The sequence below is a fragment of the Magnolia sinica genome, chromosome 2 (genome assembly GCF_029962835.1).
Source record: "Magnolia sinica isolate HGM2019 chromosome 2, MsV1, whole genome shotgun sequence".
NCBI lineage: Eukaryota > Viridiplantae > Streptophyta > Magnoliopsida > Magnoliales > Magnoliaceae > Magnolia > Magnolia sinica.
The window spans coordinates 45,186,795-45,258,883 of record NC_080574.1 but is presented as its reverse complement, the minus strand read 5'-3'; the positions used below and the strand labels follow the sequence as shown (position 1 = coordinate 45,258,883).

Below are 72,089 nucleotides of genomic sequence, written 5' to 3'. Positions count from 1 at the left end.
CCCACTGATATTTGTGAAGTCCCTTCATCCTGTTGGAATTATTACCTTATGAACATCACGGAGCAAGCACGGCACTTCCATCCATCCCCACTGTTTCCTGTGATGTGGCCCACTTGGGCTTTGGATCTGCCTCATCTTTAGCTCTCGTCCTAACATGATCTGGGGAACGAATGGAGTGGATTTTACACGGAAATCGCTGTGGGGCCCAGAGCTCGTGTTGCAGGAAACTGGCGTCCGTGAATTCTAGTCATGCCATCTTTGACGGAGCTGATACAATGGTGCATATGAATGAGATTGGAACCGTTCGTTTAGTTGGTAGGACACTGAATTGGCCGTAGATCATAATTACACCACTTGGGCAATTCTAACTAAGGCGATGATCAGAAACGGTGGGGTAATCCAATCAATGACGGGTCCACGTGATAGACGGTTGGAGTTCTCATTCGGAAATGTCCTTTAGATATCCACTCTATCCATCAGTTTTGTAATCTCACAGTAGGATAGGATCCCAAAAATGAAGCAGATCCAAATCTCAGGTGGGCCACATGATAGGAAACAGTGAGAATGGAAACACCCACCGTTGAAACCTTCCGGAAGTATTCCATGATGCTCATATGCCATCCAAACCGTTCATAAGGTTATTCCACACCAAGATTTGTATGCCGAGATGGGCTGGGCTGGCCAATTGACAATCCCGTCCGTCCGTGAGTTTGATCCTCCACTGGCTCTTAAATAGTGGTGATTGACCATTAAAAAAAATTTGTGGGCCACGAAAGTTTTGAATCAAGCTGATATTTGTATTTTTCCTTCATTCAGGTCCGTAAGACCTTAAAATCATAAGCAATATCCCTGACAAATTGATGGATTGAATCGTTACTTCAACCTATATCATCACCGTCTATATTTAAAGCCATTGATCAAAGGGTTAATATTTGTCAGATTAGTACAATATTTTAATGGTAGCCCATGAGATATGAGTTAGACCTAATAAACAGTATAGATCAATGGACTGAATTGTCAAAAAGTACCAATGCAACTAACAGCACTCTTACTTACAGTGCTATTTAAAGCATTGCAGCATTTCTCCACAAAAATTTTGGTCATTTCCCTTTCATTAGATTTAAGCTATCAACAGGCCGGGGCCGGCCCGGGTGATGCCTGTCCAAACCCCGAACCCAGACTGCAAACTAAAACTAAGCCGAACCGAAATAGACAGGTCCATGCCCAAGCTGGCTGGCTCAACCATTAAATCAGGCAAAACCCCATCATAAGTTGGGCTACGCAGCTATAAAGGATCAAAAGATGTGAAGTATAGCATTTGTGTGTGAAATGCGTTAAAAAAAAAAAAATGGGCTAGGCCAATGGGCTTGTAGCCCAAGCTCAGGCCTATTTTTGACAGACTCGAGTTTTAAACCCGTACCCGCCGTAAGCATGATAAAGATAGGCCATGGATATCTGTTTACCTGATTAGCCTACATATCTGATCACCTGAGAAAATCATCATTCGATAGGAGATTTTTTAGCTGATTTAAAAGAATTTTCCACACTATTCGATTACTTTTAAGAGCATCTTCATAATTTTCCTACCAAATAATATTTTTAACTAAAATATTAAATAATGATAGTGATGGATCTTATGTATAATAGAATAAGCTAATCTAGAAAGTGTCCCGTCCATAGAAGCCTGGTGTGCTATGTGGTGTTTTCTTGTCACTAAGTTCTGTGGGGCCAATATGATGTATGTGTTATATTCAAATTTTTCATCTAATTTGTAAGATCATTTTAAGGCTTGAACTCAAAAATAAAGCAAATCTAAAACTTATGTAGATCACACTTTAAAAAGTAGTGTGGGCAATTATTCTCACTGTTGAAACCTCCCTAAGGCCCACCATAGTGTTTATTTGTCACCTAACTTGTTCATAAGGTCACAGACTCAAAGGAAGGGAACAAACAAATATTAGATTGATCCAAAAATTTTGTGACCCTCGAGAAGTTTTGAGTGGTAGATGTTCAATCCCCACTGCTTTCTATGGTGTGGTCCACTTGAGCTTTGATTCTGCCTCATTTTTTGGCTTAAGCCCTAAAATAAAACAATCTTGATTGCCAAATGGATGAACAATTTGAATATAACACATATATCAAGGTGGGACCCACATAATTTAGTGATGTGGACACACCATGGAAGCCCCCATAATTTAATCTAGATCAAATACCATGGGTCTTGAAATCCTGACCGCACTTGTATAAAAGGGGTGCGTTAGTACATGATGCATCGACACCTCGGAGGTAGTCTCAAGGGGAACAGCCTGCATGGCAAACGCCCATATCAATTTAGACAAGCCAAGTTCTCTTGTGTCCTGTTTTGGATGGGTCCTAAATCATTTTAATAGGATGATTCTAACCACTAAATAGGCAATTGGAGTTCAAATTCCACCAGTGTTAATAAAGAGTCGTCAATCTGGACCATTCATTATAGGTTCTGCCTACTTTTCTTGGTCCGCAGTCCATGGATCCCAACTTATCCAGTCAATCATCTACGAAACCAGTGGGTTGAATCATTTAAGGGGTGTTTGAATCTTAAGTTACTTAAGATAGATTATTTATGCCTCAAGTAGCTTATCTTAGTTTCTATAGATTATTTATGCCCCAGGTAGCTTATCTTAGTTTCGGCTTATTAAGTACAAAAATATGTTCGGTAAACACTGTACTTAAGCTTTTCTTCTCTTACATCTCTTTTTATGTCACTTTTCAGCAGCTTTTGAACAATAGAAAAGCTAGCATAATTAACTAAAGTGACTAAGTAATTTGAAGAAAAAAAAATTACTTACAACTAACCATAAAGCAAACTTATGTGAAATAAGTTTTTCTTTTTCTTTTTTCTTTTTTCATTTTTAACATATGTAGCTGGATTTCACCACCTATGTAACTGGAACTCGAACTCAAATAAGTTATCCAAACGGCCCTTAACAGCAAGAAATGCTAACCATTACTTGAAATTATGCATGATGCAGGACTGACTTAAATAGCCTGTCCCTGGAGAATCACTTGGATAGTGTGATAACAATCATCCCATTCGTGGCTTGGGAAACTGAATTGATGGCCAATTCTCAATCGGTTTGAATTATTTTATCAATGGGAGTTTTCCAAGGAAGCCCATTGAAAGGAGGCGGGACCAAATAGACGATCTTGATTGATGATCAGGCCAGCCATGAACAAGCATTGTGTCCCACAGAAGAGTAGAGCATTTCTTGTGATCCTTATTTGTCCCGGCTCTTGGAGAGCGGTTTAGGTGTGGCCCTGACCGCAGGTCTCATCTTGACGTATGTACTGTATATCCACATCATTCATCTGTTTTGGCAGCTCATTTTATGGCGTGAACATAAAAATGAAGCAGATCCAAGTCTCAGGTGGACCACACCAAAGGAAACAGTGATGATTGAGCATTAAAAACTTTTTATAGGCTACAAAAGTTTTGAATCATTCCGATATTTCTCTTTCCCTTAATCTAAATCTGTGTGGCCTTACCAACAGGTTGGATGGCAAAGAAACATTACAGTGGACGCTAGGAAGTTTTCTTACGGTTTGGTTCACTTGAGATCTTGATTAAAATGAGGTGGCAAAACAGATAAACAATACTGATATACAATACATACATCAAGGTGGGACCCACAGTCAACGTACCACCGTGTTGGATGAGGCTGGCCCTACCTAATCCGCTCCCCTTATGTTGGTGTAGCCGTAAAAGTTAAACGCAAATGGTTGACCATTCAATCCTAACCATCCATTTAGGCTGCTTCTTATTTCAAATGTGGTTTATTTGTTGAGCATTTCCAATCACCACTAAGGGCCACATGAACAACGTAAACTGGCCACCTATGGGCCTTTTGAAAACCAACGGCAGGCTGATCGAAAGAATCCACGGGGTTTAAGTTGGTGGACCTTTCTGTGGCCCTGTATTAAGAAGGATTAGGTGGATGAGATTCAAAAAATGTAATTATTACATATGACAGGGATTATTACTTGTTATTACCGGATAAGCCTCATTCCGTGCTATGTTTGTAATGATGTGGGATTCAATCTTTGGTTAGTTGGGATTCAGTCTTTGATTCGCTGTCCAGTGAATAAATATACCTATCATTTGAAATTATTAGAATAACACATGTGTTATATCCATACTGTTCATCTGTTTTATAACCTCATTTCATGGCATGGGCCTAAAAATGAGATAAATCTAAAACTTATGTGACCCTGAAGAAGTTTTCATCGGTAGATGTTCAATCCCGCTGCTTTTTGTGGTGAGGTCCACTTGAGCTTTAGATCTACCTGATTTCTTGGCCATGCTCTAAAATGATCTCAAAAAATGGGTGGACGGTGTGGATATAGCCCATACATCATGGTGGGGCATACACAACTTGCTAACGTTGAGTGGAATGATCCGTTCATCAGGTGAGTCACATAGTTGAATTGATGTACAGCCGGTGGTCTGATTCGATGTATATTTTGGCTCATCTGATAGGTGGATTGTTCCAATTTTCAGTTCAGAAGATATTCATGGCATGACCCACCTTATTCACGGCTCGGATTGTCCCCAGAAGTGACACATAAGATGAAAATAAAACAGTCGTATGTTACCTTAACATACTACTACGTTGTACGAGAGGTATTCGATAATTTCTTCACTTAAATTGTACGTGCGGTGAAAGGGTGCAGAGAATAATATAGGGATCGGTGATGAATAAAATAAAAAATAAAATCCCTCCAATTATTCAGATGTCACCTTCATATAGGGTAGGATGACAACCTCCACGTGTCAGATGCACTCCTGTCCATTTCCTATAACCGTCGGATGTGAAGTAGGCCCCACATGACCGTCTCGATTTGATCCAACCGTCTACTACAAATAAACATCAGGGGAGGTGGGGCCCACTTTCATCAACTAGGCTGTTTGGTAGGATTCACCCGTAGTGAAGCTTGGCTGGGACCGTTTCAATTCACGAGGAGTTTATACGAATCCTTGGCTGGTGCATGCATGTAGTGTCACTGCAACCACACTTTTCACTGATCCTTAGCTGATGCATGTAGTGTCACTGCAACCACACTTCATATGTGTTATATCCAAATCGTTTATCTGTTTTATAACCTCATTTTATGGCATGAGCTTAAAAATGAGGCAAATCCAAAACTTATGTGGCCCCAAAGAAGTTTTCAATGGTAAATGTTCAATCCCTACTGCTTTCTGTGGTGGGGTTCACTTGAGCTTTAGATCTACCTTATTTTTTGGCCATGGTCTAAAATGATCTCAAAAAATGGGTGAACGGTGTGGATATAGCCCACACATCATGGTGGGGCATACACAACTTGTTTACATTGAGTGGAATTGAGACCGGACTAAATGCAATTCCATCTAATCCAATTCCAAGCTTTTCTATTCTTCCCAAACATTAGTGGAATTGGCACGGGATCAAATACAATTGCATCCCACCTAATACCATGCGCCAAGCGCCCCATGGATGATGGGCTGTCTCCATATAGCCAAATGGACCATTTGTGGGAGTGAGAACGAACTAATCCACTCATCTGGTTCATGGTCAGGGTAGCTCAGCGGATGCAATGAACTGCTCAGATCGATAGAGCTGAGACAATGGATAGGGGTATGGACCCCTCACTCTTCTCTCATGGATAAACCCCCTCTCAAAGAAGGAATTTGAGAGAAATTAGCATTGTTAAGGAGTGTAGCACCAACGTTTCTACTGCATGCTACTGGAAAAGCTGTGAATTATGTATTTTATCCACACTGTCCATCCATTTTGGCAGCTCATTTTAGGGCATGAACCTAAAAATAAGTCATATACAAAGCTCAAGTGGACCACACCACAGGAAAGTATGGATTGAATACTTACCGCTGAGAACTTCTTGAGGGCCCACTGCAATGTTTATTTGCAATCCAACCTATTAAGTCGCTAAACCCTGGACGAAGGAAAACACAAGTATTAGCTTGATCCAATACTTTTGTGGCCCTTAAGAAGCTTTCAACAATAAGTGTTCAATCTCCATTATTTTCTATAGTGTGGTCCCCTTAAGCTTTGGATGTACCTCATTTTTTGCTTCAAATCCTAAAATGAGATGGAAAAATGGATGGACGATGTGGATAAAACACATACATCATGGTGGGGCCCACATAGCTTTTCCACCAGCTGGTGTGGTGAAAGTCTTATCCCTTCTCATCCCTCTCGCCTTGAATTCAAGTGAGAGACACGAGAGTGAAACATGTGGGCCCAGTTACTATTAATTGGTTGGCTACAAGTAGGTCTATGTAGTCACGTTTGTTTTTTTTTTTTTAATCCTACATTTACCCGGGTTTTTTTTTAATCCTACATTCACCCGGGTCTACGTAATCTTATAAATAGGTTGGATGGCTAATAAACATTAAGAAAATAATTATGGTGGGATTTAAGAATTTTTAATTCGAAGACGTTCAATCCGTATGTTATGGTTTATCAGAGTTTTGGATATGCTTTATTTTTGGACTTATGCTTTAAAATAATCTGAAAATGGACAGCCGAGGTGTAGACTACATATATCGACACCTAATTCGCTCTTCCACGTAAGATAGAAAACATGTCGATGCTATCCAAAGCCTAGGATTATGTATCTTTTGATTCCTGTCGCAAGTTTAGTCTCCCTAGAGTACAGCCCCAACCCATAAATTACAATGATGATGAGATGAAATCCCAACCACCCTATGGACTTTTGCCATGTGAGCAGCGGGTCAGACCACCATTCCATATTCAAGCGATCTGTCAGACGGCCCCACTGATAATTGTCAATTGCTCCAATCATGGTGACTGGGGAAACAAAGGCAAGACAAAGATATATAAATCATAGACTACAATCCTATGCTAGTTTTTCACCGTTTATGAAAAGGGAAAAACATGTAAATCATACTGATTTACAGACATCCAGACCCTCGAAATTGTGGATCTAATTGTGGATGGATCGTATCTCTAAAATTGTACTGATCAAGCAAACCTAACCATCCAATCAATAGGTATCAAATGGGTGGTCAGAACTAAGGCAGCGAGTAGTCCAAATTCAAATGTAAAATCAGATGGTTGATGTTATCCTCTTCATTCACATCTGGGTCAGCAATTGGACGGTCTGTATTTCCGTCTGACGACTCCATGTGTATTTTTGAAGAGTCACCACCATTTTTTATATGCTGCAAAACTAACATTAGAAGTCATTCCCTACAAACCATATCTCATTGAAAACCATATTGACCACTTATCACTAATGAACTGACACTAAGCTTATCCAAACATGAAAGTGAAGTTTGCTAAATCCACACGCATTCTTAGCCCACTCCTCCACTCTCCATTACACGTGTCAGGATAGCATGTGAAGTTAACATCCAATCCGTCCGTCAGATGGAACCAACGGTCTAGATTCCCTGGCCCAAAAATATAAGATCATTAGACTCATCTTGTAAGCCAAGGTACAAAAATAAAATTGTTGACGACTAAAGAGAGTTTCTTTGCCGTCTATTTAGTTCATATATCGCAGCTAAGTCAGTGAGTAGATCAGCATGAAATTTTGGCCGTAGAATCTACAAAGCCTGGCCCACCTGATGGATGGGTTGGATCTCTCGCATAAGCTTTCTTCTTGGCTGTTCTGCTTTCATGGTCTGGATTATACACGCGTGGGGATTAACGAGCCACAAGAAGTCAGAGAATACACGAGTGCGAAATCCAAACAAACACCAGCCACTTAAGATTCCTCGTCCAAGGACATGCCCCACCGCATTGACCTTATAAGCAAGGGAGCTGACGTGGCTTTCTCTCAGCCGATAATCTACTGCCACGTGCTGTGGCTGCGTAAGATCCGCCCTGGCCACCAATCTTCTCCTTATCCGTTTCTCCCCTCTCGATCGGTGCCTCGTCATCGGGTATACTCCACCGTCAGTGAGTCACCAAATGTCGACACGTGGCACGTCGAGGTGGAGATGAGTCAGCTTGACGAAAGCCGCTTACGCTTTTCTCTTCCTTGCTCCATCCACGTCGTACGACTGGATAAGGCATTAGCCCCCACACGTTGCTTCCGGGAAGGAAACGAGATTTCGCGAAGAGGAACATTCGGTGTTGTAAGTGGGCCATGACTCATTAAGCCAGAGTATTTATTCTAAGAGGCCCATAACAGCTGATGATCCATCGAGACATATTCGGCATGAGATTATTGGTCCTTTTCTAAACGATTAATGTTTTTTTATTTTCAATTTACACCCTTCCATTTTGCATATATTATTAAAAAAACACCATCCACTTATTGTACCTATGGATAAGATAAAAATCGTGCATTTGGCATATAGCTAACTAATTTTTAAATAGTTAAATCTGGTTAATGGTAATTTGTTAACTAAAATAATACGACCAGTAGAATCAGCTTAAATTGGAGAATAGTATACTCCCCAACTTAAGATACTCCTTAATAAGGTCTATGATAGGAGATTTTAGGTAAGGACATCAGTGATGGTGATGATAGGAGTTGGGCACCCTTACCTGCATACACTTGTGGGTCTATGATTTTTTTTAGAGATTTTCAAGGTTTTAAGAAGGCATTATATTGATGAGCTGGCTGGTTACCAAGAGGTCAAAAATTGACTAGCGGGTCACTACTTCCTCAAAACACCACCAAGGAGACTATATCATCTCAACATAGGGTATATGTGGAAAAAGTAGTAGCAAGAAAGAAAGATGCAACAATGCAAAATGCAATGTATGAAAGATGCAACAATGGAAAGAACTAACTATATACTTGTACTCTACTCAAGGTACCAGTTAGAGAGATTGAGATGTCTCGACCTAGGGTAAGCTTGAGTTGGTAGCTATGTATCATGGTATGTTACTCTGTTTGGAATCGTCGCCTTATTGATTTTTAGTGTTTAAGTTATTATAATGAGAGAGATTGATAATTCTTAACCCTCATGTCTAGATTCACCACACTTGGACCTCAGGTTGAGTCGAGTTGGAAGCCAAGTCAACTTGAGGTCAATTATCTCTTTACTCTCTTGTGTGGAAGTTTGGATTTGATTATTTAAGTGGATTTTATAAATATGAAACTTGTATTTCTAAAAAATCATGACCTTAGGTTAGATTGTAGATCAAAGTGTGATAAATTACATAATTAAGGCCTTAAAGTTAATCCTAACTGTAGATAATTTGAACAACTTTAATCTAACCATACAATTTTACAATTCATAGTAGGATTCGATTCTAAGGGTACATGTGCTTCCTAGCAACATTAGTTTGCGATTCGACTCGTAAGATGATGACTTTTTCTCTTGGGCTTTTCGCTTTCATGTGAGTTTAAGAGATTGTTTCTATTTTAATTCTTAACTAATAAATTGATATCCTTATTTTATGATTACTTGTATTGTTATTAGAATAGATTCTTAGATTGTATGCTCAACATTTATCTTACATAAACACATATATGTTGAACTTGAATATCTTCTCATAATTGTGAATTTTTGTGGAACTTGAATTGCTATAATTATTAGAGAAAAACTCCACTTGTATATGTACATCTAGACTTGAGATGTAACTTGATTGATTGTGATAATAATGGACCCTCGACCTAGTGGCTATTTTTGCCTAATGGATTAAATAAAATTTTATTGTGGACTTACCATCTTGTGGATCGTTATGCCTATATGGCTTTTTAGGATAATTCATTTTTATCGCATTCCTTTATGATCTATTTTCCCTCTGTGGCTTTAATTTAATATTTGCCCTATGTAGCTTCGATTTGATATTTGCATCATGTGGCTTCAATTGAATATTTATTATATATTGCTTGATAGATTATTTTCGCATAACCCTACAATGGTGAGTTCCACTTGTTGAACTATGATTGACCACTAGTTGAGTAGGTTACCATTGAAATCCTAATGTTGGAATCTCATGAGCTGGGGATGGTGGTATGAGACACTATGCTCGAGCTGTCAACCTATGCTAGGTGACGAGCCTCTCAAAGTAACCTTTGAGTTTTCTTAAATTGGTTGTTTGTAATTGGAATAATAACAGTTGGGCTAATCATGCATATATGACACGTGGGCATTATCAAATGCATGGTTGATTATTTAAAAGACCAATGTACTTTTTGAATGACCCTTTTTGCATTTTGAATGAATTAACTGTTTGAAATATACATTCTTTTACAAAAATGGACCGACTGTTTGAAAGGTCCATTTATTTGTCCAACTAGATGAGCATCCCTAATTAATGTACATTGACGCATTCATGCATTTAAATAAGATTGTGTAGTGGATTATTTTGTATGTTTTTTTGTTTAAATTATGCTTAACTAATGCGGTGGTGTGTAATCTTGAGGGGAATTCACACTGAATTGGTCACTCATCCTTTAAATATATAATTGTACATATGGTGCAGTTGGTTTAAATAATATTCATGTTCATACTGATGAGGATCGGGATACCAATACCAAGGATGTAGGTTGTATCTGTTAAAGAGAAGTTGCGTGATCTTGCAGCTCAGGACTAGTTCCATTTTATTTTGTTTCATGTGTTAAATTGTTTCCTTCCTATATTTATTAGCATTGAGACATTGGTTTGTATATGCTCTATGACTTGCTGATATAATCGGATCTTGCCCATAAAAAACCTAAGCCAATTAGCCATTGTTTTAGCATATACATTGAATTTCATCATTTTCCATTGTATCTAACTGGCGGGCGTATGCTCTGGGACATGTCGATATAATCGTTGCAGGTCAGCCATAAACCTTAGCCGGTTGGCCATCGTTTTATCACAAGCATCAGCATCAAGCATCTATATTTGCACCTTGCACTTGATCGTTTCAAACGTATTCTCTGTGGCTTGTCGATATACTCGGATTCTGCACATCAGAAATTTGGATCGATCAATCACTAGTATTATAACATCGCATTACATTTACAGCACGCGCGAACTATCCCCCTATTCTTCAAAAATTAGTAAGATCTTGTGATGTAAAGATCGTACATTTGTACAAGTGGATTGGGTGCCTAACACCTTCCATCTCTATAACCCCGGTCCCTTACTCGGAATCTCTGAAACGTAAACTCATGAGTCATCTTAAGGTTAAGGATCTTTAGTTCCTCAACCTTAAGCGTTTCTATGGGCTCTAACTGACTGTAGAATCATAATGATTGGTTAGTGTCAACTTGGTTAAATATTATATCCTTTACCCCCATCATGAAAGCCCTCAAGCGAGGCAACCAATGGAAAAAAGAAAGTAGATCTCCGGTACCCTTAGGGAATCGTGCTCCCTCAAGTGTTCACGGAATGACGACTCTGTTGGGGATTAACTAGCCACATTAGTCACGACCCAACTTGAAAAAACAAGATCTTATAGATTTCTGCTAATCTCCATGTGTAGGTAATATAACTCCTCTCGCTCAGACTGTTAAGCGACTCTCTCCTCCTAATCCTCCCAACGAGAAGATGAAAGCCGCTGAGACATCTTAGCACATAGGTAACGTAACGGGGATATCTCTGATATAAGATGACCATGAGTGGATATCAAGGAGTCAGGATCGATGAATGTCTGCTCCTTAAAAGGCTCGTAAAATCCAACAGCAGGCCTGACATCAGGAAAGTTCAGCTCAGCGATCTCATCCGTCAGAAGCTAGCCCGAAAGGCGACAATAAAGCGACTACTCTGTTATCCATCGAAGATATGGAACAATCACTAAAGGTAGCCCCCAAGACTCGAATCCTAGCGCAACAGCCGTCAAGCAGTCGTCTTAGAGTACTCAAACTTGAGTGCCAAGACCTCGAGTCACCTATGGAAGAGGACAGCATTCGAAGCCCAAGAAGCAAAAGTTGGAACGTCCTGCCAGAATACAAACTACTACAGAAATCTAATCGAGTGATAGGAAAAGTACAACTGCAAACCCACGATGATCAGAGGCTCTTTATGGGCACTGCATATGACAGGTGGACAATCAAGCCAGGAAGACTTCCAACGGATCTCCCAACTACGTATCTGTGCAAACATCCAGCGGTATAGTACTCACTCGTACTTGCTATACGAGCAAGTCTCCTCGTAATATGGCGAGGAATATTAACCCGAGGAATGGATTGAGAGTGGAGTTGTCATCGCCATCCTCTCCCAAAGCCACAACTATTAAAGATCAGATGAGCAAAATCAGTAAGGACGCAAAATGGAACGGATGCAATAGGAACATATGCAAAGGATGATGGTGTAATGAACGATATATACCTGGAGGAAGGTAAAACAACCCCACAGGACTCGCGTATGGCCATGAGCACAATTAATCAACCCCCGGAACACCTCGGCAGGAACTAATGATGCAATGTTCTTTCAAAAGTATACACGACTCCACACCTCAAAGAGCAAAGGAAGGCCGAGCTACGACCCCCAAAGAATAAGAGCTCAACTATCAAGCAAAAGATAAGGGTTATGTGGCACTCTGAAGACTGTGTAGACCCTAGAAAGCCCCTATCAACCGAAAAGGCATCATACAAAGCATTCAAGGAGAAAACAATTGCATCTTGGCCGTCGGCTGCAGCCCAGATCAGGTATGGAATGCAAAACCAGTGGTGAGGATCATGTGCCATCGCATGATGCCTCCATAGGACATGAGGTGAACGATCCAAGGGTAATCCAATCATGTAAGAAAGTTCCTCCAGGGAGGGTCCCAGCTCTAAATCATTGAACTCAAACAAGTTCAGCGTTGGTACCCAACTATCCAAAGCTACCCCGAGCATCCTCCAGTCAATGTCTATCTGAATCAGCCGAAGAACCTTGCCCAAGTTGTAATACTCCATCTCATGGTAGGGGTGCACATGAAATCAGTAGAACCAGTAAACTGGACTGGAACTGACCAAACCATATGGTTTGGTCTAGTTCTGAAGTGCACCGATTTCGAAAATCAAATAACTGGTTAGTTCGGTTCGGTTCTCAGTTTGGGATTATGTATGTAAGACCCGTGTCCCAGTCCGTACCGTTCCGTTGGCTTCCGCGGTTCTTCCGATAGAATTCCGGCAACCTTCACACCATAACCGACGTTTGTGCACGATCCTAAGCTAGGTCCTGCACACCGACGTCGGCTCAATCCAAAAATTATATCATAGCGACCGCGCCGTCCTCGTGGTGCCAACGAGGCGACTTGTGCACCGAACAGATACCCAGGCTAGGAGATGTGGACCTGCGTTCATTCTGAAGAAACGCCGCTTGTTACGAATTTCAAGGGAATCTCTACGATATGTCCCATCAATCAATCAATCAATCAATCAATGTTAAGTACAACCATACCTCAAGTACAACAACCCATCCCTTTTTTTCCAAAAGTCCACTCTCTTTCCACCTCACCATGCCTCTTTTTCCAAATTTCAACCACAACCATACCACTTTTACAAATTTTCAACCCAACCCATCACCCATCACACCTCACCCATCCATATCATCTCTCTCTCTCTCTCTCTCATTTCTCAAATCTCCCAAGCAACTCAAGCCTCACACGTCCAACTCCTCTCTCCCAAACCACAAGTGTGGTCCACCTTCTCATCTTCCATCTACACCCTCTCATCTCTCATCCACACCATCAATCTTCCATCAACCTCCATCAAAAGGTAAGCTAAGGAGCATTGGAGTCTAAGGGACCAAGAAGAAGGAAGATAAGGTGGGTGATCTACTGTTGTTTCCAATTTTAAGGGTCACTTGTTGTGGGACCCACTTGATGTATGTGTTGTATCAATGGAGGGCCCATAGTGGCGGGGTCCCTCCTTTCTATCACCGTATATCTCTCTTTCTCTCTCTTTCTTTTCTCTCCCTAGAATGAAGTGGGCCCCACCAAATCATGTTAAATCCACTCCATTCATCAATGGTGTGGCCCACCACATTTTAGGCGAAATCCATCATCCATTTTGGGATGGTGAAAAGTTCCACATGTTATATAATACATTATATTTATTTTTATATCTATATATATATATATATATATATATATATATTTATGCATGGTGGTGGGCCACGTACATGTGGGACCCACCATGGTGCATGTGTTGTAGCAACGCTGTCCAGCGTCCAAGGACGCTAGACGTACAGCCACGGATAGGGAGTGGCTAAGGTGGAGTGTGTATACTTGCATAGGTGTGTACTTGCAAACAAAAAAGGGAGGAAGTGGTAGGCTACTCACGTAGGCCCCACCTGGATGTATGTATAAATCCAAACCATCCATCCTCTTCCTCAGATCATTTTAGACGTTGAACCGAAAAATGAGGTTTATCTGGTTTCCTGGCGGGCCATGGTATAGGAAACAGTATTCCTACCTTCGATTTACTCCTTAATGCTCCTGTATATCAAAAATAGCTCAATATTGGACTCTATGGGTTTGTATCGAGCCATCAGGACCAATGGCTGGAGTGGATCTTGTTGATGCGGGCCCCATCTACTAAAAACCGTAGAAAATCATAAAAACCAAAAAAAAAATAGGAGAGAGAGCCAGCGCTGACGCTGCTGCTACAGAACGCGCAAGCAGCGCCTGCGGCCGGCGGGCGGACGTTCTGGCAGGGGCTCACGGCCCCCGTTGTGGGCCCCACCCTGATGCGTTTCGACCATCAACACCATGCATTTGATGGGTCCCCACGGACCAGCCGTCCATCCTAAAAATCCGCCTTATACGGAACTCATGTGGGCCACACCATTTAAAATCATATGAAGACATGCCAAAACATATAAAATCACTTGGTGGGGCCTACCTAAGTTTTAGATGTTGCTGAAATTTGGTTTGGACAGTCAGCTAGGTGGGACACACAATGGGTGGGCTGGATTTGTGAACCACATTTCGGTGGCCCCCACGTCCACCCCCATCCAAGTGACCTTATAAACAGGTTGGATGCCAAATGAATGTCACGGCGGGTTCCTTGCCCACGTGACCTCATCAACAGGTTAGATGAAAAATAAACATTACGATGGGCCCCTCCCTGACCGCGTGGGCCTATGGACCGGTTGGGTGCAAATAAACATTCCAGTGGGCCCCTAGTCCACACGACCCTATCAACAAGTTGTATGGAAAATAAACATTACAGTGGGTTCAAGTTGATTGAAAATAAACATTTCAATGGGCCCGGGTTGGGCCCCAGGTCTGAGTGACCTTGTTAATGGGATGAATGGAAAATAAACATTATGGTAGGCCCACTTGGGACCCACTTATGTATTCCACACCCTCCATTAGTGTGGGCCCCACCATGATGCATGTGTTTATCCAAATCGTTCAATCATTTGGAAAATATTTTAATGCCATGTGATAAGGCCCATCTTGGTATGTTTGTGGGCCGTCCGTTGAGGCCCACCTTGATACATACAAGGCCCACCTTGATTTGTATAAGGCTCATATTATGAGGCCCATTGTGATGTATGCAAGGCCCATACGACTAGGCCCATGTTGATGCATTTGTGGCCCGTCATTGAAGCCCACCTTGATATGTATATGTGAGACCCATGTATGAGGCCATTTAATGTATTAGAGGCCCATGGGTCGAGGCCCAATAGGACGTACATAATGTCCCTTGTAGTGTGGCTCCACCATAGCATATGTATTGACATTCATAATGGGCCACGCCTTGGGAGCAATGCTGGTTTGATGTCCACATTGAATGGATAATGTTGGATAAATGTCCACATTATAACTCTCCCTAAGGGCCACTGATAGGCCCATACTTGTAGAAGTAGGCCATCTAGGCCCATCTCCGTTATACACAGAGCCTATCTCTTTATATATGTTTAGTATAGATCCATGATTCATGATCATTCGCATCATATGTATGCCTGATGTGAGGAGTGACCGATCATAGCATATGCCTTCGGGCGGACTGTTTACGGGCTCCCTGATAGGCGGAGTTGCCCTATATAAGTGCATGGTACACATAGGACTGTTGCATGACTGATAATGTGATTCATGCACTTGCATTTGTGTGAATGTAGCTACTGTATGCCCTAGCGACATCAGGGCCATAACCTCCACAGAACATCGTGGATGGCAGGATTGGATACCGGAAATATTTGGTTCTAGCATACAGGCGTCATAGATGTCCCTGGGTGAAAATTCCTAAACCCGATGGTACCAGAAGATGACTCCAGTGTCGAGACCGAGTAAATATACAAGTGTGCAAGGGCCGTATACCAGTAGATCGCCTCTTCCACTGTGTCGTGGTCAGTTGGAAAGGGGTGTGACCTTACCTGCCTGAGTGAGGGGGCAATTTCTAGGTTGAGTTTGACCAGCTTGAGGAATCGGTCCGCTATCGACGAGCTGGGCCCGATATTGGCAGGCGGATAGTGAGGTCTCTTTCATCCTCCCAGTTGTGCGTCCTGATAGGGGCGGCAAGCTAGCGTAGAGTGTACTTGAACCCGGTGATTATCCATACTGAGAACCGTACTGATTTGATGCTCTAGTGAGGAGCTGCATTGATATGTGGATGAGGATTGACATGTTTGACTTGCATTCTGCATCGCATGGCCTTGATGTGGTCGATCGCATTCATGTTTTGCACTGCATGGCCTTGGTACGGCTGATTGCATTCATGTACTCATCACCATAATTCTGCATTACTCTGACCCTGCATTCTGAGCACGCTCATATTGCGCACACACTTACACCACCCTCTAAGCTTTCTATAAGCTTATGCACGATTGATGCGTGCAGGTGACGCCAGGACACGGTCGCAGCCATAGTCTCGCCGTAGTTGGAGCGTGCAGCCGAGTTTCTGGAGTTTTGTTACTTTCGTTACATTGTATTTTTCTTTTCAGACGCATTGTACTCAAAAGTTTTTTATCATAGTGGATTTTGTGGTGGTGTTCTTGTGGTTATTGTTCGTGGGTTATGCTTTTGGTTATGCTTATTATGAATCAGACTGATGATTATAAATCCTCCTTATAGTATCCCAGGATCGGAACCTGGTGAATGGGTGCCGGGAGCCGAGAATGGGGTTCTACGGAGGCTGTCGGCGCCGGATTCGGCGATCGGGAATTTTGTGAGCCCGGTTTTCGAGTTCGGGGCGTGACAATGTAGAACCAAACCGGACCGTAGAACCGAACCTAGAACCGAACCTAGAACCAGACTATAGAACCAAACTTGGAACCGAACTTGGAACTGGACTGTGATTATCATGCTTAATTGGACATGTCTTAAAGTCATTTTATGAGTTTACAATGTACTTTAGTTGTCTATTTGACTCGTGATTTATGGTTTGCAATGCGCCCTTTGGTTGTTTCCATAAATGTCTTTTTGCACTCCTTACACAATATCTATATGATTCATCAAATGAATCACAACACGAATGGACATGAGCTAGATTATGAAGAAAAAAAAACATGCAATTGGGCTGGATTATAAAAAGCCCAGAACTGTAGACCCGAGCTGGTTTTTACTGTCCTATTCCGATCCGGTTCTAGGGTGTAAACAGTCCAGTTCTAATTTTCCTTGAACAGTTAAGAATGGTTCGGTTCCGGTTTCACCCTAGAATCAGACCGAACCAAGCCGTGTGCACCCATATCTCATGGAGCTTGAAGTTTAACAATCTCCTAACCCAAGATCGCAGCCGATCAAAGCAGACTTATCACGGACGGAGTCAGCAAGTATGCACGAGAACACCATCAAGAACCATCATCTCGAAAGAAGCATGCAGCTCATCAAAATGTGGCATCCCCTCATCTCGAAGATCAACAACGGTATTTGACCAAAGAGAGTCGACAAATGCGGTCTCCGAAGCTGGGAACTACCTAGTCACTACATCAACCACTCTAGGGGTCACGGTCAACAGCTGAGCCCTATCCTCAACAGTTCGGGAAGACTCGTTGAAGAAGGATCGAATGTCCATTGAAGCCCTTACAAATGGCCCACATAATCGTCATCATCACCATTCTCCCGCTGATGTTGATCACCTACAAGGAAAGAGTGATGGATAAGAGAAAAGGTATAAAAACTTCATAATTCCCAATAAAAACCAATATCGATCGCAACCGTCGATTTATGATCTAATGGATTGGATCTCTTCAAAAACTAAAATACCAATATTACTCACAACTGCCAATTCGCGATCTGATGAACTGAATTCTTTTAAAAAACCAGCATTGATCGTGATCGTCGATTTGCGATCTGATGGACTGGATCTTTTGAAAAATCAAAATCCCAGCATTGATTACGACCATTAATTCACGATCCGATGGACTGGATTCTTTCTAAAAAACCAGCATTGATCACAACAGTTAATTCATGATCCGATGGACTAAATCTTTTTAAAAACCAAAATGCCAGTATCAATCATGACCGTTGATTTGTGATCCTATTGATTGGATTCTTTTAATAAAAACCAACATCAATCGCAACCATCGAGTCACAATCTAATGAGCTGGATCCTTTAAAAAAAACCCAAAATACCAGCATCAATTGCGGCTATCGATTCGCAATCTGATGGACTGGATTCTTTAAAAAAATCAGCATTTATCACGACCGTTGATTCGCGATTCGATGGACTGGATTCTTTTAAAAAACTCAAAATACTAGCATCGATCGTGACCATCGATTTGTGATCCGATGGACTGTATTCTTCCAATAAAAACCAGTATCGATTGCAGCCGTTGATTCTCGATTCGGTGGACTGGATCTTTTTCAAAAACCAAAATACCAGCATCGATCGCAACCATCGATTTGCAATCCGATGGACTGAATTCTTTTAATAAAAATCAACATCGATCACGACCATCAACTCGCGATCTGATGGACCGGATCATATTTCAAAAATGCAAAAACATCTCCCTAGATAAACCACAAATCCGTGAGACGACGGATCCGATCAATCATAGATGGGAATCTTGACCACAAAACAGTGGGACGACAAATCCAATCGATCATAGATCGGAATCTTGACCACAAACCTGTGGGACGACGAATCTGATCAATCATAGATCAAAATCTTAACAAAAAATAGTGGGATGATGGATCCGATCGATTGTAAATCAGAATTTTGACCATAACATGTGACAATGGACTCGATTAGTCGTAAACCAAATCTTGATCGCCATCCATGGATAGATATGCATCATTCATAAAAGCCGGAGTTGATCACAACTAACAGTCCGAATCAACACAAAAATAGTCAGGCCTGATTACCTGATGAGATGATGGAACCAATCAACCACCTCTAATTAGATTCCTGATCACGACCACTAATCATGCTTGCATCAAATGAACCATCCCAATAGATCTTATTCCTAACTGTGAAAATTAAAATCCAAGCAATAAAATACAAAATCTTCAAAATCTATAATCCCCAACTAAGTCAATCATCCATCACAACCATGTATGATCACTACCCATCGCATATTTTTAACAAAAACCAGCCTATTACACGTCTCATAGGCACTCCGGTGGAGACAACCAGTAGCAAGACCTATCTCAAAATCATCTTGCAATAAAAACCCCATGGAGTATCACTCCCCAGGGTGGGGCGACTTTTAAAATCACAAAAGATTTTCAAAATAAAGCGTCAGACTTCCAAAGCACTGAGAGATCTTCCATATCTTTGGGTGGGAGTCAGCGCAACATCAAATAAGATCTGATATCTCGCGGTTTCCCTAAAGATCATCAAATCTGAATGCACATCAAAGTATGATTGGACTAAACTCCAATGTTAGCTCCATTGTATCAAATGTTAATGCTCTAAAAAGTGGATAGGCCAAGCTTAGTCAGAAGAAATCATCCAAATGACGAAAAAGATAAATCGTAACATAAGTGTCAAAACCAGAAGATTGCATGGAAAAAGGTCACCCGCACATACCTAGGCGTCGATGCTTAGAAAATTTGATTGAGTCCAAGTCAGCATAGTGAGTTCCCCATAAGGCCATAAAAAGCGCATGACAGCTAACCACTTTGACAATTAAACAAAACAAGTACTCCTGAGGTGGTCTGGGAAGTAACAGATAATCTAGTACGGGTTAATATCCTCGTAAGGCCGTAGAAAGCACAAAGGCTCTATTGTACCTATCTGATATTAGTACAATCAAGAGTGAAAGAGTTATGATTGGCGGCTCGTGCAGGAACAATCACAATGTTTTCCTCAAGCCCTTGCGTTATGTGTGAGTTATCTATTTCCACACAACCAACTGACATAGACATAAAGGAAGACAACAAATCCATATCGCAATTCATGACTGATTGGCAAAGGCGGAGGTCCACTTGCTTTGGCATTCGGTTACACATTACCTTTGCTAAAGATGGGCATTTGTAAACACCCCACCTCAGGCTGATAAGCTAATAAAGTTTGAATGGACGGATGGACAACCGAACTCCAATCCTAAACCCTAACCTCAAGAAGCCTAAACCCTAGGAACGCCATTCCTAAGCCCTAAACTTAGTCCATCCAACCCAGTCAAACTCGGTCAACTCTGTTAGGCTAACCCCAAACCCCAGGAACCCCATTCTTAAGCCCTAAACTTAGCCCATCCAACCCAATCAAACCCAATCAACCCTATCAGGCTAACCCTAAACCCCAAGAACCCAAAACCTTAAAACCTGGAGTCAACTCACCCGGTTAACCTACCCAAGCCCACAATCCAGTCAAGCTCACCTAGTCAAGCCTAAACCCAAGCGTGAACCCAACCCCAAATAGAGAAATGATCAAAACCTCAGAGCAGCAACCCTTACAACAGATCCTCCACATGCTTGAAGGATGCTGCCTGCAAAAGTAGGGAGTCCAAGTGGAGACTGACGGTAGGTAGGTTGTCATCGGCCATGTGGCACTCCCCTTCTTTCGGGTAGTGTCCCTCAAGCATGTGAGTTCTTCCTTTTTCGAACCTCAAGTGTGTAGTTGATGTACATTTACTTTGATGTCCATCTCCTTACCTAAAATTACCATTTTACCTACTCATCCAACCCATGAGATGATGTCATGTGGCAATCTCCAATCCCAATCATTCAAACACATTTTACCCCTAGGATCACTGAGAATTACAAGAAAATAGCCCCCATTCCCTTCTCATTTCACACACACCAATCCCTTCTCATTTTAGGAGATCCATAAATCCAGGAAGCCATCCTTTCACCAAGGGGAGAGAGAGAGAGAGCCCAACACTGGTCTAGCCTAGCCTAGCCAAAGTCCAAGCCTCCTGAGCCACCCAAGCTCAAATCTAAGCCACTCGATCTAGCCTTACGACATACCATTCATCCTATTATCAAAGCCTCTATCAGTTTCATGAAATCAATGCATCAGCATTGTGCAACATTCATTCTCTTCTCAATCCCCCTGCTTCTCATATACATCGGCATCATAGTGCATTTTTATCATTTTTACGCATCTGACTGGTAGGCGTATGCTTTGTGGCTTGCTAATATAATCAGATCTTGCCCATTAGAAACCTTATCCAGTTAATCGTTGTTGTAGCATATACATTACATTCCATTGCTTTCCATCGTATTTGACTGGTGGGCGTATGCTCTGAGACTTGCCGATATAATCGCAGTGAGTTAGTCAGAAACCTTAGCTAGTTGGCCATCATTTTATCACAAGTATCAGCATTAAGCATTTACATTTGCACCCGACACTTGATCATTTCGAACGTATGCTCTGTGGCTTGATAATATAATCGGATCATGCTCATCAGGAATTTAGATCGATCAATCACTAGTACTATTGCATTACATTACATTTACAGTACGTGGGAACTATCCCCCTATTCTTCATAAATTAGTTAGATCTTTATCACAAGTATCAGCATTAAGCATTTACATTTACAGTACTATTGCTCATCTGTATGGGCAGAGTGGATGCTTAACACATTTTCTCTTTGTAACCGCGGTCCCTTGCCTGAAATCTCTGGAATGTAAACTCACGAGTCATCTTAGGGTTAGGGATCTTCAGGTCATCAATCTTAAGAGTTTCTATAGGCTCTAACTGACTGTATAATCGTAATAATTGATTAATGACAATTTTGGTCAAATATCACATCCTTTACCCCCATCACAAAAGCCCATGAGCGAGTAACCAATGGAAAAAAGATAGTAGATCTCCTGTAGCCTCAGTAAATTATGCTCCCTCTAGCGTTCACAGGGATATGAAGGAATTATTTAATCTTCAACATTCATCATTACGAAATGCTATAAAATGTGCCCTTGGAGTATTGAAGGCACTATTTACAATATTGAAGACAACCCTTGCTTATCCATTACGTACACAAGCAAATATAGCTATGACATGTTGTATCTTGCATAATCATATTGTGAACGAAAATTAAGGTGTTGATCCTGAGTCAGACTTAATAAATGAAAACGATGAAGATGAAGATGGCCAATGGGAAGGCCATTATAAAGATACTCATGGCGATGTAGAAAATGATGATGTGTATGACATCTTAGATAGAGTTATCGAAGTAGGGCTTGACCAAGATGGTGTTCAGAGTGAAGCGGTGAGAGTTAGGAATGAGAGACTGAGATGGGCCAAGTTTAGGTTAAGCATTGCTAAAGCAATGTGGGATAATAGAGAACCTGGACAATGTGATGATTGATTGTATTTCAATATCTTAAATAAAAAAAAAATTATAATAGATTATTGATTACATATATTAGATGATTATTTTTCAGTGATCTCTATGTTTTATTTATTTATTTATTTATGAATGTCTTAATATTTGAATAATATGTTATCATATTTGGCTTGAAATTGATTTTTTCTTATGTTTTTATCTTAGCTTAATATGTAAATATTTAGGAGTGTTGCAACAAGCGAAAGTAAGTAGCAGCAAAAAATCAGTTATCACTTGGACAACATTTTATGGACAAGCATATGACTGGCATTCTAATTGAGCAAGTAAATGTAGGGGTTAAAAGCGGTCATGGAACGTGATAGCAAATGCAGTTGTGGAGAAGTTGTTTCATGTCCCCATAAATGCGGATAACTGCAGAATCATTTATGTACATTGCGCACTTATTTCGATTTATCAAAATAAGCATTAAATAAAAGTGGATTTGGTTGGGATGATGAACGTAAGTGCATAACTATAAAAGAAGACGTTTGGAAGGAATTTATTAATGTTAGTTTAAAAATTTGTATCCTTCATATTTTTCATATTTCTTTTATAGAGTTCATTTTGAAGATGATTTAATATCTACTCTATTTTGTTTTTTTTTTTTTTTTTTTTGTTCTTAGAAGCACGCCCAATAGTTACCAAAATAAAAAAATAAGTCATTTCCACTCTACGATGATATGGAGATTATATTGGAGAGGACAATGCTATGGGAAATATGGCAAATACTACTGCCGAATTTGCAGAGGAGGCCCCACCACATTACCAAATGGATTATATTCCAATATCATTGTCACCATTTGGAGGATTTGGATCATATACACCATTAGGCGATGACATCTCCATGGGGACATATTCACCAACTAAACAAGCATGAGGAACTGTTACTCCAAATGTCAGAATATCAAATCTAAGGCCGCCTAAGAGGAAGAAGTTAATTCCCCATGGGATTATGATGCAAAGATTAGACCGCCTCTGCTACACTATCGATAGACACAATGAAAGAGAAATGGAATTGCCAAGAAAAATGTGGGAGGAGTTGAAAAAACTTACAACCCCAATGAAGATGTGATATGGAATGCCTCTGGCTATTTTGCAAGGCAACCTAATTTATCCTGGCCTTTTCTTAACATTGAGCCCGAGCTTATATATAAATGGTTGGAGAAGAATATTCCATTTAAAAATTTCCCTTTATGAAATTATTTAAAGATATTTTCAATTTGGATTGCTAAAGACATGTTTAAACTCATTAGTTGCAATTAATTTGATATTAGTTTATGGTTAATTATTTATTTCAATAGTTTCTCATTATAAAGAGGAATTTGACTTGGTGGGTCCACTTATGTAGCCCACCAAATAATTTATTTAGTGTACGAATTGGCCATATGTTTTATTGAGTTGGGCTTATACCAATGATTTATCTTATATAGTGTCTTTATATGCCATTTGACTATTTTTAAAGGATTTACCACTCAAAGTTATGTCATATGTGAAGTTTATATACCATTGACTATTTTTAAAGGATCTACCACTCAAAGTTATGTCATGCCTGAATGCCTCGTCATAAGATGTAAACAGATTTCTACTTATCCAAACAAAGACAACTGTTTCCTATAATCGAAAGTTAAACATGATAGTTAATAAACTCTTTACAATTGTGATCATATTACCTGTAATCGAATTACAGCTTAGAGACTTTACTACCATCCAAACGACCCGCTCTGACATGCACACAATTCTAGAGTATCATGTATTGAGCTAAAAGGCAGCCGGAGTATCCAATGACTCATACGTCTAATTTCATGGCATGTGAGAAAAAAACCCAACACTAGGGGGGTCCCGGTTGCCATAATTTTCTTTTGAGAATAACTTTAATATTCTTCCAGAGCGTGTGGTGCCTGATACACATGCACTAATAAATCATAAAATTATGGTACAAGAATTTATTTTTAGCAGTAAAATATCATTAATATACTTTAGAAGGGTTATAAACAGAAAACCGCATTTATTTGACTATCTATTTAACTGGCTTTCATTAATGTAATGTATGGTTAATGTGAGACCTAGCTAATGGTCTTTCAGTATCCGCAAATCAGAAGTTATCGTTAATTCAATCAATCTGACTTTTGGAATACATCCAATCTACAGGGGTTTCCACAAGTTTGGTGGTTTAAATGGAGTTGGTATATGAAAGATTTCAAGCTCAGAGTGCCTGCGTATCAACCATCACTCTCTGCCAGAGTATGAAATAAATTTCCCTCTGCATTTGTTTATTCCTTTTCAAGCGAATGCCTGGCGTCCACCTAACGAACCTCGCTCCCTGAAATGTTACTTGATGCTCCGGAAGAGCAGGCGTATCCTACACGCGTGCACAGAGATACTGCACACGTGTAGTTCTAGCTCAATCCAAACCGTTCAAATAGAGATTCCCATTCTACATGATTTTTTTTTATTTTTATTTTTATTTTTTTTTTTTTATTTTTATGGGAGTTAAATGGAAATGAAAAGATTGATTATCTTCACTACGAGATTGGGGATATAGTCAGCCGCATGGATTCAACTGTCAGATGTACACTAACAATCTGCTGGAAATATATAATATATCTTGAGACTCTATTTAATTTCAAGTGTCTCATATCTAAGTTGATTTGCTGATATGCTGGTGGTGCTATACTGAGGTTGGAATGTACCTTTAAGAATATATATAACTTTACCTCGATCGGTGTAATTTTTGACAGTAATTTGAGAGGTAATTCCACTCATATTAAGAGAGAATTATTTCTTATATTCGGAAGTCGAAATAGAAAGTAGCCGACACTAAAGATGAGGTGATTTCCTGGCCCCTCAAGCAACCTATAGTTATCGAGTTTACTTGCTTATCTCATTTATCTCATATATTTATTTAGCTTCATTTTATTAATAACACAGTATACTTGAAGTTGCGGCTATTATTTTATTAACTGACTATTGGATTGGTGAATAATTACTGCCATTAAAAATGAAAATTATCCATTGGTTCTATTTTAACAAAAATGTGTCCACGAATCAAAGGTAAGGATTGTGTCACCTAACCTGATTTCGAGATTGTAAACTAGTGACAGTGTTTTCTACTATTTATTCAATTTACTTTTGAGTTAATTATGATACCGGGTGAAAATATTTGTGAGCCTGTGTATCAAGCTTCTTACCTTGACGGACCATCAAATGGAAGCGGATTAGCTGGTGTACCTCACACCAGCCATATAGTCGCTGAGTTTTGTGGGTATGATCACGAGGTATGTATTATATCTAAACTGTCCATCTATTTGACGAGCTCTTCTTAAGGCTTGTGACGAAAGATAAGACAGATCTGATTATCAAGTGGAACACACTGCGAAAAGAAGTGGGGGGGGACGCTTGCCATTGAAACCCCTTTTTAGGGGGCACAGAAGTTTGGATCAATATGAAATTTGTTTTTCTTCTTCATTTGAGTCTTTGTGACCTTATGAATAGATTGGATGGAAAATAAACCTTATGGTGAGCCCTACAAGTTTTTTAACGGTGAACATTATTATTTCTGCTGCTATTTATGGTGTGGTCTAGATGATTTTTGGATATGATTCGTTTTTTGGATAATACTCTAAAATAATCTCTAAAAATAGATGAAAAGTGTAGATATAATAAATACATAAATGTAGGGCCATAAAACTTTGATCTCATTTGAACCGTTCGTATAACTCAGAAGCTCGAGGAGCGTCGTCTTCCCATGACTCGTATCTACAGCACCTATATAGCTGGTGTGTGCTACACCAGCCAAGTCCCTATCAAATAACTCTATTTTTATTTTAACTTACTCGATAACGCGGGTCGTGGCACTCTACTTACCCTTGGCCACAACCACACCTCTTTCGACAGGGCGCCCGAATTCGGAGGAGTGGGCCCCGATGACACATCGGCCACCGAACTGACGGCTGACGGGTTGGCCACGTGTCAAGTCAAATCAATTTCCAGATACCAGCAAATACACCGCCAAAGCGGGCCCCACATCCGCCTCGCACGAAGATGTGGCTAGATCTTTGTGGCTAGATCTTTGCAGATCGATGCTCTCCTATCATCCGAAGCCGTCGCGCTCGTGAAAGATGCGCGACCTTTAAGCGCTAGGATTCTCTCTCCTTAGGTGGGAAAACAGAAGGTGACAACACCATTTGAACTTCTTCTCTTATAAGAGCTCTTCCCATTTTAGGAAAAATGATTCTCGATTTGCAGAGCTAGGGTTTTTCTCTTTTTCCAAACTCCTTTCCTCCAATGGCATTTTCGTAAAAAAAGCGTACAAGGGATGGAGGCGAGTTCCAGAGGCTTAGCTGCTCCTTTCAGCTTCAGAATCCGGAAATTCTATGCTTTCCCTCTCCCTCACCACGGACTGGACTTCCGGGTATGTGGCCGAGATCGACCGGGAAGGTTGAACGGCTTCCGTTGCTGCTGTTCCGAGACGGAGTTCCGGAAGCTTGCGCCGGCTAAGACAGGGAAGAATACCGAGAAGAAGGTTGAGGAATGGCCATTCGAGCCGAAGAAGATGAGCCATCGGAGGGGCCGGATCCGAGCGATGCCTCTGCAGCCGTTCTCCTCTCCAAGGTAAGTTCGATCTCGACCGTTGTATTTTGTTTCTTTGACTTCTTTTTCGTTGCATTGGATTCGTGACGGAGCTCATGGAAGTTTCTTGTAGTTTGGTAATCCGCCCAACCATGCGAGTTGGTGGTCCGCCCAATGTACCCTGGTCCTTGTGGCTAATGTCCGGTGAGATTGGAACTGGAAGGGGCACATCCAAAAGGTCACATGGGCTGGACTGTCACACTCCCCACTTTGGATACAGAGTGTGCACCCTGGGACCCGAGTTATGGTCCATGACTTGTACACTAAATGTACATAAATTCATCCATCATACAGAGGCACAATTATATGTATTCTAGATTGTCATCACATCAACATTCATACACTTAACCGTTCTACTCCATCTAACAATACTTCATTCAAAACATTCACATTCATAAGATAAATCCCAAAAATAATCTAAGTCCACCCATTTGGGACTTTATTCCACTAAATAATCAATCATTGTCTAACAAGGTTATAACTATAAATATAATTCAAATCAAATAGTTAACAAGAAAGAAAACTAAACCTTCTAATATAAATATCAAAAATCCCTTCATCTGTCTAATTTAGCGAGCTCATCCTTTGCCAAGTATGGCCATTGATCTTGAGTTTCATCCAGCAACCCGGCTTCATATTCTTGCACCTGATTGAGTCATCCTGCATCATCCGCCTCTGTATGGTTGTTCAATCCACAACGTTAGCTGGCCAAGCTAGTGAGTGAATCCGCTTACTTATGTTAGATATCCATCAACCCTTAATTGTACCCATCAAACATCCACCTAGGTAGGCATGAGTAACTTGTACCCTATAGACATCCACCTAGATAGGCATGGGTAATACATTCATCTACTCAATGAGTGGGCTTCTGGCAACGAATCTACTAGGCACAACTATCCAAGAAGATCCCCCAAGAATCCAAGGCACGAGTTGTGCATGCAATCATCTAGAGCGGGCCTCAAGGAATCAGTGCAGGAGCGTTATGGATGCATGCTCCATGTCTATGCGTTGACATACACAGTCACATATACATCTCCCAGTACGAGAGGAAACAATGAATTCATGCTTGTAATGACGTACATGTTCACATATTCAGTTTACTTGGTGGTCCGTATAAGATCTTGGCTAAAGTCTTGGTGTCCTGTCTTAAAGGGGTGATAGGAAAGATCATCTTCGACAATCAAAGCGCGTTCATCTTGGGAAGACAAATAATCAACATTGCCCCTCATTGCGTATGAATGTTTGGACTCGAGCCACAGATCCGGTTCCATGGGACTTTTTTACAAGCTCGATCTAGAGAAGGCATAAGATCGCGTTGACTGGAACTTCCTCCAATACATGCTGCATCGGATGGGCTTTAGGGTCAAGTGGACAAGATGGATGGGGGGATGTGTTCGGTCTACTTTCTTTTTTATGCAGGACATGAAATTCAAATATGATGTGCAAGAATTTAGGCTTAAGATCACATTAGTTTAGAAACAACTACACAAATTTCATTTCCCGCATGAAAGTCCAAACATTCAATTAAGGAGAATCTATGTGGGTCCAGGCCTACACAGGCTAGGGCTGGAACAATAAAAATTATAAGTCAAACGATACTCAAAGGGAAATAGAATTCAGCCACACATGCATAGTAATCAACCCTTAATCCAAGGGATTCCCCAATTTCAGTTTGAGGAACCTTAGGATGAGAAAAAAGGGGAAACAAATTATGGATAATGCAACCTAGGACTTGGGTTATGAAACTAGGTAAGAAAAAGGAAAAGAGAAGGAAATCCTGAACCTGGAACAGATCCTGGGTGCGGGCAACGGGGCAGGGTATCGGCGCACGTGCGCAGTAGGGGGCCGCACTTGTGGAGGAGGCCCGAATTGCAAAAGGGACTTCTTGCCCTTGGTCGGCTAGGGGGGTCTCCAAACCCTCCAAATTTGATGGCGATCCGACGTACGGTTGAGAAGCGGTGCTTTGTCGAAGTTTCAGCCCTCCTGCAGGATCAGATTCTGGAAATTAGCGATAGATAGACAAACAACTGCAAAATAAGTGGATTTGAGGTGAAGATGATCTAAGGATGGATAACATAAGATGGAGGGGCGGATTGGGATAAACGTGGTTTCCCACCACGGTAGTTGGCCTTTCGAAAAAGGAGGGCTTCATATTCACTTGAATTTAGCCATTCGAAAAGGGAGGGCATCGCACCCACTTGAATTTTTCCACAACTCAGAAACTCATAGAGTAGAAAAAACTTGCAGAAATTTTGTTAAATTTGAATGAATCAAAAGAACTACAAGAGGTGCTTATTTATAGGGAAAACCGTATATGCCAAAACTGGCGCTATGTGCGCAACCTATTACTTGGCGATGAAGTAAACTAAAATAAAAACCAATCAAAGAAATCTAAAGCGTTCATGAAGTTCTAAATAACATTAATAAGTAAAACATAAAATATGAAATCAATCCGACTAGTGGGCCACGATTATGAGATCCCATGATGGGCTTTTTTTGACTATCGGGCCCGCTCTTTTGAATCAAAACTTTGCCTTCTAACTAGGAGGCCCCTCCTGGACGTCGTCATCAAGCCAAATCGACGGTGGGGCCCTCCGTACGTACGTGCGTCAGGGGGTGGTGTGCGTGCGCGTGTGAGTGGCGTGCGGGAGCGCGTGTGCACGATGTCCTCATCACTTTTCGATCTTACTTAATGAATCCCCAAAAGGTTTTTTTAACAGTTCTAGAGGGCTGCTACAAGGTGATCTGCTGTCTCTGTTTCTCTTTCTAATCGTTGGGGGAGACCCTATCCAGTATGCTGAGAAAAGGTCAAGATGAAGGCATTATCAACGGTTTCAGGGTGAAAGGAATGGATACTTTGATATCCGACGTCCATTTTACGGACGACACACTTTTATTCTGTGAAGCTGATTAGGTAAAAGTTAGCAATCTGTGTACTACAATTCGGTGTTTCGAGGCAATTTCGGGTCTCATAGTCAATCTGGCAAAGTCCAAGATGTTTGGCGTGAATATGGAGGAAGAAGAGATACGATATTTTGCTGATTATTTTGATTGTTCGACGGGTAGTCTCCTGACCACGTTTATTGGTCTTCCATTATGTATAGGTAAACCCCCAAAGCCTTTATGGGACAAAGTTATTGACAGATTTGAGAGATACCTAGCTAGATGGAAATGCATATACCTATCTTTGGGAGGTCATCTTACTTTGATAAATACGACGCTTTCGAATCTGCCCGTTTACTTCATGTCCCTGTTCAAATGCTCGACTTCGATTCTAGCAATTCTTAAAAGATTAAGATGAGAGTTTATGTGGCACGGGAAGGAGGAAAAGAAGAAATTCCATCTGGTTGACTGGAAGGAGGTGTGTAAGCATGTTCAAAAAGGTTGTTGCAGGGGTTAGAGACCTCAGAAGTATGAACTGGGTCTAAGCAAATGGGCCTGGAGACTCGGGACTGAAAATGGGACCTTTTGGAATTTGTTAGTCAAGAACAAGTATGATTGCTCAGAGGGAGGTATGTGGACCAAGGATTCCTCAGTCTATAGAGCTTCTGCTATTTGGAAAGGTGTTTAATCTATAAAGAAGGAGGTTCTCAAAGGCATCAGAATCGTCATAGGAAAAGGTGACAACACTCGCTTCTGGGAAGACATTTGGGTGGGGGAAGTAGCTTTAAAAGAGGATTTCCCTAGTATCTTTTGTCTCGCCCTGAATCGGTCCATCTCGGTTACTGACTGCTACTCTATTCTTGGGGACGAAATTGTATGAAACCCTACTTGCAGAAGAAATCTCCATGATTGGGAGATTGAAGAATATGCGGCTCTTCAAGGTCGCATCATCAGTTGCAAGCCAGGCCAGTTGGGTGTAGACATGCTAGTGTGGAGATTCGACAAATTTGGTATTTTCTCAGTAAAGTCCTTATATAGCTTCATTGGCAGTAAATCCACTCCCTTAGAAGAGTCAATGACAAACCAAGTGTGGAAATACAAAGTTCCTCCAAAGATAGCATCCTCAAATTGATTTCCATGTTGAATCATTGTCATACTAAATCACCAAAAAAAAGAGGGTAAACAAATCATCATATTTCATTTCTGATGAAGCATGTGTCCCAACATGGGAGAGGATTATCTTGAATAAATTACAATGCACTTCAAGATGCTTGGTTTGCGAATGTAAGACTGGTTTCAAAGCGCTTGTAAAAGCTTCACAAAGAGGAAATGACATGGTTTGATACAGAGCTGCTGTGCTCAAATTAGAAACAATTTGTTGCTTCTAAATTTTTTGTGAAATCAACGATTGCTACCAAAGGGGGAAGAAGAACTGAAATGCAATAATTGGTAGTAGGGCACCTTATGTTGAGGAAATTATCACGTCTTATGCATCAAACTCTACAAGGGAATGGATAGAAAGGATATTCCTAGAATCACCTTAATATATTGAATGACAAGGTGCAAGGTAGTGTCAACTGTATGAGAATATTAGCTCATCACAACAAGATGAACCTGACTACCAACCAAGGTGTGCCGAATCTGTTATGTAATGGTGTCAGTGGGGTCCATTACATGAGTAGGGGGTGTAACGGGAATCCTGTAAAAAAAGGCAGCATAACGACCATTATAGGGGGTGTAACGGTTGGATTCCCCTCTACAACAGTGTCTGATTCCCCAACGGTCAGAAAACAACTATATTTCTAGTCTATTTAAATCGATGGGAGCCCGAGTCCAACTTGAGTCCAACCAAGTCTAGGTTTGGACCTCAGATATAGCACTTGGACCTCAGATATGGTTCCAGCTGTGTGCCCAACCTGAACCCAGCGTGATGACAGCCACACTAATAAGCTTGATTATGTTCTCATCGGCGTGATAGAATGACATAATAAAATCAAGTAAATCAAATGACTAAACTAGGCAAAATGGTTTAACTAGCTCTATCCTTTGAAATCATATTTAATTGGTTCGCAAACACCACTAGAGCATGCATATAAAACATGTAACAAGCCATACTTCATTTGTGTACATGTATACTGATTCTCCTGCAACATTAACTTGGGCTCATTTTGAGTAGCCTATCCTATCTATAGGTACACGATTAGTCCATGTGAACATTAAGTTGTTTACTCTTGATTAATTGAGAATTACTTGTGTAACTATAAATATACATTTAGCAACCTCTAAAATAAATCTAGGAAATGATTGGCTCCTTTGCTTTCCTTTCTAATGGTATTCATAGAAATATGGTTGTTGGATTGGATTTCCACTTTTATAGCTGAAGTTTGTCTCCTAGACTATACACTCGTGAAGATGCTTCCTAACTTTTTAGTATTGCTTTGCTTAACAATAACTGCAGACCACGGGATGCTAACAAAAAAGATGAGTTCCATCTTCGGTGTACTCCAAGAAACTCTGGTCCGCAATCACGTGATACTCCACCTAAAAGAGGTCAGATACAATTGCAAAGTTAATTGCTAAGTTGATTTAAAGGTTATTGATGATATATGCTCATGTTGGTAAATGGTGATTAGTTTTACTGACAGCCTTGCACAAAGACCACCTAATGGCAGCATTATCTACTTTCTTTGTGCCATCATTCTCATATAAAGGGAAAAGTTTCTTCAGTTTTTACACACTTGCACTTGGTTGATGGTTTATGAGTGGCACCTTGTGTTTGTTTGTAGTGACATGTTTTCTTCTTTGATTCTACCCTATAGACACTGGTATCGCCAATGAGAAGGATTGGGGGATCAACTTGGTAAATGAAAAGGTCAACGAATCTGGCACTAATGAAGATGGTAGTACTTGGTTCCGTGAAAGCGGAGAGGAAGTAGGAGAAAATGGATATAGATGCCGTTGGACTAGGATGGGAGGTCGATGTCGTGATGGTTCCTCAGAATGGAAAGAAACGGTAAGTAGTTGCTTCCTTTCACTTTGATCTTCTCACGTGATTAAGTAGTGCTTTCTTCTTTCCTTTGATTCTTGAGGAAACAAGCTGGATGGATGAGTCCTCCTACCTACAAAGTCAACCTTCGTAGTGACTTGATGCTTTGGTTTCAATTCGTGTGTGTGCCGTGCCCACCCACTTCTATAGAGACGCTTATGTCCAACCAGTTGTACTGCTAATTTCCCATCCAACCAGTGGATAATTCCTTCCTGTTATGCCTGGCATCCGAGCCATCCAACATATTGACCCCACTATGAGGATAACTTAATGCAAATCAGCCAGATCCAGTAATCAGGTTGGCACCATCTATATTTGTTATTATAATTGCTATGTATTGTTTTCTATGGTTCGGCCCACCTAATGAGTGGATCAAGTTAGTTTTTGCACCAGGGGTTCTTCATAGTGTGACCAACCTATTAAACGAGTTGGATCTCATACACACATGATGTTGGAACTTATGTGCTGGTATGCGTGGCATCCAAGCCATCCAAAATATTGATCCTACTTTGAGGATAACTTGATGAAAAATCATCCCGATCCAGTCATCATGTGAGCAGCACTTATATTTGTTATTATGATGGCTATGCATTGTTTTCTGTGGTTTGGTTCACCTAATGAGTAGATCAAGTTAATTTTTTGCACTAGGGGTTCTTTATCGTGTGACCAACCTATTACGGCTGTATTCGTTTTGCCATTTACAACAGTAATGTAATGAAATAACATAAGCATGATAAATTACTTCACCCTGCACCCATTGTCAGAGTATTTTGACTTTCGAAGGATGTTTTTGTAAATACCAGTGCATCCTCTCGATTTGACAGCTCACCCACCCCCCCCCCCCCCCCCCAGCTGGCAACGGACAGCTTAGGGTAGATGAGTTTATGTCTCACCACAAGGGAGAGGTATATGTTGCTAATGTTTGATGGTAGGGGAAATGGACGGAGTCATGTTCTAAGGTTGGGGGATGTGATGCTGCGGGATGGGGGGAATGGGTGGGTGTCAGAGCTGTGTTTTGAGGAGAGGGTAGGGGTGGGGTGGGTGGTGTTGGGTGTGTTTGGAGATGGCAAGGAGGGACAAAAGAATTGAAGGGATGAATGTATACAGGGGCTTGGGTCACTGCATGTGTAATAAAGTTTTAGTCCACAGAACTACTGCACCAATGAGACAAGTCCTCACGCTTTGCCCCGTAATTTGGCTGAACTCATCAGGAACATGCCATTTCACTGACGCGGCGTCTGCGAAAGTCGGCTGCATTTGACTGGAAATTCTCTCTAACCAAATGTATCGCTGAAAGTAATAATAGAAAATTTCCCTGCATTTGCTGAGGTAATCAGCAAAACAAACTCTCCCTAAACGAGTTGGATCTCTCTCACACACACGTGATATTGGAACTTGCATGCTGGTTGGACGAGAAGTTGCTGCCCGCCTAGCATGTTACTTTCAAGATGTCATGTCTATGCAACATCCAACGCCCCATTCTCTAGGTTGGTCCCGCTGCGGGGACCACCTTGTGTAAAAATCAGCCCCATCCACTCATCAGGCGGATCACACTTGTATTTTGTCATTTTTTTGAGAGATCACTTGTATTTTGTCATTTATCAACTATCATACTTCATTTTCTACAGTGTGGTCCATTTGGTGAGTGTTTGGCGCTGATTTTTGCACAAGGTGTTCCTCAGAGTGGGGCTAAGCTATTGGGCTAGCTATGATTTCACAGGCACATGATAGGGTAGAAGCTATCTGCTGGGTGGACGGTAACTCATTGTCCAACCGGTTGTGTGCATGTGAAGGCGTGCTCGCGTAAGGTCTCAAGTCCAACCGGTTACTGTCCACCCACCCTATAACTTCCAACCTATCATGTGCTGGTGACATCCAACCCTTCCAATAGTTTGCCCATGTCATGAGGGTCACCTTGTGCAAAAATTGGCCATATCCACTCCTCAAGTGGACTGCAGTTGTATTTTGTTATTTATCAATGGCTATACATTGTTTTCTATGGTTTGGCGCACTTCATGAGTGGATGGGGCTGATTTTGCAAAAGGTGATCCTCATAGTGGGGCCAACCTTTGGAAGGGTTGGATGCCAGATGTAGAGACTAGGTTAGAAGTTACTTGTTAGGTGGCCCATGAGTTAACAGTCCAACTGGTTGGATCATAACCATTTGTTTAGTGAATATCTTCCAACTTGTCATGCGTGTGAGACATCCAATCCGTCTAATAGGTTGGCCCCGCCACAACGATCACCTTACGCAAAATTAGCCTAATCCACTCATTGGTTGGACTGCAATTGTATTTTATTATTTATTAGCAGCTATGCACTGTTTTCTGTTGTGTGGCTCACCTGATGAGTAGATCATGCTGACTTCAGTATGAGGTGATCCCAAGGTGTCCCGTATCGGTATCGGTTGGCGTAACGGTGTCCTCCAAAACCGATACAGATACGGGGGCGTAACGGCTCGTAACGGTGCAATTTTTTTTTTTCCAAAAAAATATGAAAAAATATGGATTAAATCCAGAATATTCTAAGCATTCCAAATATGCATTCATTTATAAATTGGAACATGTTTATGGTGGTGTAACGGTCTACTCTTTGGTGAGAAGTTGTATCGGACTGTCTGATGAATTTATGAACCAGATAACCTGAATTTGATTACAAAATTCATATATTTAATTTTCTAACTATCTACTATCAATGATAGATATATTAGAATGCATGTAAAATGAAAATATCTTACATTAGGTGTTTGCAATTATTTTTGAGGAATTTCTTGAACATACCTGTGCAGTGTGGTGCACGTGACTGTGATAGTGTGATTCCTGTCTATGACCTGTCATCCTCGAGTCAAGAATATTAAAAAAAAATAATTAGTAGTGTCTGATATACTCTCCTGTAACTTGATTAAGGATTACTTGATTGGTTGTCAGGAGAGCTATTTTAAATACAAGTTCGGCAGTGTCAAGTGTGCATGGCTTCTTGCAATAATACTGTTGTGAGCTGTCTGCTGCAAATACTTACCTTAACACAAATATATACTCACAATCACAAGTCACCACCAAAATGAAAATCTGCTTTTTTGTAGTTGCTCGACCTCCACATCATCGTCATCGTCACCATCAGGCTGAGGCTGTCCAATAGGTGTAGGTGCTGCATATCCATAATATCTAGTGCCAGAAGGAAATACTAGATCAACGAAACTAGAGGATGACTGATCCTGACTAGGCAACGACTCTAACCTAGAGTAAGGATATCCACCAGTGCCCGTCGAATAGCCATACTGGTGCCCATACTCAGGCTGTTGAGAATCTTGAGATTGAGAGTGCATCTGCTGTGATGAATAACTTGGATTTGGATCTAGATATCTATAATCATATGGATATTGATCGGGAGAGCTACTCCAACATGAATGTGATGGAACAGGCTCAGTATAACCATTATAATTCAATTCACCATAAGAATATCCATCATAATAACCAAGACCATGAGCCTGCTAATGTTCCGAACCTCCCGGACCCGGTGCACCACTAGATGTACCCACCTCCTGCTGGCTGTATCGTGACTCTGTACACTCATAAGTCCGACCTCGTGTACCACCTCATCGATGTTCATCGACATCGTGATCTGTAGACGGCTGTATAGGGCGCTGAGCAACACCAGGGGCAGGGGGGTCATCGTCATCATCCGACACGGTCACGCTACCACTGCTCGTACTCTTTTGTTAATCTTGAGCCGTATCCGTACGTGGCATAAACGCTGCCCCTCTTACTGGGTCCAACACATCTGCACGACTCTCTTGTTGCGCTCTGCATATTTCTGGGTCATCAATTTCCAATTCTTCACCATCCTCTTCAATTTGCTTTTCTCTTATTTCCAACCAAGATAGAAGCGGGTCATCCTCATCATAAATATTGTCCAAGTTTATTGGACAGTAGTCTTCGTCATCAGCAGCTGTAATGCTCCTATGATGTTATCGCATTCTTAGTTTTATATTGTAGTGCATGAAGACAAGTCTATCTAATGTTCTAGTCTGCAATCTATTCCTATTCTTTGAATGAATGAGCGCAAAACAACTCAAATTCCTTTCGCAGCTAGAAGAAGATGTTGTCTGGCTCAAAACTTTTACTGCAATTTTTTGGAGAGCCTTCGTACTCTTTCCGAAATTAATCCACCATTCGGCAGGTTGCAATCTAGATATTGCATGCTGTGCAAAAGCATCTCCAAAGCTACCAAGGCGATTTCCAAATGTATCTAATTCATTTAATGCCTTTATTTGCAGATCTAAGTCAGGCTCTAATCTCTTTATCACATTTTTTAGCCCGACACGAATTTCATCATCTGCAACAAATGATTGGGCATATCTATACCTATGATTTAGGTAGTAACCTGCTGCATGAAGATCGTGATGGAGTTGTTTTGTCCATCTCTTGTCGATCATCTTCCAATAAGTCTCCCAACTTCTACAATCACGTTGAATTGCAAACTTTGCCTTATCCATGGCATCATATAGGAAGCCCATGGTAGGTGCTTCATCGGATTCAACAAGACGGAGTACCCTCATTAGTGGCTCCATCACCTTTAGGATCGCCTTGACCTTCTTTCAATATTTGTTGTCCCGTATGGTGTTCGCAACTTCGACCGGTGTCCCTGATGTCTTCTTCCCATGTTTTGTGTTGAGCCATTCTCGGGAAGCGAACATCTCACTCAACTCTTCCCTATGCTGGAATAAACTCTCTAATGCTATAAAGTTTGTTGCGAATCTAGTCACTGCAGGCCTCAACAACTCTCGTCCTTTCGTGAACTTTCTTATTATTGCAACTACTTGATTATGGTTGTAAATAAACGTCGTCACTTCCCTTGCCCTTTCGACCATTTCCTTAACATTCTTCTTCTTCCCAATATCTTCCAATATAAGATCAATACAATGGGCAGCACATGGTGACCAAAAAAGATGTTTTTTCTTATCCATCAACATATGTCCTGCAAGCTTATATGTTGCTTCATTATATGTCACAATCTGCACTATATTCTCCTCTCCAATCTCGTTCACAACTTTATCCATTAGTCCATTAATATAAGTAGAATTTTTTGTTGCCTCTGAGGCATCAATTGACTTGTGGTATATAGTTCCTAAGTGGTAGTATACCATGAAGTTGATCATGCTGCGTCTGGTTGGGCCAGTCCAACCATCACACATGATTATGCATCCTCTGGCTTGCCATACAGGTTTAAAGGTAGCCAAGTATGCTTTCACATCTGCATACTCTGCATTTGTCCATTTCCCCCTAATCTCCTTAGCCGTGAGAGCTTTTATTCCTTTACCTGCTTCTGCTGCCGCATCAATTACCACCTGCCAATATGGAGAATTGGCTGCGTTAGGAGGTATGTTGGCATGTATAAATAACTTTGCTGCTGCTCTACCTAATTTCTCAACGGAAGTTCTACTCCACATTTGTTTTATTTTCTTTTGTTTAGTTGATTCTTTCCTAAATAGGATTGGATCAATAGAGGGTCTCATAGGCTTATTTACTTCTTCATCCAAACGTATAGGGGCATCACGTGAAGATGTCTGTCGTCGGCTCCCAAACATACGTCGTAACCCACCAAACCTACCCCCCCACCCCCGGCTCCCAAACATATGTCGTAACTCACCAAACCCCCCCCCCCCCTGTATCACGCACTAACCCATGCGTGCCAAACATGCGGCGACGTTCTTCCTCTTCACGAGCTAGACGCAAGCTCTCTCTTCTAGTTATAGTAAATTCTCGATCTGAATCTTCGTCAGAATCAATAATATCTTCATCACGAATGCCCATATATTCAGGACCAAACACTTCCTGTCGAGCTGCATCCACAATATCATATTTCTTCTTTTGTACAGCAGCACGTTTACCCTTCGACTCATCCAGACTAGCTTGCATTAAAAGCATTATCTCTTTTTGTACTCTACTACATAGCGCAACTTGACCCTTTCGATGTGCCAAATGTTGTTTGAGACGGGTAATTCCACCAGTCACTAGTCTATCACAATACTTGCACTTCATTTGATGCCTAGTACCACCAACCCTCTCACAATGTTGCCATCCAATATTATCACTTGTTGTTGGCCAGACCCAGACATTTCTTTAGGTTTAGGTAGACACTAGATAATTAGATATGAGTATGAGTGTATGACCTATGTTAATAAAGATGATTTTATATTATAACTAAACCCTAGGAAGCTCCAAGGCAAAACCTGTCCAATATAAGTAAATAAAAACATAAAGTCACTAATTTGAAAATAGAAAAAAATTATAAAATGACATCCCAAATCTGTAAAATACACATTAACATGTTCTACCATGATTAACACATCACATGGCATGATTAAAACAGTAAAACAATCGTTAAAAAATTATTTTTCGAATTTTAAAAAAAAGGGCCATAATTAATGCGTAAATAGAAAAAATATTAAAAAATTATAAAATGGCACCCAAAATCTGTAAAATGCACATTAACATGTTCTATTATGATTAACACATCATATGGCATGATTAAAACAGCAAAACAACCATTAAAAATTGATTTTTCGAATTTAAAAAAATGGCCAAAATTCATGCGTAAATAGAAAAAAATATAAAAAATATATAAAATGGCACCCAAAATCTGTAAAATGCACATTAACATATTCTACTATGATTAACACATCATATGACATGATTAAAATAGCAATACAACCATTAAAAATTGATTTTTCGAATTTTTTAAAAAATGGCCAAAATTCATGCGTAAATAGAAAAAAATATTTAAAAAATATAAAATGGCACCCCACATTTGTAAAATGCATATTAACATGTTCTACTATGATTAACACATCATATGGCATGATTAAAACAGAAAACAATCATTAAAAATTGATTTTTTGAATTTTTAAAAAAAGGGGCAAAATTCATGCGTAAATAGAAAAAAATATTTAAAAAATATAAAATGGTACCCCAAATCTGTAAAATGCACATTAACATGTTCTACTATGATTAACACATCATATGGCATAATTAAAACAGCAAAACAATAATTAAAAATTGATTTTTTGAATTTTTAAAAAAAGGGGCAAAATGCATGCGTAAATAGAAAAAAATATTTAAAAAATATTAAATGGCACCCCAAATCTGTAAAATGCACATTAATATGTTCTAATATGATTAACACATCATATGGCATGATTAAAACAACAAAACAACCATTAAAAATTGATTTTTCGAATTAAAAAAAAAAGGTCAAAATTCATGCGTAAATAGAAAAAAATATTAAATGGCATCCCAAATCTGTAAAATGCATATTAACATGTTCTACTATGATTAGCACATCATATGAGATGATTAAAACAGCAAAACATATTAAAAAAAGTATAAATACCTATTTTTGACAAATTTCTGAAAAATGGCCCACCAAGCTTTAATTCAACAAAATCCGCAATATAATGTGTTTTTTCCTCAAATATTCAGCCAAGGTTGGTCGAAATTAGTAGTAGGAGTGAGAAACAATTTGGAAGCAAAAAGTTAAAAAAAAAAGCCAAAACGGAGCTTAAAATGCAAAAAAAAACAAAAAACCATTTTTTGACTGCTACGGTTAGCCGTTATGGGCCAGTAACGGCCGTTATGCCCGTAATGGGCCCGTATCGGCTGATACGGGTACAAAAAATCGTAACGGCCGATATGGCCCCGAAATGGGTAACGATTCCCACCGTTACCGTTACGTATCGGCCGATACGTAACCGATTTGGCATACCTAATCCTCAAGGTGGCATCAAGCAATTGGACAAGTTGGATGTTACACGCACATGACAGGTTGGTAGTTATCCACATTCTACAAGCATTAGATTCTTGTCGAGCTTGCCCGAGTTGTGTGACTTTGCTTGGGCTACACATTTGATCCACCCTTCATGTCCACATCAATATGTTGAGACACTTCCCTCTAGCCTGAGTCCCCTAACTACTTTGCTCATGCCACACAAGTTCTTGCTTCCTAACAGTTGAACCAAAGTACTTTGAGACCCCATTGGCCCAACAATCATGCTCGTCCAACCCAACTCACCAACCAATCTGATAGCAGAAGCACAGAACTTACACAGCTAAGTAGTGATGGATGACTTGGTGCAATGGCCCTTCACTCTTGTAGAAGCATTGAGCTCCCTAGGCAAATGATCATTTTGCTTCCACCCCTTCTAACCTTACAGCTTGAACCTAAGAGCTTCCCTTTTCCTTCCTCTTCTTCTCCCTTCACTCCAACCACTCTCTTAAACATCCACTGTGGTGCGCATCCCTTTTCTTTGTGTAGCACACTTAGAAGGGTCGAGAATAGTCTTTGCTACATGCATTTAAGGTAAAAGAGTGCGACAAATGTTGGCAATGTTTATACAAGGATTACAACGTTGGATCTCTCACGAAGGCCCTAAAACAACCAAAAAAAAAAAAAAAAAAAAAAAAAAAAAAACAAAAACAAAAACAAAACAAAACAAAAAAACTGCATGAAATTGGGTTTATAGTTCATTTGGTATAAATTGTTAAACTCTTTCATATGCAAATTGTTTATAAATTTGGATCTCTCACCAAGTTCGTTGTTTGTTGTTGATGTTTTTAAATGTTGGAATGGTCAGTTGTATTTGGAACGGAATCTTTTCTGGGTGATACTCCCTTTTGTCATCCTTTGGGGCATACAAGATGACAGAAACATGCATACTTAACAAGGTGAGGTATGCTTTTGGATGGTGTTGTTGCTCAGATTAAAGACATCCTGATGCAGGACAATTAACCACTTGCTCTAAAAGCTTGAACTGTTAGAGTATGGTGAATTAATCCCTTTATCTCATAGCCTAGGCCCCACATCGCATGGGTTAGGATCTCGACTGAACCTCCCTCGTGGGCCCCAAATCACATGGGTACTGTCTCACACGGGCTGCCTACCCTGAGTGTGTCCCCGCATCCCACAGGCTACCCCACTCGAGCCCGGTGTGAAATGCGCATTAATCACCCCCAGTGAGGAGTCTCGAACACGAGACCTCCACCATGGGCCCCAAATCACATGAGTCACCCACCCCGAGTGTGTCCCCCCATCCCACAGGCTACCCCACTCGAGCCCGGTGTGAAAATGCCCCTGCATTAATCACCCCCGGTAAGGAGTTTCGAATACGAGACCTCCCGCTTTGATACCAATTTGATGCAGGACAATTAATCACTTACTCTAAAAGCTCGAACTGTTAGAGTATAGGGAATTAATCCCTTTATCTCATAGCCCAGGCCCCACATTGCATGGGTTAGGACCTCGGCCGAACCCCCTCGTGGGCCCCAAATCACACGGGTACCGCCTCACATGGGCTGCCCACCCCGAGTGTGTCCCCGCATCCCACAGGCTACCCCACTTGAGCCCGGTGTGAAATGCACATTAATCACCCCCGGTGAGAAATGCGCATTAATCACCTCTGGTGAGGAGTCTCGAACATGAGACCTCCCTCGTGGGCCTCAAATCACATGGGTCACCCATCCCGAGTGTGTCCCCGTATCCCACGGGCTACCCCACTCGAGCCCGGTGTGAATATGCCCCGGCATTACATCCTAATTAGTTGGTTTTTTTTTTTTTTTTTTCCGCTTCTTCCTTCTTAAAAGGAATTTTCTAGCATCACCTATCACGGAGTAGGACATTCTAAGGAACTAAAGGATGGATACCACATGTATGGAGCATTGATGGTTGAACCTCTCTATGGGGTTGCCCTCCGATTGGCATTGAAATTTGGAGGTTATTATTCCTATTCTCTTGGCAACTAGGGTAGGGTTGGAGGAACCATTAGAGATTGGAGTGGGGCCTTCAAAGTTTCTTTCTAGTACGCAGCAGGTGGAAAACTTGTTTGAAGCCGAAACTAGAGCACTTCTTGAGGGGTTATGCCTTGTGTATATGGGTCCAGCAGACTCTAATTATATCAGCAGAAATGCTGAGAAATAGAAACGAGGAGTTGCCACTAGCTGATTTAGAGCAATCTGCTCTAGGCTAACCATAAATCCAAAGTTCATAAAATTTGACTCCAAACCGTGTACAAAGGAGAGGTCCAGGCAAGAGACTTGGTGAAATTGTGGTCTCTTCTCCATCAAAAGGAAGTAAAATTTTGTTGAAATGAAATTCTGCATGATTTCTCAAAATGTTACAAAAATTTTAAGAAAAATGGAAGAAAATGAAGATGGGAAGGAGTGCTTGATATTTTGAGATTGTCATCTCGGGCTCCAATTCTGATTTTCTATTTTTACCTGAACCATATCTCAAAGCCAGGAGACGTAGGTGTACTCAGCCATCTTAATGCTAGAGATCTCCATGGCCTTTAGATCCAGGACCAAGACCCATGCCTTATTGTTTTATCTGATTATAATAAATTCTCCTTATTCTTGCAGGATTTTTAGGGCCTGTTTGGATGCACCCTCTAAAGGGGCATTTGAGCCATAAACGCCATTTTGATTCAAATGGCAGTTGTAGTTGTGCGTTTGGATGCACTTTGCAAATGCTGTCTTATCTTTTGCTTGACAAAATAGACACTAAAATACTGATTTGGAAAAAAGAAGATTCGGCTGAAAAGCAGGCTTAGGACCTTTTCCGGAAATCTGCTTTTGACGAAGTGTGTCCAAACAGGTTCTTGGCTAAGGGATAGTGAAGAGAATAGTGAGGGAAGTTCTCTTAGGTTAGAGTTTATGAATTCAAAGAGCAATATGCTTTTCTTAGGGAGGATTGGCTATTTATAGAGATCTGGGATGGTTGAGTGGTAATTTGAAGGAATCTAGTGGGCTTTCTAAAGAATGGGAGAACTCATGGATGCTTGACAAGTGAAATGAGATGAGATGTTGGTTGGAAGATCTGGGGGTAGATTGAGAGAAATTTGAGGGTAATGGAGAGAATATTCTGGTTTCTAGAGTGATCTGAATTTGAGTGGTTGAGATTCACCCACTTGTAAAGATCCTAGAGGTTGAGGATGGTTTTTCACCAGGTGAGTTAGCTAGATGGGTAGTTTTGCATTTAGGGGTAGGTTATGGTTTAACTAACAGTCCTAGGGATAGTTTGATAGGAAATAAATTTGGAGGGGGAGAAATTTGGGTTTGAAATTCTTGTGCAAGGGCACTTCTGTAATTCTTTTGAAGAACTCAGCATAGAATTGGTCATGCAACCATCTTCACTCACCCATATCTTTCGGACCTCAGTTTGATACAATCCAGGGTCATTGGAAAGTTTGTTCAAAGGGCCACAAAATGGATCCCAAGATCATGAAAATCATGTACATGAGATCAAGGAAATTGGAGCCCGAAGGCAAGAATTTGCAGCAAAGTTTACCTGTGTGGTGGAAAAAAGGATTTCTGCCAACCAGGAACCCATTGTTTTTGAATTTACTCCATGGCACGCAGAAACCCCGCCAACTTGTGAATTGCCAAGAACCACTCCCTGGTTGCAGAAAAAGGGTTCCCACCAGCTATGGAGGTCCATGAAAAATTACATGGGTGTGGCCGAGGCCATGGGTGAGTTGGGCTTGGGCCCACACCTTTCATTTTCGAGATCAATTTCAGTGTGTTAAACTTGGGTCAATTTGGGTTGGTTCAGGTTTGGTTTGGGGATTTAAGAGTAGTTTTGGGTTGATCTGGATACCTGAGTAAATTCCTGCAACATAAGGATGAAGACATGGCTCTCTTTCAAATGGTCTGGACCTAATGTGGGATGGTGTGTCTGCATGCCTCTTACCCAAATTGTTTTGTGGATCTCTTCTGGTGGTAGGTGGATCCGAAATAATTTCCTCTTCAGTTAGGAATGATATTGCGACATCTAGGTTTTTCAGGCATTGATATTAAGGATTTAATTTCAAGAATAGTTGTCTTTTTCTTTGTCTATAATGAGCAATGTTTTCTTTGTCTCTAATGTGCAAATGTCATGGATATCGAAAAATGGTACTCAGAGATATTGGAAATTCATTCATGTTGATGTATTTATGTTTCTTCAGTGCATTCTTTAGGTTCTGCACAAAAATAAAAATAAAATAAGACAAATAAAAAAGAAAATGTAAAAGAAAAATAAAAAGGAATACCTTGTCATTGTTGTACATGCTTGGCATGAGGGGCAACGGAGAGGTGTAGGCATGCTATCAACTAAATCAGCATGTATTGGGTCAGTCCAACACAATGCATTATCTTTATGCGTCAATGTGAAGGTTCTATAAATACTTTGTCTTTTTGTCCATCTATATTTGTCCTCCCTGCATGTGAGGGTTGAGTTTGCCTTCATCCTTCTTCATGGTGTGAAACAAAGCTGTCTTTAAATTATGCACTAGCGGCATACTTTAAAATGTCAATGGCAAGAGTCTTCCCTCTTACTCTGTCTCTATTTCTCAATCAACTCATATTGTCACCCTATATAGTGAGAGTGATAGGTTCTGCTTCATCTCCATCTTATTCAATGATATAAAACCAAAGGACTACATTGCTGAAATTCGATTCTCTAATAACAACTGAATATATGGAGAAGATGAGATTTGTGAGGGGTTTGGAGAGATCTTAGCAGATACCCATCCAAACAAATAAAGAAATACCCCTAATCTAATTAGATATCGTAATTTACTTTAATATACTCTAACATTCCCCTTCAAACTCAAGGTGCTCTGAAATAAGCAACTTGAGTTTGAAAGGAATGGTAAAGTTTTATTCAAACTCAAGAAAATTGCAATTGTAGATGGGGCAAGCATGGGACGATGGAAATGAAGAGTGGCTTTAAGTGAGTAGGCATTTTTGACAACTTCTAAGATATGAACCAATAGAACTTAAAACATCTGACAAATGATCTAGCAACACTTTTAGTGGCCGGGATTTCGCTCATTGCTCTTTTGGTGGATACACACTTCTGGTTGCTGGGAGTTCAACCGTTGCTCTTTTGGTGGCTCTAGAAACTATAAGTTGATATAGAAAAGAGAAAAGTAGAAAAGATGAAAAAAATGAGAAAAAATGAGAGAAGAAACTTGAGAAAAGGGAAATAAGAGCTAGGGTTTATGTTCCCACTTTTTTCTTATATGATTTTATAAATGGATGAAATTACAAAACTACCTTAAGTAAATAAAAACAAAAATACCGAAAATACTCCTCATACAAAAATTATGTAAGTGGGCCATAGGCCTATAGCCACTACCGTTAACACTCCCCCTCATGCTGGAGCATAGATGTCTTGCATGCCTAGCTTGGAGACTAGTTTGTCTAACTGAGATTTTCCAAGATCCTTGGTGAATAAATCTGCAATTTGATCGTGGGAAGAAATATGAGGTTTGTAGATCTCTCCTCGAGATATCTTGTCTCGAATGAAATTACAATCAACCTCTATATGCTTCGTTCTCTCATGAAACATTGGATTATTGGCAATATGTATCATAACTTGATTGTTGCAGTGTAAAAACATTGGAACCTGAACTTTGGATACCAATTTTTTTAAGAAGAAACTTTAACCATATAAGTTCATGAGTTGTTTGCACCATTACTCTGTATTTAGCTTCAACACTTGATCTGGCAACTACATTCTGTTTCTTACTTTTCCAAGTAACCACATTACCACCTAGGAAAGTGCAATAGCTCGTAGTTGACCTTTTATCACATCTTGACCCTACATAATCTGCATCTTAATAACTAGCTACTTGGAGATAGCCATGAGCTCTATATAAAATACCCTTCCCAAGTGAACATTTCAAATACCTGAGGATTCTCATAACTAATGCAAGGTGTGATGTTCTTGGATTTTGCATGAACTAGCTCACCACACTGACAGGAAAAGCGATATCAGGGCCTGGTGATGGCCAAATAACTGAGCTTGCCAACAAGTCTTCTGTACATACCAGGGTCTTTTAACACTTCTCCTTCTTCAGGTTCAAGCTTGAGGTCAGGGTCCATTGGTGTATCAACCGGTTTGGCACCCAACACACCCATCTCTTCCAACAAGTCACAAACATATTTTCTTTGACATAAATTTATGTTGACTCTCGATCTTGCTACTTCAATGCATAAAAAATATCGAAGAACGAGTTTTTTGATCAGAAATTGAGTTTGAAGATATGACTTCAACTTCTCAACGCCCTCCGAGTCACAATTAATCACTATCATATCATCCACATACACAACTAGTATTATGTGGCTGGAGGTAGAATGTCTTGAGAACACTAAGTGATCTACCTTCTTTTTAATCCAAATGGCACAACCACATTACTGAACTTCTCAAACTAGGCCCGTGGTGATTGTTTCAGTCCATATATGGATTTGTTTAACCTGCATACTTTAGATGACTCCCCTTGAGCAACATATTGATGCAGGACAATTAACCACTTGCTCTAAAAGCTCGAACTGATAGAGCATGGCGAATCAATCCCTTTGTCTCATAGCCCAGGCCCCACATCCCATGAGTTAGGACCTCGGTCGAACCCTCCTCGTGGGCCCCACTTCACATGGATTCTGCTTCACACGAGCCACCCGCCTCACATGAGCTGCCCACCCCGAGTGTGTCCCTGCATGCCATAGGCCACCCCACTCGAGCTTGGTGTGAAAATGGCCCTACATTAATATACCCAGGAGGTTTCTCCATGTAGATTTCCTTGTGTAAATCTCTATCCAGGAATGCATTCTTCACATGTAGCTGAAAAAGTGGCCAATCCCGATTTACTGCTATTGATAGAAGAACCCAAACCAAATTAAGTTTAGCCACTGGTGAAAACGTATCAGGACAATCTACTTCATAAATCTGTGTATACCCCTTAGCGACCATTCTGGCTATGTAACGATCAATTGATCCATCATGTAAGAACTTGACTGTGTACACCCATCTACACTTTAGTGGAGTCTTACCTTATAGAAGACTAGTCAACGTCCAGGTATCATTGGAATACATGGCTTCCATCTCTTCATCCATGTTTCAACCAGAAACGAAAGCATTTAATTCAGGGGAATTATCTTATGTAACAATGACAAAATGAAGAATATGGAGAATAATCATCAAATTTTATTCACTCTAAGTTCATTACATCCTTTTGATCCTCTAATTCCAGAATAGAGTTCCTAATGATAGAAACACAAGTACTGAATATATTCAAATATGAATTTTGGCAGCACTCCGGCTCATGTCATTCATGTCTCCATAAGAGATGAGTTGTGCGGGTTTTCTCCACACATGCATCTCTCTCCCTTAATATGATAAAGGAAATGCCAGAATCCCTTGGAACACTTGAAATGGCCTGGAAGACTTCTGGAAATCAACGTATCCATCACTCCACAGAGTATCTGCGCAACTCATAGGTGAGTTGCGCGGGAGTAGCGCGGCCCTTGATCTCCATTCTCTCTCTCTCTCTCTCTCTCTCTCTCTCTCTCTCCTCCAGTACCTATCAGAGGCACTGGTCTTCTGGAAAATCTTTGATCCCTTAAATGAGGGGGTAGGGGGTATTTATAGGCTTCCGCACGTGTGGGTCCTCAAATTCGAAGCTGTGGACCCCACTTCGCATCCCTGACCCAACCAACCATAAAGGGAGTAGCACGGACCTGCGCACCCATGATGAGTTGTGCGGACCTGCGCAACTTATGTGTCAGCGCATCTTGTCACCTGTGCAACTTGCCTTTCTTCAATCTTACTTGATCATCATCATCATCATCATCATTTTTTTATGCTCCAACAGATGCTCCCTTGATTCGAGATTTGACCACTCATTGAGTCAATTGGAAGGATCAAAATTTGCTTCCTATAAGCTCGAGTTGCGTGGACCCGCGCAACTCTCTCCGTGCAACTCAGGAGTGCTCTCTGGCTATAAATAGCAACTCCCCAATCATTACTTCATTCTGAAATTTTCCCAGCCCAGACCTCATTTCCACGCTACTTGAAAACCCGCACAACTTACTCGTCGCGCAACTTAGCTCCCCATGCTACTTGCTCGTCGCGCAACTTGCTTAGTGCGTAACTCAGCTCCCCGCGCTACTCTCCAGCACTTTGTGCGAAAAACCCTTGTTCTGAAACTCTGCCCAATTTTCTTCTCAAAAATCTTGCACTTGACTTAACAGCCTCCTTTCTTTAATCATGAGATATCTAGAAGCTCCGTCTTCAAGGAGGAGATCCTTCATTTTCTTCAGCATTTAAACAGTCCTCTCACGATACTTGGGATTGTGTGGAAATCAATGAAGAAGTATTGGAACTTCGCAACCCCTCTACGAGCGAGACAATCATTGTCCCTATAAATTTGCGACGTCATTGGTCGATTCTGCATAGTGAACCATCCACCCATCAAACCAGCCTTGTTTCTATAGACAATTGGATCATAAGGGAACCAAGGATTTTGGAGGGTCGTCTAGAAGGGAAGGAATCATGTCAGAAGGTTGGCATGATGTATAAAATGTGATTTTTACGCCCCTGTCATAATCCTCATCAGCCCTTCCCAATTCGAAATCGCTCAGCAACATTTCTTCAATGATCATATTCCCTGGAGAACAAATGATTTTCTGGCCAAGGGTCTTCTATCCCTTTAAAATTTCTATAGTGCTTGGGCCCGGATTGTTGCTCGTAAACATACTACCATCCTGGAGTAGATTAGTCTTCTTGATGCGATCATAGCCACATCAGAGCATTTCCATGGCGATGTAGCTATCTAGGGGTTTTCTCAATCACCGGTCCCCAATCACTAACTCGTTTCATCTTCCTTTGGGAGAGATGAGTATTACTCTATGGGATCTGCTTTGTATGGCAGGTCTTACGATTATGGGCAACATCTTTAATGCTTATATCCCTTCAAACGAAGAACTTTCTCTTGCTTCTATGGCAAATAGCAAATATGAGATTTCAAAGGCCACACTTGAACTCTTCGGAGAACTGGCTAACTTCCCACAGCTTGAACATATTACTTCCCTTAAATGGCTATCTCACTTTTCTTGAAATTTACGGTATGTTTCCTTTCTTCCACTCTTCCTCTTTCAAATCTTCATCTTTCTTCTTAATGACCATATTATTTCGCTTTGACAGCTTTGCAGGCCATAATCATCGAGACTTCAAGACCATTTGTGAGAACATTACGAGCACTACTGAATATAGCCGCTCTTCCGAATTAGCCGCTTTTTTAGCTTATTGGCTGAGCTTAGTGATATTTCCTGACTGGGAACAAGTGGATATCATTAGACCATCTCTCTTTGTAGTCGCAGGTGCGATGGCTAAAGGTCAGAGACATTCATTAGCTCCTATGGTGGTGATGAACGAAGAGCACATTGGATCTAAAGGTGCATGCGGAGTGCTAAAACTGATGCACCCAAGGAGCACCAAATAAGCAAAATGGGTTGAAATAGGTGGGTGAATATGTCTCTCCTCTCATACCAATACCCAAAAATAAATAACTAAATAAAAGTCTAGTGACAAAAGCAATGGCCCAATAACCAATGGACCCCACCACGTTGGAAATACTAATGACCCCACACATGAATTAGGCTCATAGAGATATAGGCCTACAATGATCAGTAAGATGGGCCACATCTTCTGAAGAAGCCCTCATGGATAAGGGCGTTAGATGGCCCAGTAACAATTGAGATCAAGGGCACTAGTGCCAGCAACGATGGCTAGAGCAAGTTGTCAACGATTGTGATGGTAGTGGCGCCAGAGCTTGCCAGATTTGGATGAATAGATCGAAGATGGTTTGGGTAGCGTGTGAAAGATGATGGGGGTCAATGCACTAGATGGGTTTGGGTCTACGTGGTGGGTGTGGGTAGAGTTGTGTTTTGGCAGGGGTTTGGGTGAGTTCAACAATCGAGTTTCAATGGTTGTCGGTGGTTTCAATGAGGTTTTGGGTGGTTGCGGCAATGGGGTGTCTATGGTAGTTGGTGGTTTTGATGGGGGTTGGGAGATCAGGTGTATGGTTGGCGCTGGAGGTAGTGCCTGATGTGGATGGGTCCAGTCGGTTGTGATGTAGTGGGGTGCAGGCAAATGGCGATGGTGACGGATTTGAGCAATGGGTTCAACATAGCAATGAAGGAGGCAGTGGGGTTGTTACTAGATTTGCAAGTGACGGTTGTAGTGGCTACAGTGGTGATGCATTGGTGTGGTGGTGCTTGTTACGACAATGGTGGAGATGAATGGTGTGGATGAAAGGCCTCAAATCAAGTGTTGTGATACCATGTTTAAACCGAAGGACTATATTGTTGAAATTCTAACTTGTGTTATTTCTCTAATAACAATTGAATATATAGAGAAGATGGGAGGTCTGTAAGGGATTTGGAGAGATCTTAACATATACTCATCCAAACAAATATAGAAATACCTCTAATCTAATTAGATACCATAATTATACTCTAATATACTATAATTACTTGATGCACGTGGTTGGCAGGTGATTGCGTGTGTTCGCAGGGAATAGTCTCGCCTTAAAAGGGCGGGGATACCCTGTTGTCATAAAAAATAAAATAAAATATTTTTTTTTTTTAAAAAGAAAAAAAAAAGAAAAAAAAAATACATAACATGGTTGACCCCAAATTGCCACCCATGTTCTTCATTAGCCAGTCTTTCTACCCCTTGAATCTGAGCACAACTGCAACTATATGAATACTAGCACAACCAAAATTACATTTTCATGTGAACCTTACTACCATTGTTATCAAATGCGATCCTATATGCATATGCACATACTGTGGATCAGATTGCATATGCCATAATGGCGTATGCGATCTGGCAAGTATGCCATGGCATACCTTAATATGGCACCAATATGCGATCGCATACTGCATATGCGAATGCATATTTCCCAGCGGTCAATTTTTTTTCTTAGTTTTGTGTACCTTTGTCTATAAATAGGCACTCACATCCCCTCCATTTTCACTATACTCCAAAGCTCTAAGTCTCTCGCTCATTCTCTCGTACTTTGATCTCTTTACAATTATTTCAAGTATGTTTATTTTTATATTTTGTAAGTTGTGCTTGTTTTTTATAAATTAAGTTGTTAGTTGTAACTTATGATGAGTAGTTTCAAGTTATCCATTTATCAATAAAATTTCTATGTTCGAAGTTTTTAATAATTAATTCTCTTAATGTAGTTTGTTGATTGTTTTGTTAAAATTTATGTAAATATAATATAAGTAATTAAATATATAACTTATTGAAACACTCAAACTACATTGAAATAAGTAAAATAACCCAATCCAATCATGTGTACTAATTAGGCAAGTTTTTCCTATTTTTTCAAAAAAAAATCAATTTTTAAAATTTTTTTTTTTCAATTTTTTTTTAAAAATAAATAAAAATGCAACGCCATATACAATTATGCGATCGCGTATATGCTGTTTGCATGCGATCGCATATGCAATTTGACAATATTGTTTACTGCGCAGATGCGTATGACTATGTTTCAGTTAAAAAAAGAAAGAAGACATGTGCGACTTCTACTATACCCACTATTTTCAATTATGGTGTGACCCAATAGTTTGCCTTTCAACTCGACTGCCTTTCCCATTTTTGGTTGTCCATGGTTTGATTCTTGGAGATACTTTCGCAATTTTATGCTATGAAGTATCTTAAAATCAGAGCTTGCAAATACAGTTTCTAGTGCATTTTTTACCTTTTGGAAAGCTTACAAACACAGTTTCTGTGAGAACAAAATACTAAACAATTTGGCCTTGAAATACAACCATGTTTGAGGCAAAATATGCTTCAGGAGGACAATTTGGACTATATAATTGACCATGTAGTGGATAGTGTTTCTTGAAGCATGAAGGTAAACTAATTTGACCCTTTTGTTCTTTGGACCTCAATACCAAACTTATGTCTGCCCCATATGCTTAAAAAGAAGGTTAAGGTGAATACATCAAGACATGCCCGGATGCTGAAGTCATTTCTTTTCATCGAGATTGTTGACCAACACATGATTCATTTATTTAGGGAACTTCTCATTCAGATAAGGCAGTTACATGCTTGATTTTTAAAAAGTTCGTTTTTGTCAGTAAAAAAAATAACTTTCTTGAAGATGTGTCAACGTGCTATCTAGCTCATTACGACTCATTACAAATGTGGTTGCATGAACTATGCTGTTGATGTGATTTAAATGGTCACATTAGAACTTTCTTGTTTGAACCATCTTAATTTTCAGTGATGTAAAATTTCCACAAAATTTTCCTCTAGTGATAAAAAAATTTAGGAACCAATTAAAAACTGTGTTTAGGTCATCTTATAATTCAATCCCCCTTATTTCGCTTCCTCATTTTTTCCCACATTTCTTTCTTTCCTTAGGCATATTAATGCTGCTATTAAACCATGTATTTATAGCTATTGTATGAATGTTGTTTCCATAACCCTAATAAGTATCATCCCAGGTGAATGCATTTAATTGGCTTTCTTGATCTCCTTGACAGTGGTGGGAGAAGAGTGATTGGACTGGTTACAAAGAGCTAGGTATATTATTCGCTTTAACATTCTTGAAATTATGCAAGTGAATAGCATAAGCATCTGTTTTACAAGGGAGGTATTATTGCCATGCTTGAACCGAGAATATGTACAGTTTGCTCCGCTTTTCAGTTGTAACAAGTTAGGTGGATGGTTCAGTGACTGAGCCTTTCATATGAGGGACCTTGCCGTGGATGCCCCATGCACCAAAAATCTCTCAGGATTGAAAGATTCTGTCCATTGGATTTTCAATTCTTTTCATTTGGATGTTGACTGTTGTTGTATTTCTTTCTTAATTGTCTATTTGCTGAGCACCAATTGGGGCTGGGATCTAACTGTGGTTTTTGGTGCTTGAGTAATCTGTATTGTGGTTGTGGGGCTTCACATCGCAACAACTATTTAAGGTAAAAAAGGAAAATGAGGAAACTGTACATATTCTCGGGTTAGGTTGTATATACCTGTATAGAAAAAGCTCCTGTCTATTTATGTTCTTGTTTCTTAAAGCTGTATGTTTTACTGTACAATGCAACTTCATATGCTTAAGGGATTATTATGACTCTTGATGCTAAGCCCACAGGCAGGTAGAGCCCTGCCCATCTACAAGCAAGCATAGAGGCGACAATGGGTGGGGTCAACCCATGGGTCAATTGGCCCAACCCGCTTCTAAGTGGGATTTATGCTAAGTCGGGTCGTGTTGTGAGTCGGGCTCGGGCAAAAAAAGCAGCCCATTTAGATTAATGGGTTAGGCTCAGGTTTAGGCCAACCCGAACTGACCCACCCATATATTGAATCAATGGGCCGGGCCTAATGACCCGATCCGACCCATAACTTGAAACAAAAGTATCCTAATATACACGTGTAATTCCCTTCTGTGATTGTGTAGATGAGATGAAACATACAAGTGTCATTAAAAAACCCAATCCTGTAAGCGCATAATAGTAAGCTCCATACACATGAAAACTCCATGAATTGTGTAGTAGTCTAATATGGATGTAGGAAAATCCAAGTAGCATAGGAATTAGTTTAATTTCAAAAACAGAAAGCTAATACTACCTAGGGTTTGCTCAGTTAGGGTTTAGGCCAACCTGGGGTTCATGGGATTTGGGGAAAAAGTGAAATTAAGGCTTAGGTTTCTTAATTGGTAAATGGATTTGAGGCTTCGGGTCTTAGCTATAGGGGTTCACATGCGTGGTCGTACGGTCACACATGTGGGTTATTTTGGCTAGTGTTTGGGGTTTCAAGGGTTGGGTTTATACAGGAGGATGTAAAGAGAAAGAAAGGAAGGGATTTTGGGAAAAGGGGAAGTTGAAAAGATGAAAACTTGAAAGAAATACCTCTTTGAATGAGAAAAATAAAGAATATGGAAGATAAGTGGAAGCCTCTCACCTTTGTCGAATAGGAATGGCTTCTCACCAATCCTAATTCCAAATCACATAGAGAATCCTTCAAATCACATGAAGAAAGAAGAAAAATTTTGAATTTTTTTAGAAACAATGGCATGGAGAGAGCTCCACACATCCCCCCTTCTTTTAAAGTCTCAGAAATTCGTTTTTACAAAAAGACGCTCTTAAGAAAGATTTCTTTTAAAAAAACCCTAATATCTAAAAAGTCCTTTAATGCACAAAACAAAATAAAATCGCAAAATAAACTAAATACTAATAAAGAAAGAAATAAAAACTAATACACCCGAGTCCTAAAGTGTCCATGATCGAAGCGGGCCACAATCAAAAGTGGGTAAATAGCTCGATACATGCAATCCAACGGTCCGATCGACATGTGCACTCGATCCAACAGTCCGGAACTCCACAATACACAAACCACGTGCATCTTCCTAGTGTTGGAGTCTTCAAAGATGCACAAACCATGCACGTGAGGTCTTTTATGATGGCTAGGGATGCAATCTGGACCGCGCAAGCCCCATATAACACTCGTCTAGCCACAAAGAAGGCTACGTCGCTATCCTCCTCTGCTGGTACACTCTTTACGGTCTGACATAATTTCAGCTAGGCCCTAGGTAATTTGTAGTATACATCATAGTGGCATGGTTGTTATATTATAAATACTTAACACTAGAAGATTCATAAAAGTTATTGTGTGAATGATGCATGGGGTAGAAAAAGAATGAATAGATGTAATAGTTTATGTTATATTCCTCGACTAACAATGAAAGATCACAAATGTCACAATAAATCTTACGTAATAGCTATGTGCATCAGTACATCGTACATATTATGTATTATGTACATATCTATATGGATGTTCCCATTTCCTAATGTGCACTAGTTTTGCTTTAGGTCTTATACCCTCTCTTATGCCTTTTAAGAACTACATTGTTAAATTGAGGTGGCTTAAATGCTTTGCTTGCTAAACGTCTACCATGCTACTTGAGCATCACTTAGGTCATTATCTATTTGGTAATATCACTGAGTTTAATTTTCCACAGGAGTGGAGAAATCGGGAGAAAATGCTGAAGGAGATTCATGGTGGGAAACATGGCAGGAAGTTCTTCATCAAGATGAATGGAGGTGTGATTTAAATATAAAATTCTCAATTTTGTTATTACTATAAAGCTCTAGGGTCATTTCATTGATATGAGGACCTCTGAAGAATTTTTCATGTCTATGTTGTTTACTCTCATAATAAGTTTGATGGTAATATGAAAATTATTTCCTTTTTATGATGGATATGATTGGTTGATTTGGCAGTAACACGCTGAATTAGTTTGTATGATATAAGTTATAAATGTGAAATGGTCAAATGGATACATAAAGACAATATTTAGTTGAAAATTTTACCGATTTAGACCCAAAACTCCCATATGTTGACAGACCTGATGGATAGTAATGATAACATGTGTGGTCCACTTCACATGGAGATTATGGTTTCTATTGTTTCATTTTATTATTCCTTTTGTTTAGGGATTTTTGTATTTTCACATATAATAAAAGCCCTAATGATGATATGAGGTGAGGTTAAGGACGTCATGATTGTCAAGCCTTCTTTCCTCTTGCTTCCTCTCATATTCTCTCCCTTTCACCTTCTCAATCTAACTCAAGGGACAACATCCTTCTGCAAAATTCTCCGAGCCAAACTAGTAGACTGAAATTAAGAATCCTACCACTTTAAGCTGATATTTTCACATTTGTCAAAACCTCTCGACTCCATAGCAAAAACCCAAAGGGAGAAAAAAAGCACCTTTAGGACTAGGACATGTGATTTACCTGAAATTTCCTTCCAATAATCTCAATTCCTCTCGAGACACTCATGAGCACCTACTAACGCAAACTCTCTTTTGATTCTCAAGTATTTGGTCAAGTTTTTACATTGTATTCCAAACATCATGACACCTGGCAGATTCATGATCCGTGGTATTCCATCTGGATCACATAATTTCTACTCAATCAAAAATTTCTTATGAATTTTTTGCAGCATGTGACATTTTGCATAGTAATTTGCACCATAATGTAGTACGAAGAATGAATTTGTAATCGAACATAGCTCCAGAATCTTCTGTCATTTCGTCATGTCGATGATGATAGCTCCAGAATATTCTATCATTTTGTCATCTTTGTTGTCATCATCATCATCTAAGCCTTATCCCAAACGATGTTTTAAATATTGACAGTATCAGCCGATATATCCCACGATATATCTTGTATCCCACTTGTGTGATACGAAACACACAGGTAGTGCCGATATATCCCACATGTTCGATCTGGTGAGCATTTTCAATTTCTAATCCCTTTTTTTGTTGAAATTATGTTAAGTTGGTGTGAAATGGTGATAAATCCACTGGTTCTTCATGTTTTGCATGAAAAATTATGGAGTTGGAGCTTTAATTTCGATATCCATTGGTTCTTCATCTTCTCCATGTTTTTTTTTTTTCCGAAATTTTCATTTAACCAGCTAGCAATTGAGACTAATCTCGAAATACTTAAAGAGTATTTGATGAAACGATCATCACATATGCTTTTATTTCAAAATTTGAGTGTAGGTGGTCTGATTTGGGGAAGATTGGGGAAAATTCAAAATTTTCCCAATTTCTCCCAAATTGCTTGCAATGTTGCACTCCAATTTGATGAGGGTTGGTGTAGTGATTTGTTAAGTCCTCGTCAATTTTCAGAAAATAAAAATCATCTTTAATTAAAAATTATTAAAATATTATTTTTTTCTCGAAATTTCTCTTCAACCTGTTGTTAATTGAGACTAATTTCAAAGTATTTAGGAGTGTTTGATGAAATGATAACATACATTCTAAATGTTATGCATTCAATTTGAATATAGTTGCATTAGTTCGCTTAGGACTCTATATAAAGGAAACCTATTATGTGCACTTCTTTTTTGAGATGTTATGATTTAAAAGTGTGTATTAAGTTTTTTTTTTTTAACAATCCATGAAGTTCCATTGAAAAATTCAACCATTTCCCCAATGTTTTCCCATGTTTCCCAAAAAGTGTGATAAATTACACAATACCAACGACATATCCCGTGCGATAACCAATATGTATTTGTATCCCAAGGATGCGATACATGACGCGATACTGATATTTCGAACACTGATCCCAACTAGTGATGTCAACATGAGCCTCTATGTTGGCTTGTTTTTTTAGAGCTGGGTAAGGGAAGGTTGTTGTCTATTGGGCAGCCGATCTTAAAACTTTTACTGCTCTTGATTGAATTAGGATACTTGCACGGTCCCATCCACACATCAAGGTTTTAGTAGTTTTATTATTATTATTATTATTATTGGTAGGTAAGTTGGTTTTAAACTCGAGACCTCAATTATTGAGTATCCTGTCTATCTATATTGGCCATTAGGTTGACATGCAAAAATCAACCAATACCTCTAACCATATGATCAATGGCCTATAAAATGGATGGTCAAGATCATTTATATGGAAATTGGTCTAATAAAAAATTTGGGCCATCTGTTCATTGGGGCCTATCATGTATTGCTTATGGTTCTAAAGGACCACTTTTATCAGGAGTCCTACCATTCCATCCATGGCTTGGAAAATGGATGGCTATGAAGAAGAAGGCCAGTGTATGGGTGAATTTGGACCATCCGCTGATGCAGAACATGAAATGTGTGTTGGACTCGGTGGATAGTCTGTTACTCCGAATTGGCCGATTGGACTGTCCATGTGTCCTGATGCATCTAGAGCACTATAACTTTTAGCACATACATGTATGTATGTATAATGTATGTATAATACATGCACACACGTGTATGTGCTCATGGGTTTGTGTGCATGCATGCAAGGGCACCATGTGGGTGTCTGTGGGTGGCAGTTGTGTGCGTGTCTATGTCAGTGTGTACATGCGCTTGTACCTTGGAGATGTAATCTATGACAAATTGGGTTTTTTTTTTTTTTTTAAAATCTTTTGTAAAAATTATGATTCGATACAATCTATGAAAATTTCTTTAGAAATTTCAAGGGCCATTTATAGCAAGATACAGTGGTGGTATGGAGAAGACTACACCTTGCTTAATTTGGTTTTGTAGTTACTGTTATGAAAAGGTTGTTGCATATAAATTTGATTGTCCTCTAAAATATTATCTTTGCTCAACACTAAAAAAATTGAAGTAACTAAAGAAATTTAACCTTTCACCATTAATAAAAGCAAAAAAGAATACTACCTTTCCTTATCATGGCCTCATTTCGAGTTGCAGTAACCTCGCAAGGATAGAGAGGAGTGCACAGAAACAAGCAAAATCAGGAAATGAAAATGCTGGATGGTATGAGAAATGGTGAGGAAATCTTTCAATTAGCTTACTATAACACGCTTCCTACTCACTGGTTTTCTCTCTCGTTTGATTCTTGAAAATGAAATATATAACAATTGCATGTTCGCTTTGCATCCCAGGTGGGAGAAATATGATGCAAAAGGTTGGACAGAGAAAGGGGCACACAAGTATGGTAGATTGAATGAACAGTCATGGTGGGAGAAGTGGGGAGAGCACTACGATGGAAGAGGCTCTGTCCTCAAATGGTTTTCTCTAATTCTCTTGCCTCTTCAAATTTGAACTTGAAAAGATTTGTGTTAAGCTTGGTGTATTGAATTTGGCTTTGTTGGTATCTTAACCGAGGCTAGTAACTCAAACATTCCTACTCTAGCTCAAATTTAGTCTCCAAACCAGTTTCTTTCTTTGACTCAACTCCCATTTTTTCACATCTAGTTTAGCAACCGTATTTATGGATATACTCTTCAACTTCTTTTTTCTCTTTCTTTTCTCAGGACAGATAAATGGGCAGAGACCGAACTAGGAACCAAATGGGGAGACAAATGGGAAGAGAAATTCTTTGCTGGCATTGGTTCCCGTCAAGGGGAGACATGGCATGTATCACCTACTGGAGATCGTATGTCTATTCCCATTGTTTTAAGCTAGTCCTGTTTTAATTATTTGGATCTGACTCCTTATTTTGTTCATTGTCTTGTGTTTCTCTATGCGACTAATGTCATTATTTATCAGTTATTTGGAAGTGCTGTTCTCAATATGCTTGCTCTAAGGAACTGCAAGATTTCAGCACAGTTGTTGGACAAATGAGCAACAAACTATTGTTAAGTGTAGGGCTATCAATGGGCTGGCTTGGCCTGTCGAGCTTTCAGGTCTGGCCTGCCTTGGTGCAGGCTTGGGCTAGAGTATCCAGTGTTGTAAATAGTGGTAGCGTGTTGTATAGCATTCAACCCTCTGTAGCGTATAGCGTAAGCTACACGATACTAATATTTTTTAATTGAAAATTAGGAAAAATATGATAAATAGTAAGAAAAAGCAAAAAAAATATTAAAATGCGTAAAAGGTGATTCTTTTATTTATTTAAATATTAGCATGTTCAAACAAGTTATTAATTATCATTTATCAAAAGCCAATACACATTTGAAGTCATAAACCAAATCAAATAATTATCACATCAACAACTTTCTAAGCAAACCACTTTAATTAATAATTTCTAATTGAAAACTACTAGTCACAACTCACAAGTATGAAAAGAAATAAAAATCCCACAGGTTAAGAGAGTATCAAGTACAATACAGCTGTCATTTATACAACGAGGGGTTTTCGAAAATCCTCTTTTTAAACCTTTTTTCTTTTAAGTTTAGTTTTAAAGGTTTTTTAGTGTGTTTGTTTCACACCAACTTTAATGAAGGATCACCACCATTTTAAGTGAAAGTAAACAAAGAAAGGTTTGTTTTTAACTTTTCTTTTCTTTTCTAAGAGATAAATAAAAATTTCATTAAAAAAAAAAGGTCGCAGCCCAAATATACAGAAGAAACATAATATACAAAGAGAAAAAACTATTGCCAACCCTTCGAGAATTGGGACAAGAAGTTTGAGCCCGATACCCACTCTATTACAAAAAATTTTGCCCTCCTAAAAACATTTATTGCATTTCATTTTTTGGTTTTTGAAGCATTGATCATCCTTTCTAACCATAATGCCCACAAAACTGCTAGCATGCTCTACTTCCATATCCTTTTTCATGTCTTACCAAAACCTCCTCCATTCCAAGTTGAGAGAAAATTTTCTATTGAACCCGAGAGCAGCACCCAGACCACTCCAAAAAGCTGCAAAAACATCTCGCTTGCAAAAGAGTAGTGGAGGAAAATATGTTTCATCGATTCCGCATCCTTATTACAGAGAAGGCATACATTTGGAATAATCATGTTCCTCTTACTAAGATTATCGATTGTTAGCACCTTATTCCTCCCAACCAACCACCAAAAAACTACCACCTTCAATGGGCACCATATCACCATAAATATGATTATTTTAACTTTACATTTTAAACTTCATAATGTGAGTTTTACACCATTTTTAACCAAAAAAAAAAACCATAGCATGCGCTACAAATGCTATGTAGTTGTAGCGTACACTACGCATTTACGCTATTTAGCTACACTACGGTTATGCTATGCTACGTTGCATATGCTACTGGTACGCTACGATTGCTCTTTGAAACACTGGGAGTATAAACCCCGAGAGCCAGACTTGGGCTTAAAATTCAAGCATGTTTCTCAAATGGGTCAAGTTTGGACCATGTAAAACAACCCTTCAACACATCCTGAGTCCAGCCTAATTGGCTAATTAAAGTTTGCAAGGGCAATTTTGTAATATACGTAATATGTAAGATCCTCTTTTACTCATGTTTTTGCTCCATCCCACGCCAACTAGATTTGGTTCGTCATGGGCCCAGGCTAGGCTTGGGCCTAACCAAACCAAACCTCGAGCTAGGTTCGGGCTTATCAATGTTTTAAATTGCGAATAGTGTGTAGCCTAGTGTTCACCCCTTTGAAGCGTGAGGCATAAGCTACATAACGTGTAACGTAAGCTACATGTTACTTCTAGATTTTTAATCAAAGTTGCACTTGGTTGCACTAATTTCATGATATTCACCAAATTAGATTGATTAATAATGAAATTTAATAAAATTTCATGATATTTGGTGCAAGTAAACCCAACCTAAAGTAATAGGAAACGATAACCATTAATTATAAGGGTAAAGAAAGAACAACGAAATTGATTAATATTGTTACTATATTATATTTACTAGAAGCATAAAAAAGTAACTAATTTTTATTGAAAATATAAAAAATGTAATAAATCATTGAAAACATTAATTGACTTTAATGTTTTAAAGAATACATTTGGAGACATCTTTTTAGGGCATGAGCCAAAGAATGAGGCTGATCCAAAGCTCAAGTGGATCCCACCACAGAAAATAGTGGGGACAGAGACGCTCACTGTTGAAACCTTCCTAGGGCCTATTTGAGATCCAACATGTTCATAAGTTCACATAGATATGGATGAAGGGAAAACACAAATATCAGCTTGATTGAAAACTTCTATGGCCCCCAAGAAATTTGTGAGGGTAGGTGTTCAATCCCCACCATTTTCTGTGGTGGGGTCCACTTGAGCTTTAGATCTGCCTCATTCTTTGGCTCGTGCCCTAAAACGATCTCTCCAAATGGATGGACATACAACATGGTGGGGCACACAAAACTTGGTGGTGGTGTTTGATTATTTTTAAAGGGAGAGGATTAGGTGCGGCCCTGGCCTGACCCAAGACGGTGCGACACTTATGTTGGGGCCCACATTGGTATGTTTATTGTATATCCAAGCCGTCCATACATTTTTACAAATCATTTTAGGGCATGATCCCAAAAATGAAGCAGATTCAAATCTCAAGTGGGCCATACTGTAGGAAACAATGGTGATTGCTCATTAAAACTTGTTAATGGGTCACAAAAGTTTTGGATCAACCTGATATTTGTTATTTTCCCTTCATCCACATTTCTGTGACCTTATCAACAGGTTGGATGGCAAACAAATGTTACAGAAACATCACGGATAGCCTTAGCAAGTTTTTCATGGTGGAGGTTCAAATACCACTCTTTCTTAGAGTATGGTCCACCTGAGATTTGGATCTAATTCATTTTTTAGATCATGCCATAGAATGATATGACAAAACGTATGGACGACATGGATATACAATACATTCATCAATGTGGGCCCCATCGTAAGGGTTGCATCATATTTACTGCAGCTGAGTCGCACCAAATCCACTCCCTTAATTAAGGCAGAGAGCAAGAGAGTTATTTGAAACTCTCCTTGTCTTCTCTGTTAAAGCCGCAAACTCGCAAGCCCTCATACCTCATCTCGACACTTCGAATCCGTTAAAATCCCAAAAATCTCTCCTTGATTTCGTCTTCTTCTTTTTTCAAAACCCAACCCAAATCCCCATAAACCTCAACGGAAATCTAGTTTCCTTTCAAAGCAATTCTCTTCAAAGGAAAAAAAAAAGGAGTTCTAGGTTTTCTTCCATGATTCGGGATTGTGAATGGCCCACCAAATGTAGGCAGATCTTGAGTACTAACAAGCTAAGAGAGATTTTTTTTCCTACACACACACACACGAATTTCTGGAATGGCAGAGAGGATTGTCGCCTATGTCATCGAAGATATTGACAACTATCGATAGATATCGACTGATATATGGATCATAAATAAAGAAAAACATGATATCATGCAATTTATCGCCAATAAATTGTGATATCGTTGATATATCGCTCGATATCTGGGATTTTTTTTTTTTTTTTTGGATACTCCTAGGTAGTTTTGTATCGCTGGACCACGATATCGATAATATCGGCCAATAGTATCAATATTGTGAACACTGGTTCATCCTAATCTTGCCTGTTGACACCCATAGTTAAGTGGTCCATGTTGAGATGTGGAGCCACATCTGGACAGGGTCGCTCGACCAGTCGAGTGCCCTGCTTAACCGGTCGAGTAGCCCACTTGACCAGTCGAGGGCTGGCTCGGCTCAAAGTCTAGCGAACATCACTTTTTTGGGTCCGCGGTGCTCGGGCAGTCGAGGTCCTTACTCGACCAGTTGAGGGTCTGCTCGACCAGTCGAGGTTACGCAGATTCGTTTTGCGAATTTGATACGGATTGCAGAAATTTGAGTCGGTTTCGTAGAGGTGCGAAAGGGAAGTTGCCTAAATTATAAATAGGGGTCCTAGGGTTTATTCTAGTGTATGCAAAAGGTATTCTAAGGTGTGGGTAAAGGGTTTTCTCTATACATCTAAAGGGAAAGGGTTAGTATATTGCTTATAATCTCGTTTTTTTCATAGTGGAAGTTTGTGCCCGTGGTTTTTTACCCTTGTTTGGGGTTTTTACACGTATATCTTGTCTTGTGGTTTGTTTGGTATGCTTTGATTCTACTTCTAGATTATATTTCTTTCTGTTTATCGTTTGTGGGTGAGACCAGAGATTGGATCTCGGTTCATTGCGTTGTTGGCGTGCTGCACAACAACTGGTATCAGAGCTATTAGTTTAGTTCAAGTGAGAGCGATGACAGAAGAAGGGAAGACTAGAATTGAGAAGTTTAATGATTCAAACTTTGCCTTCTGGAAGATGCAGATGGAGGATTATCTGTATCAGAAGGACCTCTATATTCCTCTAGGAGGAAAAAAGAAGAAACTAGAGAAGATAACAGATGATGAATGATTTTTATTGGATTGGAAGGCTTTAGGAACGATCCGACTCTCTGTCTAAGAGCGTCGCCTTCAATATATCCAAGGTGAAAAACACAAAAGAATTAATGAAAGCCCTAGCTACGATGTATGAGAAACCTTCAGCATCCAATAAGGTTCATCTCATGAAACAACTATTCAACATGAAGATGTCAGATGTTGGGAGCGTGACTGAACATCTAAACGAGTTCAATATAGTCACGAGCCAGTTGGAATCCGTTGGCATTGTTTTTTAGGACGAGGTCAGGGCGTTATTGATCTTGTCCAGTTTGCCAAAAGAGCTACGAACCGGACGGCTGGGAGTTATGATTGGCTTACCATACGATTATTCCCCGCCGAAGAAAGAGAAGAAGAATAGGACTCTCCTAGCTCTTTCCCACATATACAATTATCAGAACCTGGTGATCCCCGGTTGATTGAACTACCCCAGCCGGGGTAAGTAAGGCCTTTCCGGTGATAAGAAAGATATTGGGCTCTGGCATCTCCCGTGTTTGAATGAGGGGGAAGAGGAAGAGTTCCTTGTATTGGTGGAGATAATACTGGGGCATTCATGAGATACATCTTAAGTTTCTTGAAAGATTCTTGGCACTTGTCGGTCCACTCCGAAAAATCCATGAAACCGTCGTCCCTCCACAGGTTTTCCAAGTCGCCTACTGAATCCAGAGATCCCTATCGCGAGGGGTTTGTGGTTCAATGCTAAATCTATCAGTCGATCCTTCATTCGAGCAAACTCGACTTAAAGTTCAGCAAGCATCAGTTTTTTGGGTCCGCGGTGCTTGTGCTCTATCGGTCAAGGCCCTTGCTTAACCAGTCGAGGGTCCGCTCGACTAGTCGAGGTTACGCAGATTCGTTTTGTGAATTTGATATGGACTGCGGAAATTTGAGTCGGTTTCGCAGAGGTGTGAAAGGGAAGTTGCCTAAACTATAAATAGGGGTCCTAGGGTTTATTTTAGTGTATGCAAAAGGGTATTCTAAGGTGTGGGCAAATGGTTTTCTCTATACATCTAAAGGGAAAAGGTTAGTATGTTGCTTGTAATCTCGTTTTCTTCATAGTGGAAGTTTGCGCCCGTGGTTTTTTACCCTTGTTTGGGGTTTTTCCACGTATATATTGTCCTGTGGTTTGTTTGGTATGCTTTGATTCTACTTCTAGATTATATTTCTTTCTGTTTATCGTTTGTGGGTAAGACTGGAGATTGGATCTCGGTTTACTACGTTGTTGGCGTGCTGCGCAACAGTCCATGACTCTTTAAATAACCTTCTAGGAAAGGATTTTTTGTCATTAGTCTCTATAAATATAATACACACACACACACACACACTGTGTGTGTGTGTGTGTGTGTGTGTGTTGTATTGCTTGTGACTTCAAAGTAGAATGTGTGTGTGTGTGTGTGTGTTTTTCACCTTGGTTCGATGATTCTAAGCTTGTGACTTCAAAGTAGAATGTGTGTGTGTGCGCGCGCGCGCGCAAAGGACTTTGGTTCGATGATTCTAAGCTTGTGACTTCAAAGTAGAACTTTGGTTCGATGATTCTAAGCTTGTGACTTCAAAGTAGAACTTTGGTTCGTTGATTCTAACCATGTGATCCATGGCTTTTAAACAATGGACAGTTCTAACAAATTGGCTCTGTTCAGAAAGGGTTAGGATAATCCAATTTGTGTATTCTTGTACCATGGCTTGCTCCCAATAGTACTATTGAATGAACTGTCCTGATGGGGCATTCCCATGGAGCATTTAAAAGGTTAGGGGACGTTGCTAATGTCCCGCACGTTGGGGATATTCGCAAAACCCATATGTGGGTGTGGGTGTGGGTGTGTGTTGCAAAGGAGGAGATGTTAGCAAAACTCATATGTATGTGTATCGTGAAGGTGGGGATATTAACAAAACCCGTCTGTGCGTGTGTGTGTGCATGCATGCGTGCGTCCATGTGTTTGTTGCAAAATGATACTGTTGTATCCACTACAAATGGTTTAGTTATTTTGTAACTTTGTTAGAACTTTCCATATTCAGTTGCCAATCTTTTGATAAGCTTTCTTATGTGACTCTTAGTTACTATGTTCTTTTCATTGAAGTACTTGTACTTCCTCTTTGTCCAATATATGCTAAAATACTCTTGATCTAATTTAACCTAAATATGTTCATTAAACTTCATCATATCATCGTAGATTTGCCCTGCTATTTGGGATCTGCTACTTATGATTGATTGAGAAAATTCAACAACCAGCTGCCTCCCTAACATCAACCCTTCTTTTTACCAAAAATGGACCGCCTGGCACATCTCTACCAAGAGTTGAGAAATGTTCATTATGTTTTTGAAGAGTAACAATAATGTTATTAATTGTGCTCCAAGAGCCCAAGTACAATCCCAAAAGAAATTACATTTAAATTTGTTTAGGCATCATCTTTGTAATAATGTTGAATCCAAACCCCCTGTTTCTCGTACATGTTCCCTAGAGTTGCTCTAGGATCTGTTCCACCTCCATCCATTCTACTGTCCCTAAGACTATTTTGTTCCATTTGTTCCATATCGACCATATTGCCGCTATGCGTTAGCAATATGAGCTTCCAACTCCAAACTCCCCAAGTGGACTTGGAATTCATGAACAGATGTTCCAGTGTCTCCATGTTTCTTACACACAGAATGCAGGTGTCGGTGATAGCAATATTCTGCTTCTTGCATTTTCAAATTTCAGGATTATATTCCTAAGAACGGACCAACAAAAAGCTACAACCTTGGCTGGGCCAGGATACTTCCAGACAAGTACTGTGAGTCCATATTCCATTCTTTTGGAGTCCCCTGGTAGCAATATGTAGAATGGTTTTACCCAAACCTCCACTCTTTCTATAGTCTACCACCATTCAACCCTTTCTCTAGGCCTCAGGGCACATCTGTTCAAATGTTCTATCAAATGGTTCTTTATATATATATATATATATATATATATATATATATATATATATATATATATATATATATATATATATTGATAGATCATATGGTGTTTTATGAATTCCGGAACAATTCATGGACTGCTAATTTTATCGGTGGCAAGTGACGTTATGCTAGATTGGATTGTTGTATTTATGAAGTGCTTGCTCATTGAAACTCATCATCATCTCCATGATCTTAGCCTTTCTCCCAATAATTTGGTCTGGCTTTTAAATGGTAGATGGCAAAGTTTTATGATCGGTTGCCCACCAAACATCAACCCTCCTCTTTCACCTGGCTCCTGGGCTCTTGGAACCGCCCATGGAAAAGGTTCACAGCTAACCACTGACATGCCAACGCAGGCCCACCATCGTAGACCCCAAGCCCAACTATTACATGCACACAACCCCAAATGACGATCAAGCAAAGGTCATGGTGGGGCAGTTGGCAGGCAAACCTGAGCACGAAGTACGCACACACATGAAAGGTCTTGCTCAGGTAGTTGGCTGCTCGAAAGAGCAGGGAACCCACTGATACATGATTACCAACATAATTCACATGCCAACGTGGTCAGGTTCTGCCTGGCACACCTTAGAGCAACTATTGGGTGCTACCCATAATGACCACTTAAACTCGATAAAGAATAAAAATGTGTAACACCCCCATCACTAAATTTTTATGCTAACACAGGCCCACCAGCGTATACGCCAAGCCCAACTATTACATGCACGCAGCCCCACAGGATGATTAAGCGAAGTTCATAGTGGAGCAGTTGGCAGGCAAACCTAAGCATGAAGTACACACCCACACATGAAAGGTCTTGCTCAAGTGGCTGGCTGCTCAAAAAATCAGGGAACCCACTGGTACATGATTACCAACATTATTGGCTTGCCACCATGGTCAGGTCCTGCCCGGCACAACTTAGCACAACTATTGCGTGCTACTCATAAAGACATACTTGATAAAAATTTAAAATATGTAGAATCCCCATCGAAATGTACAGTTGTGGCCGATGCAGACAAAAATGGTGCCTACATCGGACCATGTAATTATAACAATCACAATGTGGTGGAAAGAAAGGAAGCTTGTTATTTCAGTGCATTAACATGTTAACACAGTGAAGTGTGACTTCACATGCTTCCAAGTTCCAACTACTGCCATGTGGAGATATTGCTTGAAGATGCTGCAATCAAAAGCTTGAAGTTTGCCATGTGAAGATATTGTGTCAAGATACTGCAATCAAAAGTTTCAAGTCCATGTAAAAGTAGATTCTTTGCAATGCAGTTCCACTCTATTAGATCCATTCTCTTACATTAGATCAAATTAAACCCTTTTAATAGAAGGCAAAAGTGCTATTTTTCTATAATGATGACTATAATGTCAGCTCTCTTGTAAATTTGTTACATTTATTAGTTATTTGAAACAATCTTGTTTGTTATGTTCTACTTCCATGATTCATGGCATGGATAATTATCACTAAAAAAGTTATACTTTCTTCTCATTTTCCAGGTTGGTCGAGGACATGGGGTGAAGAACACTTTGGAAATGGGTATGCACTAAAAAAATACTGCAGTGACTCTTTATCTTTGTGGCATGTGCTTTTATGAGATATTATCACTTTGGGAACGAACCAACATGTCCCAGATTACAAATGGAAATTATTTAACTATCCATCCGAATATGAAATCTTGTTAGCTTGTGGGTTCCCATAGCCTTGTAAAATCAAGTTCCAATTTTGTAGGTTTGGTTAGTTTCTGCTGATCCTTATTTGGTAAGCATGCAATGGGTTGCAGCAGACCTGCAGTCTCAAAAAAGAGACCAAATTTCACAAGTTGATCCAGTTATGTACTTGCATAGATTTTTTTCGTAAAGATGTCTCATGTGTGTCTTTGGTGTTTGCTTTCCAATATCCTTTGAAAGTTTTATGATTGGAAATTATTTTGATCTCTGGAAGTACATATTCAGCATAGCATCCACTTACCTGCATTACGGGCTTGTACTTAGTTTTCACCCTATCATATATGTTCATGATCTTTATTAATTGTGAATTGCTTCATGGATATGTTAGGATTGATGCATCTGTTTTCTATGTATCAGGAAAGTACACAAGTATGGTAAAAGCACAACAGGAGAGAGTTGGGATATTGTTGTGGATGAGGAAACCTATTATGAGTAAGATTGCATTCCATTTCATAAATCCAGGACGCATTTGGATGTGTAAGTCAGTGGACTGGATATTTTGGTGGATCAATTGGCTGTCTATTTCTCTGTACATTTGGAGTGGTGCAAAAGGTGGAACTAAATTATGTGGGACTCCACTTCTCTACCATTTCGGCCCCAGAATAGTATCCAAAATGTTTCAAGTTGGCCTCGAAGCATTTTGGATATTGATTTAGGGAGAAAAGAAACCTGCCCCGCCAGATCACTGGGTCATGCAAATACAGCCTCACTTGATCCCGGTGCACAATCTATACTGGGGTAATCTGCACAGCTAGTTTTACATGACAACCAAAAACCACGGCACAGAAATTAGGGTCAAGGTTAACTTTATGGTCTGCCTCTCAAATGCAATAATTAGTTCAGATAAGTGGAACCACCAAATTGAAATTATCTTCCTTAGGGCCTAATAGGTGCCAAAACACCTTTTTGGGCCAAATCCCAAGTTGTTTGTGTGTTTGGATCCACTTTCTCATACCGTCGTCTGATCCCCTGCTCAACAAAATAAGCGCTAAAAAGCCCACTTGCCAAAAACCAATCCAATTGATTTTTGGCGAGTCGGAGAAGTGAAATTGCTGGAAACTCCCTTTTGCAGGATTTGCGTCCAAATGGGCTCTTAGCATTGATACTAAGGGATTGGATTACAATGCAACATAACTGCAATTTGAGGGTTATTTCCTCATTGTGAATTCTAAGATTAAATACAATTTGGTCATTTCATCTCTATTAAACTAATTATTCCAATTTAACTCCAGTTGTTCATCCAAACACTGCCTAAATAACCTAACATGTTCATTAGGTACATCTTTGTAGAATTCTGATTCATTGAAATATTTATGCAACCAAGTTGGTAAAAATCTCAAATTTGTGATTGAAGGGCTGAACCTCATTACGGATGGGCGGACGTAGTAGGGAATTCAAGTCAGCTGCTATCAATCCAGCCACGAGAGAGGCCACCGGGTGTCTACCCAAATCTCGATTTTGGGCCATCTCCACCAACACAAGATGATCCAGATGATCCACCAGACTTGCCCCCATCTTCACAATGAAATGCCACTTGTGTTGTCTTTTTCTTTTTGCCTAGGCCTAGTCACAAATATTTATTATTGAACTCCCATCTTTCTTGTAGCGGAAACTTGTGGACCATTACTTATCAATTTATTCATTCTTTGGAATTTGAACACCACCATTTTATGTCATGTTTATTTGTGCATTGTGTTGATGCCCAGGCCAAAAGTCCTGGTCTGCCGGGCCCACTACTGTTGTTAGATGTTACTGTTGCCCCGTTGCAGGCCCACCTTACACCAGCCACCATGAATTATAGCTGAGAGGCCTCCCTCCAGATCTCACAACATATGCTGCCCATGTAAATTGGGAACTACACAAAAGAAAACATTTCCTGTATGCAATAGAGTGAGAAGCGGCATCTTGAAAGGAGATGTTTTAGGTTGAAATGCCTAACTTGACTTGCTCTATCACTACGTGGGACAAACATGCATCGATCCACCCTCTCCATCCGTCACGTGTGCTGTCATATTTTCACATTGAATTCTAAACTTCAATCTTAAGTCTTTAAGACATGCCACACCACAATAACGTTGTAAAATCATAAATTCATATGGTGTGGGCTGTGTGGATTACATCAGCTTTTCGTGTGCTCTGAATCTCGGGAATCCATTCATCCTGGTGCAGCACTTCAGTCAGATGAGTGGATTAGATGGCATATACACACAAAGTCAGTCTATCTATATCCGTCTAATCATTCAAGGGTTGAAATAATCCAAACTGGGAGCTTTTATTTATTGTCTTTCCACCAAACAAAGTGACACCTTATGATATTTCTATACACATGATATAAACAGTTGGATCATTGGAAGATGACCTAGATTCAAAATCCATACGTACGTCGGGATGTGTTTGAGTGAAAAGGGCGAGGATGTGTGTTACTCCATTACTTTTGCTAATCAAGAGCCACTTGAACTTCCGTAAGATCCATTAACATCCATAAGATCCACATTGTTAATGAGGCACGCTGCCTCATGTTCACCATGGAATCCATAAAACTTTATGGTCCAACACTCAAACTTGACCACGCCCATAGGAATTAGTTGGGATGGGACAGCCACCATTAGTTGTGTAAGGCTTACTTCGGTGTTTATGTACAATCCATTCCATGCATTCGATGTGTCTCATAGGGATGAAAGTATTGGTGTTGTGTGCCTTGCAAAGCCATGTTAATCTTAACCGTTGATTTCATGATCTTGTTTGTAGATTATGACAACCATGGGTCAGCGTCATAACTAGCATGTGGTTATATCTTAAATCATACATATGCGTGGA

The 72,089-nt window shown here is 40.0% G+C and overlaps 1 protein-coding gene across 1 annotated transcript; it reads left to right on the top strand.

Moving 5' to 3' along the window:
* Positions 1-26,689: 26,689 nt before the first annotated feature.
* Positions 26,690-70,932, top strand: LOC131237067 (protein EARLY STARVATION 1, chloroplastic). Its single transcript, XM_058234717.1, has 11 exons — positions 26,690-27,208; positions 32,568-32,659; positions 32,929-33,122; positions 53,537-53,576; positions 56,011-56,092; positions 59,242-59,319; positions 59,436-59,561; positions 59,808-59,929; positions 69,042-69,081; positions 69,630-69,704; positions 70,627-70,932. The coding sequence occupies exons 1-11, from the start codon at positions 26,913-26,915 to the stop codon at positions 70,796-70,798; spliced, it is 1,317 nt and encodes a 438-aa protein (XP_058090700.1). The 5' UTR covers positions 26,690-26,912; the 3' UTR covers positions 70,799-70,932.
* Positions 70,933-72,089: the final 1,157 nt, after the last annotated feature.

Bases quoted from the DNA above. Each gene is read 5' to 3' on its own strand.
- LOC131237067 (XM_058234717.1), top strand. From the start codon at position 26,913: ATGGAGGCGAGTTCCAGAGGCTTAGCTGCTCCTTTCAGCTTCAGAATC. The intron at 59,320-59,435 runs GTGAGGAAATCT...TTTGCATCCCAG, and splicing joins GCTGGATGGTATGAGAAATG to GTGGGAGAAATATGATGCAA. The intron at 59,930-69,041 runs GTATGTCTATTC...CTCATTTTCCAG, and splicing joins TGTATCACCTACTGGAGATC to GTTGGTCGAGGACATGGGGT.